We start from the raw sequence: 72,089 nt of genomic DNA, 5'->3' as shown, positions 1-72,089 counted from the left end.
AGATCGTAGCAAGCGTGGAAACAGCTAGGCTAAACAGAGGTCAAGTGGATAGAAAGAGAAATAATGCTTACTGACTAAAATCATAATTCATTTTCGGGTTACAACAACTTTATTGAGAGAAGGTTAAATAATAGTAATTAAATTTCAATTTCAGTCAGGCAAATAAAAGGGATAAAATTAAAAGATGGTAATTAAAGCTTAACCTCAAATTAAGAGAGGAAAATAAAGGGAAATTAAATTAATAAATCGTAATTAAAGATAAATTTCAAATTCCATGGAGTAAAATTGAAAGGAATTAAATTAATTATACGACCTTCTGGTTCTTTAAAATTAAAAACATGGAAACCAATTAAAATGAAAATAATCTGAGCTCACAAACCAGTACTTTCAAGAAATCTTCAGAGAGGGTAAACTGGGAATAGGAAACAACCCAAAGAAATGAACCCAAGAAAGGGGTACTTAATTGATCACTTTTTCCAAACCAGGTTTTCACACAACAAAATTTTTCAGAGTGAAAAATGTTCCTTAATAACCACTTCAACTGCAGAACCCGAGCAGTAACATGTGAAATCCACAATAAATAAATTCCACCAAAAACATTAGGAAGAAGAAAACAGATAAAATATTTAAGTGATCCACAGTTAAAACCAGTCGACAAGGACCAAAATTATCCGCATTGAAATTTTAGTAAATAACCACAACCAAGCATACGGAGAAATAATAGACGCATTACAGAATCACGTCTCATCCCAAGAGCCGAATTCAACAATCTCTCCGTAAAACGCCCGTCAGCTGTCTGCACGTAACAAAGAGCAGAGACGGCAAATGTCAAAATAACAGGGGCAACGCCCACACTCATGTGAACACTGCTGTCATGGCAACGGGGTCACGTGACGAAGGACCACAAAATGGCTACCCACCCAGAAAGGAAAAAAAAAAACACGCAGCCGAATGGTGACAAGAAACAACTTCCAACTCATAATGACTTCCCTGATGGGGATTTTCAGATTATAAGGAATTAACACGTTGAACAACATTACAACCAGTTACACAAAGCCCCAAATAATTGATAATTAATTTACAATTAAAAGGATCTAGATCACAGTCTTTCATTGGTAACGGCTGAATACTTTTCTTATCCACAAACATGATTTAGACAGTAAAATATTATCCTTTGAAGTACTTCATTAAGCCAAACGAAATTTAACTTGGGTTTATCTGGTTCCCTTCTCACATCGTTAGATTTCCTGGTAACAAAAGTGGATGCTTACTTACAGATTGCACTAAGGTCGTAGAGAAAAAAAAAAATTAATTAAAGGAAATAGAACGGCGACAAGGACATCGCCCCTTGGCAATGTGATCACCCAGGGTCAATTACAACCCACATCCTTTCTTCTTTCTTCACTTAAAACCGGTCAAAAACCAACAGTAAACACAGAAGCAGCTCCGTCGTGTCTTCACCTTTTAAAAACAAAAAAAAGTCGCCTATTATCGTGCGTGCAAGGAGTAAAAGTGAGTCTAGTTCCGTGGTTGCTCCTAGGTGGCAGCACAGACTCCACAGCATGCCTACCGAAAGCCGGCGCTACAGTGGCGGACAGCGTAACTATTATCTCAAGACATAAGACACTCCTAGATCAATTTCCATGAGTCGAAATAATTATTAAATTTAGCCTTGATCAGAAGGCAACTTGGCAAGTCTCCAGGCACACTACAATACGCGTCCGAATTCCGTGACAGTTCCTCCTCCCCCGAAAGACTAACATGGGGTAGGACGAAACGAAGATGATCGGAGGTAAGGAGCACTTCAAATATACATGCAATAAAATTTCTTACTTGACGTTTCTAGGAGAAGCGAGGTTACCGGTTAGAACCAGATCGTTGAGCTTACATGATAAGGTGATAACTCAACAGGCAGTTTGAAGCAGATCAACGTGCGTCGAAGTCCATAATTAGATTTGTAGAACAACTTCACATCACTCCATACGATAATGATCTGTTAACACAGAAACAGTCTATTTTGAAGACGTAATACACCAACCGTTATAGTCACTTCTGATATTTGCACGAGGTTTCATACTAAATTCCCGACGGCGAGAACCAGGTTTCAAAAATCTTTGAACAATACTAAGAAATTAATTTTTCTAAATGAAAATTTGGGGCTTTTACTATAGAGAAAGGCACGATTCACATTTTAAAAAAACATTTACATACACCCAGGAAGAAATAGTAAACAAGTAACCCAAGAAATTAGTGCATAAAAATCATTTAACCAAAGGGAAACAAGAAGCATCATGGCCATCGCTACATCATGAGGCATCCAACCACTCCACGCAAGTTACCAACAGAAGAAACAAAGAGATTCAAAATAAACCCCAAAGAAAGGAGTTACATAGGAAACCAAGAAAAAATTACCCCAGAAAATAATACATAGACCAAGGGCAGGTCTCAAACAAATACAATTAAATAGAAAACAAAGAAAGTTAATATACTTTGAGCATAATAGCACAAGCACTACCAATCAGTGAGTTAAATGGTCAATATTTCAAAATCTTCGTTGTACAACCAACACTACAGAATCATTTCAAAACTTGGATCAACATCTCACGGATTCAAGGCATCACAAACAGGAAGGGAAAGGAGAAAAGGATACAACTCAACCAATAAAAGAAAAACACAGAAAGCACAGAATTCAGATCAAAGCCCATTTCCATGACTATCAGATAAACCATTTTCAAGCAAGAGTAGCTCTGAGCCGACCGGTTGGAGATCTTTTTCAAATCAAGATGGTAGGGCTGCGCATAGTCGGTCCTCGACAACAGATCACCCAAGAAATACCAAGCAAGAATAGTTTACAGATCAACAGCAAACACTCCTCTGAGCATAATAAAGAACATGGAATCAACAGGACAGAAACGGAGCAAAAAAAACTCAGGAGGGAATACAATCCGGAATCTAATAACCAACCTTTTATATGGCATCACTAAATAACTCATCCCACAATGGCACATCCAATCAAATCAAAAGGCAAAGGTGAGACCTCAGATTAGATAACCAAGAAGGAAGATAAGGAGCGATGCCCTACACAACGCACACTACCGGGTGTCCCTTACAGAACCACTAGGGAAAAGAAAACGCCATAGAGTGGCACATAACATAAATACAACCAAGTAGTAAAAAAAAACTCAAAATTACGTCGGATTAGCAGGTAACGCAGAGAAACGTGAGATGAAGCAACCAGGTACACGATACCAAGAAGAAATAAATAGCAAGACAAGTTAATTCTCTATGAGTTGCAGATACACCTCTTAATTCCTCCCAAAATCTACTGAGACACAGAGGTACAATTAAAAGAAACACACTCCCATACCAAAGTGCCATATCTACTAAATACTTGACACGATACCCATAGGAACGACCACAGATAAGACACATGGGTTAACTCATTAGAGTTTAAAAGATAAACATCTTCCACACCATGATCTTCAGCCATAATTCCATCTCAATAAACATTAAATAGAATTACTCCACCAAAACATCATAAATCAATGCCCTTAGGCATACCGATTAGGTCCAAGAAGATACATGCTTCGGAAAAGATCCCATTAGCAAACCAAAATAACACTAACAACCAGTAGATAGGTAAATTACATAACACCAGCAGTGATCTGCAACTCAAGAATGAAAACAAACTCTAGATACCACTAAGGTTGAAAGTTAAGGAAATTCAACAACCATACTCAAGTAGTGCACAACCCAATTCCATTACACCAGAAGTAGATATTAGAATTCCAATATAGTTTCCACCCAAGTAAGCAATGTAAATACATTTACCAAACAAAAAGATCAGGGAATATTTCACGCTTAGAACAAACCCAGAAGTGGTTCACAAGGCTAACCAAGGAGAGAACACAAGGTCATTGAGCAATAGATAAGTACAAGGATCAGTATGTAGGAAATGAAGCTCGATTAAGACACAGAGTCCATGCACTAGGCAAACGAACCATTATCTCCACCACTAACCAACCATACAACATCAAAGCCAATAACCACTCCAAAATAAACAACATACGACGTCACTCGAATCACTACCAATCCCACACACTCACACAATGAAAAGATGACAGATGGAAATCTTTCACACTGTAAACACACACGATTCATATCACCACAACTACTCTTCAGGATAGCAATGATCAAGTCACATCGCGATAAATTAATCTGGTGTTCAACATTCAATGCGGAAACAACCAGGACACGATTCCTTAGGTTAAATTACCCACTTAATGGATAGAAACTATCTGAGAAGTACAATTAGCAAGGTAAACACCATAAATTACTAAAATGGTAATTCGGAAGTACACCACACAAGCATCAGTTTTCAAATAAATAATGACGATAATTTGGGAAATAACACAAGAACACTAAAACAGAAAAGATTACCAAAATTTCACAAGTAACAAGTTCCAATCAGAAAATCATCAATAAGTTACCAAATGAACCATCCGAAAATACTTAACACAAGAGAAATAATAAATTCACTCACCAATCAGTAGTATGCACAACAACTTCAACAGAGGGTGTTAATTTTCACCCACGTTACACTTAACAAAAGGTTTCAACAAGAAAAATTACCAGTTAACCAGGTTTAATTTGAGAAAGGTGAACACGCCTAATACGTTTAGCAATTGGATCACTGACTAAGACGGATACTGGAGTTAGAAACTGCAACAAGGTACAGGGCCCTTGATACCTGGGGCAAGTTTAGCAGAGAACTTATGGACAGCCTTGCTGATGGGGTAACACTTTACATAGACCTGATCACCTACTTTCAATTCTGATGACTTTCTGTCCTTATCATACTTATTTTTAACCTTTTCGTAGGACACAGCCAAATTTTTCTTCGCCTCATCCCAAATTTTTTGGACATCTTTAGGTTTAGAGAATTCAGGCAACAGATCTTCAATAGACAACAGATTAGACATAGGAGAATATGGAGTATAACAGAACATAAGATCCATAGGTGTCTTCCGGTGAGATTCATGAGTAGCACAGTTGAAGGCGTGGGCCAGCCAATGCAAACAAGAATCCCATTTGCATTGGTTGTCGTGATGATATGCAATCAGAGCAGATCTTAAATTTCTATTTAACCTTTCAGCATATGAAGGGTTCGGATAATAGGGGGTGGTAGTAACGTGGGAGATGGACAATTCAAATAGATATTTCCTGAAAGAATTACTCGTGAAGGAACTAGCATTGTCCGAAACCAGAAACTTGGGAGGACCGAAGGATGAGAAGATGGAATTTAGGCAGTTAATAGAAGTACGGGAGTTGGTGGACCGGGTAGGGAATATCCAGCAAAATCTAGAGAAAGCATCAATACATACAAAGATATGGGTGTTCCCTAGGGAAGAGCGGGGGAAAGGTCCTACGTAGTCTATAAACAACCGTTCCATGGGGCGAGAGGCTTGGGAAGATGACAGCAATCCAATTCTGTTGTTCAAGTTAGGCTTACTAATGCCACAAGATTGGCAAGATTTGATCATCGTTCTAATGTTATGATCCATTTTCTTCCAAATGAAAAACTGCCGGATCTTTTGCCTGGTTTTGTAAGTACCCAGATGACCACCAATGGGTGAAGAGTGATAGTACTTAAAAATGATGGGTACAAGAACCTTTGGAACAACGATTTTTAGGTTACGGTCCTTTCGACCCTTACAACAAAGGACACCTTTAGACAAAGAATAGGGTTTTACTTCCGTGCCATCATTAATTGCGTCTATGATCTTCTTCAGTTCAGGATCCGACTTCTGATGATCTTCGAACTCATGATACAATAGAGGAAAGCCTGAAAGGATTGCGCCGACACCAACAGCATTGACTTCAAGTTCTCCCACATTAGGATTCAGTTCAGACCCGTCATTCCCTTCGAACATTCTACTTAAGCAATCTGCAATGACATTCTCAGAACCCCTAATATGACGAACGTTGAACTTGAAAGAAGAAATACGGAGCGCCCACCTGGTTATCCTTCCGGTTCTTTTGGGCCTATTTAGCACCCAAGAAAGAGCCTGATTGTCTGTTTCCAACTCGAAGTTCACATGCTCAATGAATGGTCTAAACTTTTCAAGAGCGAACAAGACTGCAAGACATTCTAGTTCATAGACAGAGTACTTACTTTCCAAACTATTAAGAGTTCTAGATACATAGGCAATAGGTCTACGCTCACCATCATACTCCTGCAAGAGTACCCCGGCAATAGCCTTATTGGAAGCATCGATTTGCACAACAAATCCCTTGTTAAAGTCAGGAATTGCCAACACCGGAGCATTGGTCAAGGCAGCTTTCAGAGAATCGAAGGCTACTTGTTGGGCGGTACCCCAGGTGAACATCACACCTTTGCGTCTAAGACAATTCAAGGGAGCAGCAATTTCTGCAAAATTTGGAATGAATTTCCGAAAAAAATTGACCATACCAATGAAGCGGGCAACACCTTTAACGTCCCTAGGAGGTTTGAAATCCCTGATACCTTGAGTTCTAGACTGATCTATGGAGACACCATCTGAGGAAACTACATGCCCCAGGAAGGACATGCTAGGCTTTGCGAAGGCAACCTTAGATAGCTTGACAGTAAGTCCAGCCTTCTTCAGGCGTACCAAAACTTCCCTAATATGTTCTAGATGTTCTTCGAAGGTGTTTGAAAAAATTACGACATCGTCCAAATAATTATACACAAACTTGAACTTTATGTCCGACAGAATGGAATTTAACAGCCTCGACAACACAGCTGCTCCACAGCTCAGACCGAACGGTAGTCTCAGGAACTCATACAGGTTCCAGTCGGTTATAAAGGCAGTTAGGGGAATGGATCTCTTAGAAAGGGGGACCTGGTAGTACGCTTGGTTCAAGTCCAGAACGGTGAAAAACTTCGCCCCAGAAAACCATCCGAAACAAGTGTGATCAGGCAAAGGAATCGATTGGAGTACTATCTTACTATTTAGGACTCGATAGTCTATTACAGCACGGAAGCCGCCAGAGGACTTGGGCACTAAGAACACCGGAGAGGCATATGGAGAGGTAGAAGGTCTGATAACACCATCCTTTTCCATCTGTTCCACAATCTTCTTCAATTCTAGCATACGTGGTGGAGACAGACGATATGGAGGAGATCTGACCGGTTGATGATCTAACAACTCAATGTCATATTCTAGGACATCAGTCAATCCTAATTTACTTGTTAAGACTTCCGGAAATTCTTTACAGAGGTTTCGCACTTGTTCAGCTTCAATTTCCCCTAGATGCCCCAGATCAAGGCATTTCAGATCACTATCCTCGACAGGAGACGGATAACCTACACACGAAGAAATGGGTATCTTCAATTGAGCATCAACCAAAGCAAACTTAACGTCCGGAGAAAATTTAAAAAAGAAATTCCTACTCTGTAAGTCTAACACTAGACCTACGCTAGACAGAAAATTCGAACCAAGAATTACGTTACAAGTCAAATTAGGCGTTACTAAACATCTGACCTTCCAGGTGAATCTGCCAATCCTCAACTTAACCTTGACTGAACCTAAAATTTTCAAAAACTGAGAGTTAGCAGTGACGCATTTGACTTTCGTAGATTCCAATTCCGGCAATTTACATGGAGATTTCATTTTATAGTACCATGTCGAATTAATTAGGCACACCACACTTCCGGTATCAAGTAAAGCGTTTACCGGTTCATTATTGATTTCTACGGGAGTACAGGTACCTTGGGAGGGAACATGGACAGAAATCTTGTTACACTGATGCGGGCAAATAAATTTTTCAGACGTCCAAGGATTTTCAACGCTAGGCCTGTTACATTCGTTGTCTTCTAGTCATTGATTATTACTCTGAACTGACAAAGGGCAGTTTTTCTTCACATGTTGTTTGGATCCACATGAATAGCAACCACCAGAATGACGTTTGACAACTGGACAAGTGTTCCTCAAATGACCCCTAGAACCACAGTTAAAACATTTCCGAACATTTCCATCCTTAGCAACTGAAGAGACAGTAGGTTTCTCAGGTCTAACAGGAGGAGGGAGGTTGACAGGTCTGGTAGAGTCACCATTTTTGACGTCCTCAGCGAATGAGCATGCCTCTTCCAGTTCTCGGAAATTGGTGGGACATCGGGTTAAAGAGAGGTAGGACCGATACGAGGGTGATATGCCTTTTAAAATCCTAGCCACCATCTCACTTTCCTGAACAGAGATCATAAATACCTTGCAGTAAAATCTCAAGTCCAACACATAAGACAACAAGTTTTCATGTAAAAACTGAGTTCTGAAACAGTGTTTAGGAATTAAGCTCTGGAGAGCAAGAGATGGAATGAACTTCCCTAGTACCAGTTCATGGAAAGCATTGATGGATAGGTTCCGAGATATAGCCTCGGAAATCTCTCTTTTCAAAATCCCTTCACAGTGAGGGAATAGAGCACGAAAAATACCCAAATCGTCCACAGAATAAACATTAGCTGACTCTTCCAGCTCCACAAGAAATCTTAAAAACCTGATGCTTTCCTCAATAGAGTTAACAGAAAAATTATTCACTCCTTTAAAAATCTCCTTCAAACAATTAGGAGATGACGCAGAATTAACTCGAGTTAGCAAGTTTTCCAGAACAGAAGTTGTGATACCACAGTTACATGGGTTATAAGGAGAGGATACAATAGTATTTGGAGAAGGTTCAGACGAAGGCGTGATGGAGTTAACTTTCTCAGAAATTCCCATATTACTAAATTCTTTGTTGATCAACAAAAGGTCAAGTTCGGCTGAAATACCCGAAACAATAGTTATTAACTTGATACATTCTGTCATTATTTCGTCCTCAGGCTTAACAGCAAGAATGTCCTGGATGCGCCCAAGATAGTGATGAGCTCTGGCCTTTAACCTGTTCACTTGAGCTCTCGAAGGAGGTAATTCGGAAAATTCTTCCCTAATAACGTTAATTTCTTGCAACGAGTCACAAATCACACTTAAAAATTCCCCACACTTAGTTCGATCAATGATAGACAGGTCAATGGGAACATGAACATTTGCTGTCAGTAAGGCAGCACACTCTCCTAGGGTACCAGGTACCTCTAAATTCCGGATCGATAGTTCATATATCAACTCAGCCTTTCGAAGCTGATAGGGAAAAATCACAGTGCGAGACATAGTTTTTTGGGTAAGGAACACCGAAACAAAGATTACGCCCAATACACACTTCCTTCGCTAAGCTTATTTCCACTAAAGAACAGGCCGATCAACACCCCCAAAGAAAGGTTATGAGTGACGCATAAGAGCCTTCGGGCACAGAGAAAACAATAAGAGATCCAGTAACCTTTACTTCCCGGTTAATTTAGGGTATGCTAAACCCATAGAATCATCAAACACAAGACAGGAAGACACAGATGCACGCCAAGACAAATAATAGTGTGAGATGTTTTCACCTTTCTTCATGCAAATAAAATTCTCAGTTACAAGACTGAGAAATTACTAAGAAAAAAATCAAATAAAATAACTCACCGGTTGTCAGCCTTATGATTAGATCAAAGCTAATTTCCAGCAGTAAGCTAGCATACCAAGCTCCAAAGCCAAAGAATCAGGAATACATAACCCTCAGATACCTCACACAGCAGCGATGGGCTCCCCCAAGATGACAAAATGCACATGGAACAGAAATATATTTGCATTAACACAAGTCGAATCTTGCCTTCCTCTTTACAATTAAGCACTTTCAAAATGTACCTTGTTATTATTTTAGTCAGTACTCAATAATTCTCAAGATAGGTAAAAAAAAAACACTAACAGTTTACTAAAAGGGAAATAGAATCACAGAGAAAATTCAAATTCAAACAAAACAAAAGAACCACGCGAACTGGTACCAAAATACTGTCGCGAACTTACAAGTTAGGTATTTCACAACAGTAGTTGCACGATCCAGGGAAACAAATTAAATAAATCAGTACTAATTTTCCCAAAGGAAGATCGTAGCAAGCGTGGAAACAGCTAGGCTAAACAGAGGTCAAGTGGATAGAAAGAGAAATAATGCTTACTGACTAAAATCATAATTCATTTTCGGGTTACAACAACTTTATTGAGAGAAGGTTAAATAATAGTAATTAAATTTCAATTTCAGTCAGGCAAATAAAAGGGATAAAATTAAAAGATGGTAATTAAAGCTTAACCTCAAATTAAGAGAGGAAAATAAAGGGAAATTAAATTAATAAATCGTAATTAAAGATAAATTTCAAATTCCATGGAGTAAAATTGAAAGGAATTAAATTAATTATACGACCTTCTGGTTCTTTAAAATTAAAAACATGGAAACCAATTAAAATGAAAATAATCTGAGCTCACAAACCAGTACTTTCAAGAAATCTTCAGAGAGGGTAAACTGGGAATAGGAAACAACCCAAAGAAATGAACCCAAGAAAGGGGTACTTAATTGATCACTTTTTCCAAACCAGGTTTTCACACAACAAAATTTTTCAGAGTGAAAAATGTTCCTTAATAACCACTTCAACTGCAGAACCCGAGCAGTAACATGTGAAATCCACAATAAATAAATTCCACCAAAAACATTAGGAAGAAGAAAACAGATAAAATATTTAAGTGATCCACAGTTAAAACCAGTCGACAAGGACCAAAATTATCCGCATTGAAATTTTAGTAAATAACCACAACCAAGCATACGGAGAAATAATAGACGCATTACAGAATCACGTCTCATCCCAAGAGCCGAATTCAACAATCTCTCCGTAAAACGCCCGTCAGCTGTCTGCACGTAACAAAGAGCAGAGACGGCAAATGTCAAAATAACAGGGGCAACGCCCACACTCATGTGAACACTGCTGTCATGGCAACGGGGTCACGTGACGAAGGACCACAAAATGGCTACCCACCCAGAAAGGAAAAAAAAACACGCAGCCGAATGGTGACAAGAAACAATTTCCAACTCATAATGACTTCCCTGATGGGGATTTTCAGATTATAAGGAATTAACACGTTGAACAACATTACAACCAGTTACACAAAGCCCCAAATAATTGATAATTAATTTACAATTAAAAGGATCTAGATCACAGTCTTTCATTGGTAACGGCTGAATACTTTTCTTATCCACAAACATGATTTAGACAGTAAAATATTATCCTTTGAAGTACTTCATTAAGCCAAACGAAATTTAACTTGGGTTTATCTGGTTCCCTTCTCACATCGTTAGATTTCCTGGTAACAAAAGTGGATGCTTACTTACAGATTGCACTAAGGTCGTAGAGAAAAAAAAAATTAATTAAAGGAAATAGAACGGCGACAAGGACATCGCCCCTTGGCAATGTGATCACCCAGGGTCAATTACAACCCACATCCTTTCTTCTTTCTTCACTTAAAACCGGTCAAAAACCAACAGTAAACACAGAAGCAGCTCCGTCGTGTCTTCACCTTTTAAAAACAAAAAAAAGTCGCCTATTATCGTGCGTGCAAGGAGTAAAAGTGAGTCTAGTTCCGTGGTTGCTCCTAGGTGGCAGCACAGACTCCACAGCATGCCTACCGAAAGCCGGCGCTACAGTGGCGGACAGCGTAACTATTATCTCAAGACATAAGACACTCCTAGATCAATTTCCATGAGTCGAAATAATTATTAAATTTAGCCTTGATCAGAAGGCAACTTGGCAAGTCTCCAGGCACACTACAATACGCGTCCGAATTCCGTGACATGCTTTATAAGTAGTCCCTTGGTCACTAATACTATTATTTACAATCTTTTTTGAGTCTGATCCACTGTTTTTGTTGGGTTCATGTCCATCCATTCATTCTTAATGACATTTTTTATTTTATCTTGGTCAGTGGATGCTTTTCAATTTTTTGTTGTTATCTCATTTCGTACCATTAGGGGCTGATGACCTCGATGTTAGGCCCATTTAAACAACAAGCATCATCATCATCACCTATTTTATGCACCGTTGTTCAGTTCACCTACGGTACCGGGTTGACCTTCCGATGAGTCGTGTTCTTCCTCTTCTTCGTGTTCTTCCTCCTCCTCCTCCTCCTCCTCCTCCTCCGGCATATGATCGAAGCTTTCGTCATCCTCGTCACTAGACAGCCCTTCAATTTCAGATGTGTTCCCATCAAAGTCAATGGTATTCACCTCAAACTGTGCGAGTATTTCAGCCGATGTCACTAAAATGAAAATAAATATTGTTCCGGGGTTACCCGTTGAGCAGAAAGAGGTTAAAGAAGGTGCCGGGGGTGAATGGGTCTAACTACAATGTCAAGAATTGAATTTAAAACTTAAATTGAAAGGTTATATTTTCAAAAAAACTTCTAACTTAACAATTTTTACAGGTACAAGTAGCAAAAATTAAACAAGTCTAGGAAAGACAAGATTAGTGGTATTAACACATCGTGGGCATCAAGCCCTCACTTTACTTTTCTTGAGCTACAAGCTCAAATTTACAAAGAGCACACATTTACTCAAGGGCAGAAATCCCCCTAATTCAGGGAGCACTTGCTCCCAAAATACATCTAGCCTTCAAGAGGCATTCATTAATCTTACAAAAACTTAAAAAAAGAGCTAACAGGCTCTCAGTTTTCCAAGCCTACTCAAGATCACATCAACTTACAATTTCTGGCCTCTCAAGGCACAATTTGCAATTGGAAAATGATTATACAGGGGTATTTAATTCCCAACCTACTGGCCTTCATGAGGCAAATACTTGCACTCCTAGATATGAACTGTTACCGTGGTTTGGTGGATCAGCAGAGGTGAAAGAAGGTGCTGGGATGAACAGGTCTCAACTTACGAAATTAAAGTTAACTTAAAATTTTACAAAGGTTATATTTTCGTTTCAAGGTCAAGAAATAACAAGTATAACAGGAACTCATTTGTATATCATCAAGTTAAGAAAGTACAATTACAGTTTATTAATGGATTTTGGGCTTCGAGCCCCAGATTCACAATTCTTGAGCAATTAGCCCAACTTTACCCAAATACAAGGTTTGACAAAGGGGCAGAAACCCCCAATCATGCCCAGGAGCACTTGCTCCCTATTACTCAGTAAAGCCTACTTGAGGCACACAGAAAATACCATTTAAGAAAGAGCAACCCGCTCTCAAAGTTCAAGCCTATCAAAGGCCACACCAAACTCCACCTTCAAGCTGACCTCCAAGCACATGAAAACAGGGGTAAAAATACCCAACCTACTGAGGCCTATTCCATAAAGAAACAGGACAATTACATGGCCCCCAACATACCAACTTGAGAGGAGGCGAAACTGCACTCCTAATACATTTCTTTAAAACCTATTTGGCTCTAGGCCGCTTACGCAAGGGCTAATCCCATACTACGCAGGTGACACGATTGAAATTTTTATGACATTACGAGTAGAAGGGAAACTGTTATAAAAACGTAGTCACCTCAAAACAAAATGAATGGGAGCTCGAGAGGGTTAGGCACTATCTATCCCAATTTGTAGTTAAAGAGACAGAATTTATACCAAGTGTCTTTTACATTTTAAATATAGGTTACATGAGGAAAGTTTCGAACCCGCCCCGAGGGTTAAACTGCTGAGCTGGCAAGAAAATAAGTTAAAAAACGGCCATTACCTGATGGTTGAACTGCCGCCTGAAGAAAGGGGCGCTTCCCGCCCCCTGCTATATAATCACACTAGGAAAGATGTTACTGAAGTGGCGAGGAGACCAGAAAATCAGCAGTTTATATACCCTCACGGAAAATTCGAGACGTTTCATGAATGATTACAACCCTTCCACAAAATTTTATTGGATAACAGCAAAAACTAATACACCAGACGAAGAAGAAACACCTTTTTGGTGGAAAATTAATTACAGAAATTCTTGATTGGCTACATTCAAAACAGGCGGAAAGAAAGGATTAATTGCTAACTCTCAAACCACAGAACAAAATTTAGCAAAAATAAAACTTATGAATGTTAAATTTCTTCCGGACAGTTCATTCCTTTACACCAGAGAGCGTTATCAGTTTTGGTAGAGACATCTGTTAGAGAATGTTCAAAGTTCTTGCTATGGAGCAGACAAACACGAATCGAAATTGACATAGTTCAGAACACTTCAAAATTTACAGTAGAGACATCTTCTGAGAAATCTTAGCATTAATGTGGAAGTTAAAGTTCAGGCTTCCTCCAGTAGAGGAGTTTCAACTGGCGCAATGTTTGAATTAGCGGCGCGGAGGTGTACCGCCCGGTACATGAACAATTAAAAACTAAAGGGCACTAGGCCGATGAAACAGGGACTATTCCCGAACTAGGGAGGTGACTCGTATAAGGTTAAATTTATACATTACGGAAAGGGAGAAAAACAGTTACAACACGTAGTCACCTCAAACCAAGATGAAGGGGAGCACGAGAGGGTACTTCATTCTCTATCCCTGATTTACGGTTAAGAATTTTATGAAGTTTTTACATTAGCCGGCAGAAGTTACATTAAAAAAAAGGTTACACAGTTAACGATTCGGACATTTCCTACGGGTTAAACTGCGGAGCTAGCGAGAAAGGATGATGTTATGTAACCATTACCAGGTAGATGTACTGCTGCCTGATGAAAGAGGCCGCCCGTCTACTGCTTTGACACACACACTTAGTAAGATGACGATTAATTGGCCAAGAGACGTGAAAATCCGCAGTTTATAAACCCTCAGGGAAGGTTCGAGATCATTCATGAACAATCGAGAGACACCCGCAGAATGTTATTGCTAGATTTCAAAAGCAACACTCAGAATCGGAGAAGAAGCCTGTGATAGGTGGAAAGTTAATTACATAAATTAGAGATTGGTTGGACTCAAAACTGGCGGAAAGATCGGGTAAATATTGCCAACCCAAAAATAAATGAACATCAATCAGAAAAAACTTATGAATACAAAACATTTTTAAATCATAAGTAACCCCCTGCGGGTGGGGGACGCATATGTAGAATACCCCCGCGGTATCCCCAGCCTGTCGTAAGAGGCGACTAACAAGGGCCCAAGGGGCTCTCAATTTGGAAGTGTGGATTGACGGCCACGGGGCCCTTAGCTGAGTCCTGGCATTGCTTCCACTTACTTGTGCCGGGCTCCTCACTTTCGTCTATCCTGTCCGACCTCCCTTGGTCAACTCTTGTTCTTTTCCGACCCCGACGGTATTAGAGCATTCGAGGCCTAGGGATTTTTCATTTTCACGCCCTTCGTGGCCCTTGCCTTTCTTCGTCCGTTCATTTTTCGAAGTGACGGATCCCTTCTTTTTTCTCCTTCTCTACCCCCTGTGGGTGGGGGACCCAGATGAATAATACACCCACGGTATCCCCTGCCTGTCGTGAGAGGCGACTAAAAGGGGCGACCAAGGGATGGTTGAATTAGAACCATGTAACTACTTTTGATTCGTACCATCACGTGGGGAACACCATGGGTTGCCTATACTTGCGAGTAGTACCACTATGTTAGTACGAAATAGGTTTGTGATTAGTAGCAGCAAGGAGTTGGTTCTCCTGTGGGTTTCCAGTACCCGTGCGTCGTACCGATGTGAGCAACACCGCGGGTCTGGGCGTTGCCTGTGCATTGTACCACTATATGAGCGACACCGTGGGTCAGCGTTGCCTGTGATTGGTACCCACTATGTTGAGGAACGGCACGGGATAGTGCGAGTCCCAGTTCCGCTTTAGCCTTAGCACGAGCAACACGTATCACGAGCAAGTGTGTACAAGTTTGGAGCCGTACAGTGAAGTGGGGAAAGCCCGTTTGGTTTAAGTGTTTTGCGTATTATACGCTTAGGAAACTAACGACATTACGGAACGATGATAGTTGAAAGGAAAAATACAATCGTCATCACTTTCACAGAACGAGATATACCAAGACCAGCCCCCTACGAAATCCACGAGTGGATTTTTGAAAATTTGAAACTTGATGAAGCCGACATCGAAACATTACAGCTCAACGGATTTTCCCGACAAGTTTTCATTAAGTGCAGGGGGCAAGAGACAGTTGATCATCGTCTCAAGCACTATGCAGGTGAGCAATATTTTGTTCATAGCAATGGCTATCGTAGTAAAATAACTGTTGATTCGGCCGGCCCAGGGATTTAACTTGTGAGAGTTTTTAACCTCTCCACCGAAACATCTCATGGACACATTTCAGACGTTTTGCGCCAGTACGGGACTGTACTTTCAGTAAGTGATGAAACGTGGAGTTTCAATTTTCGATATAAGGTGCACAATGGCATACGTGCAGTACGCTTCATGCTTAAAAAACATATCCCTTCCTACGTAGACATAGCAGGAAATAAGGCTTTAGTAAGTTATGATAACGAACCACCAACCTGTGCCAGCTGCAGTAAGATAGGCCATTACCGTAGTGAGTGCCCAACGCGCCGTTTACCAGTTCAAACACCTGCTACACCTGACAAGCCAACCTGGGCGACCTTGACTTCAGCCTTGGGGAAGCTACCGACGCAACGTATACCTCTCACAACAACACAGTTCACCCCAGATTTTCCAGAGGTGGACACACGATCAGCTGATACACCAGACTCACATGTAAACACACCGTCCGCACAACAGGCAGAAATAACCACAGAAGAGGAAGAGACACAAGTAGTGCAGCCAGCACACAACCACCTTGAGGAGACAACAGAACCTGTTTGCGATGGAAATTCCCCAATGGAACAGTCGCTCAGCTCATCAACCTACCAAAATAATACCCAGTTAAATGATGTACCGGTACTATCAGAACCACCCTCACAGCACCAGCCACTACTTTGTGAACCTGTCAGCGAACCGTTCCCGACACCTACCAGTGACATGAATGGCTTAAAAAATGACACCACCACACAGTCTGTGCAGACGCATTCCGCACAGTGCACAAACAAAGTAGGCGCTGACGAAGGTAGTTTAATGGAAACGGAAACCGCCAATTCAAAATCCAACCAAGCAGTTAGTCACAGGGATCCAAGATTAAAAAGATCGGTTGAGGGGAATGATAGGAAGAAAGTAATAAAATTAAGTAAATGTCTCTCACAAACCTAATCTGAAGAATATTTACGTGCTGTTGGGTAACGCCAAACGAGTATGGAAGCTGCCAATGTTTCTTTTCTTGGTAATCTTAGCTGTGACGTCAGTAGTTAGCTGCTACGGTACTCTGAATGTGAACTGCCTCCGAAGTCAGAGCAAGCAGGTCTTGCTAAAAGAATTTATTAAAGATTATGATTTAGACGTAGTTTTCTTGCAAGAGGTTAACGTCACGAACTTAGCTTTCCTTGGATCTCAATGCAGTTATATAATCAATGCCGGAGAAAATTTAAGAGGAACTGCCATAGTCTATAGAGCAGGGATAAATATCAAACTCAGTGAATGTCACCCGAGTGGAAGAATTTCATGCATACTTACCGACGATAAGACACTGGTGATTAATATATATCTACACTCAGGAACACACAGACGCCAAGAACGGGAAGATTTCATTCAGAAGGAACTGCCTTATTTTCTGCGTCACAATTATGATAACATTATTCTCGGAGGTGATTTCAACTGTGTATTAAATGCAAAAGATCAGACAGGTGAATTCCATCCCTCCCTGGCATTAGGGAGAGTATATAGCGAACTTCGGCTTTGTGATGTGTGGGAAGTTCTTCATGGTAACAGAGTCGAATATACTTTCTTCCGAGGTACGGCTGCTTCACGTATCGACCGCTTTTATGTAAATAAAGAATCAGAGCATAATATCCGAGCAGTAACTGTTAATGTTGCACCATTCAGCGATCATCATGCAGTAGTGATGAAGACTGCGGGGCTTAGACCGGCGGCACAGATGGGAAGGGGTTACTGGAAAATAAACAGCTCCTTACTGTCTGATGACGATATACAAAATGAATTTTCACTCCTGTGGAATGATCTCGAAACTCGAGTGCGAAGAGGTGGACAACTTTCGATCAAATCTTGGCTATACAAGTTTAAGCCAGCTATTCAGAGCTTTTTCAAACGAAAGGGAGTAGAAAAGGCCATCAACAGACGCCGTACGCTGCATTCTTTTTACGTGATTCTTCACGATCTTGTCACCCGTCAGCAAGCCGGAAATGACGTATCCAATCATTTGACCGCTGTTAAACGCCGAATCAACTCAATACAGGAAACTATTCTCCGATTAGCAATCATTCGCTCCCGTGCAACATCAATCATACACGAAGAGAAAGCACAGTTGTACCACCTTGCCTCCGAAAAGAATAAAGCGAAAAATAAATACATTCACTCGTTACTTACAGATGACAATAGGAGTCTTACCACTACAAGAGACTGCATTACTGAAGTCGAAAAATTCTTCCAGAGAACATGTAGTGAAAGTGAGATATCGATACCCGACCAAAACAAAATACTATCCTACTTAGATCAACGTTTGCCTGAGGAAGGAAAACAGCAGCTGAGCCGTGAGATCACCGAGGAGGAAGTTCTAAAGGCCCTGCACACTGCAAGTGACAGATCAGCTCCTGGCCCAGATGGTCTCAGCTTCACCTTCTACAAAAAGTACTGGCCAGTCATTAAGCATACGCTCGTAGAATTGATGAACATTCTATTAAACAACTCCGGAGAATCAACTGGATTCAGCGAAGGCATAATCATTCTTATTCCAAAAGTGCCAATGCCCCGAACTTTATCAGACTATCGTCCTATAACCTTACTAAATGCAGACTACAAATTATTTATGAAAATTCTGGCCAACAGGTTACGGCTGTTTCTGGAAACAATCATTCAGCTAGGGCAGACGTGTGGCATTCCGAACAAGAAAATCATTTTTAATCTCCAAGCAATTAGAGATGCTATATTACTATGTGAACACTACCCCCACAATGACGCAGCAATACTTAATCTTGACTTTGAAAAGGCTTTTGATCGAGTTCACCATGGTTATTTGTTTACGATTCTCGATAAGTTTGGTATTCCACAGTCAACGTGTAGTATCATTAGATCTCTATACACTCATGCTCATTCCCGAATTCTCCTCAATGGTCATTTCTCCAAACCTATTCCAATACGAAATTCAGTGCGACAAGGATGTCCTCTATCTATGATCCTCTTCGCCTTAAGTATAGAACCCTTCATTCGAGCTGTCCATCACCTCCTAAAGGATGTACCAAATCCGCACAAGATGTTTACCGTCCGAGGGTATGCTGACGACGTAACACTTTTATTACGGAACCGAGCCCAAGCGGATCAGCTGATTGGAATCATATCTGTGTACGAAAGAGCCGCCAACGCGAAAGTGAATTATCAGAAATCTGTCTTGTTACCTCTCGGTACCTGGCCAAACCACATCACAATTGCTGGAATCCCTGTCAAAGAAGAAATAACGATTCTCGGTTTGAAATTTACAGGCAAATTTCAGAAGACAGTCGAAAAGAATTGGACTGCAGTCATCAACACTGTCCGGAACACAATGACGAAGGATCTCAGCGGAAATCTTAATCTAATACAGGAAGTATGGCACATTAACTCATTCGCTCTGTCCAAGATATGTTACGCGGCTCAGGTCCTCCCCATTTCAGAGAAACATGCACAAAGAGTAGAACTTGGAATTCCACGAACCTACTACGATGGCGTAGCAGGGAGAGAGATGATACTCCCACGTGGCGCGTCCCAGGTGGCGGATAGGGGGGTCCTAACCGGCTTGCCGGCGGACTTGAGGGAAATAAAATACCTCTCGCGGACCAAACACACTACCCCCTGCGGGTGGGTGACGCACATGTAGAATACACCCGCGGTACCCCTGCCTGTCGTAAGAGGCGACAAAAGGGGAGACCTTGGCGCGGACATGGATTGCGGTTTGGTATAATGTGATGGACCTCCTGTGGATGGGAGAGGCTGAATACATCCATAGGTAATCCCTGCCTGTCGTGGAAGGCGACTTATAGGGTCATGTGGCCATGGTCCCCTCTTTAATTTTTATTATTTTTCCGAGGGTCAGATGTAGACCATTCAAAATTTTGATGTACGTGCTGCTCGGCGATGGAGCTCCTGTGCCACGAACCTACTACGATGGCGTAGCAGGGGGAGAGGTGATACTCCCACGTGGCGCGTCCCAGGTGGCGGATAGGGGGGCCCTAACCGGCTTGCCGGCGGACTTGAGGGAAATAAAATACCTCTCGCGGACCAAACATACTACCCCCTGCGGGTGGGGGACACACATGCAGAATACACCCGCTGTATCCCCTGCCTGTCGTAAGAGGCGACAAAAAGGGGCGATCTTGGCGCGGACATGGATTGCGGTTGGTATAATGTGATGGACCTCCTGTGGACCACGAACCTGCTACGGTGGCGTAGCAGGGGGAGAGGTGATACTCCCACGTGGCGCGTCCCAGGTGGCGGATAGGGGGGTCCTAACCGGCTTGCCGGCGGACTTGAGGGAAATAAAATACCTCTCGCGGACCAAACACACTACCCCCTGCGGGTGGGGGACACACATGCAGAATACACCCGCGGTATCCCCTGCCTGTCGTAAGAGGCGACAAAAAGGGGCGACCTTGGCGTGGACATGGATTGCGGTTTGGTATAATGTGATGGACCTCCTGTGGATGGGAGAGGCTGAATACATCCATAGGTAATCCCTGCCTGTCGTAGAAGGCGACTTAAAGGGTCATGTGGCCATGGTCCCCTCTTTATTTTTTTATTATTTTTCCGAGGGTCAGATGGAGACCATTCAAAATTTGATGTGCGTGCTGCCCGGCGATGGAGCTCCTATGTGTGCGACTACGCTCGAAAGCCCGTGCCAGCAACCACCCAGGACGCGGCGGGTGGGAGTATCATGTACCCGGGCAGTGGTATCCGCCTGACAACGCAGGTCCCCGCACAGCCGAATGCCAGAAGGACATATTATTATTAATTATTTTTATTTATTTTTCCTATTGTTAGTGCTCTGTACACGCTATGGGGTACATGCTATTGCGGGTGACTGGAGGAAGGGAGTCCTAGTGCTTATTGCCTCAGTCATCCCGTATTAGGCATCGTTCAACATCGGACCCCGGGCAATACCTGCTACGACCAGGTGGGTATTGCCTTGGCTGCTTGGTTCGGCTACAGAGACCCCTGATCGGAGTGGGTGGCATTCGGGGAGGATGCTATCGGGCATGGCTTCCAAACGAAGTCGGCTCTCCCAAGGTGGTCGCCCACCTAAGTCTTTAACTTTTGCTTCCCTGAGAGGTTCAACTCCCTGGGAACATGCGCAGCGTGAAGGAATGGGATCCAGCTTCCCTAGGTTTCTGGTCGCTACCAGAACCGATGGGCACGATTTTAAGCTGGTGAAGTCGATCCTGTTTAGTAGACACATCGAAGGCGTCTATGGCGAACTGGAGGAACTAAAGAAAATGCGCAACGGTAGTTTGCTTCTAAAAACTCGTACAGCACTGCAAACTGATCAGTTGCTTAAGTGCGAGCACTTTGGCGACATCCCCGTCAAAGTGGAGGAGCATAAGTCCTTGAACCTGGTTCGCGGAGTAATCTTTCACCGCGACCTTATTTTGAACACTGACGACGAGTTGATGGAAGACATGAAGAACCGTGGCGTGACACACGTCCGGCGCATTACGCGCAAGGTCAACGGTGAAGACGTTGCCACTGGTGCCTTCATTGTCTCTTTCAAGTTGTCAGTGTTACCAGAGAAAGTCAAGGTAACAACTTATCGTTGCGATGTGAGGCCGTACATCCCGCCTCCTATGCGATGCTATCAATGCCAGCGATTCGGACATATGGTCTCTCGCTGTTCGAATCAGGCTGTATGTGGTACATGTGGACGAGTAGCTCACGGCGCGGAGGAGTGCACAACTCCATACAAGTGCACTAACTGCTCCGGTTTTCATTCTCCTCGGGATCGGAACTGTCCGACATACCTGAGTGAGAAGAAGATCCAGGAGATCAAGACCCTGGATGGTCTTTCCTACCAGGAAGCGCGCCGTAAGTTTAATTCTACCAATATACCTGCCCGTACACTCGACTATAGCTTGATAGCTCAGAGTCTTCCAGGTTCGTCATTTACGACCAAGACACCTGTCCAGACCGCTGCGCCCAAGGCGACTGTTGCTGCTCCCAGCAACGTCGCAAATAGTCAAAGCTCGAAGGGGGGGACCACCACACCTTCGACCAACCAGAAGTCTGTGCCGGCTGGGAACTGCCAGCCGGCACAGCAAGGGGGGAAGACTAAGTCTCCCCCCCCTAGGAGGTCGACGAAAGTCGTGCCCCAGCCGGCGGAGGCGGCTTCGTTGACCAGGGCTGGGAAACCATCTCCCAGCCCGTCTAAACTTGAAAAGAAAAAGGGGAAGAGGAGCGCCCGTCCTGAACGCTCTCGGACTTCCCCTGCGAAGGAGAAGTCATGCCCTCCACCTGGGGGATATGAATCTGCGCCGGGAGGCACTCCTGCTCCCAAACCTGCGCGCTCTCCTCGTAGGGGACCCCCTCGCGCCCGAAAAGCGTCAAAGTTCTGGGCGGCACCCCTGCCATCTTTTGATGACGGGATGGATGTCGCGCTGTCCTCTACATCTACGGATGTAGAACTAGATAGTGTTTAGGCTTACGAGCATTTTGTCGCTCATAACCTAACACTCCTTTTATAGTCCACACTATGGCACTGTTACAGTGGAATTGTAACGGTTATGACAGGCATCTTGCTGAGTTACGTCAGCTTATTAGTGAGTACGCAGCGAGTATAGTCTGTATTCAGGAGACCAATTTCCGACCTGGTCATCACACGGTCTTGAGGAATTTCAAACTATACTCGACAGAACGATACTATGCTCACCGGGCTTCCGGAGGCGTTGGCATTTTTGTACGTTCTGATAGCTACAGCGAAGAGGTTCCATTAAGAACCCCTCTTGAGGCTGTAGCTGTTCGCGTTCCGCTGCCTGTCATAACAACAGTGTGTAATGTTTATTTTCCACCAGGTCACGCTCTTAACGTAACTGATGTCACTGATCTTATAGATCAGCTTCCACCTCCCTTCCTCTTATTGGGCGATTTTAACGCCCATCACCCCATCTGGGGCTCTGAGACGCCTTGCCCCAGGGGGAGAGAGCTGGAAACATTAGTAACAGAGCTGGATTTATGTATTTTGAACACGGGGGAACCAACTCACTTTAGTGTACGTTACGGCACATATTCTCGCATAGACGTAAGTCTATGCAGCCGAACGTTGGTTCCACTGTTTCGGTGGCATACACACGATGATCTCTGTGACAGTGACCATTTTCCCATCATTCTTACTTTGATGAACCAAAAATCCGTCGAGGCTCCCCCTCGATGGATTTTGAAACATGCTGATTGGCCAAAGTACACATGGTTAGCTGCCTTTAACGATGATATCAGGCAGACCGTCGGCGAGGAAATAACTTATATAACCCGAGTTATTCTTGCTGCTGCTGCGGAGTCCATTCCGTTCTACTCGGGGACTCCTCGCCGAAAGCTCGTTCCTTGGTGGAACGAAGAAATAGCATCAGCTATCAAAGAACGCCGTCGCGCTCACAAACGTTACCGTCGACAGCCTACTGCGGCCAACTTGATAACATTCAAGAAACTCCGCGCTAAGGCGCGAGTTCTTATTCGCCAAAGTAAGAAGGCTTCATGGGAGAGATATGTGTCGTCTATGACGTCACATACTCCATCATCTCAAGTGTGGACTAAGCTTCGACGTATTTCGGGTATCCATGGATCATCTTCTGTACCGGGAATTTCCATTGCAGGTAATATCGTCACTGAATCCCTCCTGATTGCTGACCATCTAGCCAGTCATTTCGCGGATGTATCCGGCTCCGGGAATTACCATCCTGATTTCCTCGCTGTGAAGCGAGAGGCAGAACGTCATCACCTTAGTTTTGCCTCTCAAGCTTCAGAGGACTACAACGTGCCCTTTACGGAGTGGGAACTCCGCAGCGCCCTAGCGCTTTGCAAGGACACGTCTCCTGGACCGGACAACATCCACAACCAGATGTTGAAGCACCTTAGTGATGAAAGTCTACTCTATCTCGTTCGTGTGTTCAACCGTATCTGGATGGAGGGTGCTTTTCCGTCTCAGTGGCGAGAGGGCATAGTCATTCCTGTCCTCAAGCCTGACAAAGATCCTAAGTATGCAGGAAGTTACAGGCCGATTTGTCTTACCAACTGCCTGTGTAAGCTATTTGAGAGGATGGTAAATCGCAGACTCGTGTGGTGTCTGGAGAAACAAGGACTCTTGTCCGAGTACCAATGTGGATTTCGAGCCGCTCGATCCACCACAGACCACTTGGTACGCCTGGAGAGCTCTATTCGGGATGCGTTTCTCCGCAAACAGCACTTGGTAGCTGTCTTCTTTGACTTAGAGAAGGCCTACGACACCACCTGGCGATATGGCATCCTTTCAGTCCTGCATCAATGGAGATTCCGAGGTAACTTGCCGGTATTTATTGCGAATTTTTTGTCCCTCCGTCTATTCCGTGTCCGAGTAGGGAGGACATATTCGCAATACCACGTTCAAGAAAATGGAGTCCCACAGGGATCGGTTCTTAGTGTCACTCTGTTCGCGATTGCCATAAACGGTATTGTCGCTGCTGCTGGTCCAGCCGTAATACCGTCCCTATATGTGGATGATTTTGCTCTGCACTATAGCTCGTGCAGTATGGCAGTCGCAGAGCGACAGTTACAGCAAGCTATTAGGAGGGTGGAGAAGTGGACCTTAGAACATGGGTTTCGGTTTTCTGCCGTAAAGACCTCCGTTGTCCACTTTTGTCGTCAACGTACACTTCACCCTCATCCTGAGCTTTATCTAGGTAATGTCGTTCTTCCAGTTGTTGACACCTACCGATTTCTTGGGCTCCTTTTTGACAGTAAATTATCGTGGGAGCCACACGTGCGGGAGCTAAAAGTGCAATGCACCAAGAGGCTTAACCTCTTGAAGTTTCTTAGCAGCACTAACTGGGGAGCTGACCGCGTGGTGCTCCTGCGATTCTATCGGGCACACATTTTATCTCGGTTAGACTACGGCAGTGCAGCATATGGCTCCGCAAGACCAAGCGTTCTTGCGAAGCTGAACAGTATCCACCACAGCGGGGTTAGGTTGGCGACGGGAGCTTTTCGTACTAGCCCCATCGCTAGCCTGCTCGCTGAGTCTGGTGTGCCGCCTTTACACCTGAGGCGCCAGCAACTACTATTATGTATGCTGCAAATTTGCGACAGATGCCACTTCATCCGAGCTATCCCTGCGTATTCAGCAATGGCAACCGTTTGTTGTACGTTGCTCATCCTCGTGCGACGCGGCCGGTTGGGATACGCTTGGATAGTAGTTATGAATTGTTTGACGTACCTTCGATTCCTTGCCTTGTCAGACAACCAAGTGGGGTACCTCCGTGGGTTGTACGACGACCTGAAATCATCCTGGATTTGCACACTGGCCCGAAGGGAGACACGGACCCTTCGATTTATCGGAGGATCTATCTGTCCGTTCTTGGCCGCTATCCAGGTTCAGTCGTCGTTTACACGGATGGTTCAAGGACAGATACGAAGGTGGGCTGTGCGTTCGTTGTCGACAATGATCGCTTTCTTTTTGCTCTCCCGGACACCTGTAGTGTGTACACGGCAGAGCTCTATGCTATCTGTGAGGCTCTGCGGTACGCACTAGACAATGAGCGCCGACACTTTCTCGTGTGTACTGACTCCTTGAGTTCGCTTCAGGCTATTGATACCTGTTTCCCTCGACACCCTCTGGTGCAGCGGATCCAGGACCTGCTGGCCGGGTGTTCGGATGCCGGCACCAGAATTACGTTTGTGTGGCTCCCCAGCCACATGGGCATAGAGGGAAACGAGTTAGCAGATCAGGCTGCCAAGGAGGCAGTTACACTGCCCCCGTTGCCTTTCAAGGTTCCAGCAAGTGATATTCGCTCTCAGCTGAGACATCTGGTTATGTCTCATTGGGAGATGGAGTGGCAGGCCATCCCACTTCCCAATAAGCTGAGAGCGATAAAAGGAACAACGAAGGTATGGAGGACTTCCCTTCGGGCTTCGCGGAGGGAAGCCGTGGTATTATGTCGCCTTCGGATAGGCCACGGTATCTTGACGCACTCCCATCTACTGAAAGGAGAACCCCCTCCGGTGTGTACCTGCGGCGACCATCTTACCGTGGTACACATTCTTACGGAGTGCGTGGACCTGGTCGATCTGCGCCGTAGTCTTAACCTTCCGAGTACTATCTCCCTTATCTTGCGCGATGACGAGCAGTCAGCAGACCTCGTCATCCGCTTTATGAGGGATAGCGGTCTGTTTTATCGTGTGTAATGATGTCCTTTGTGCTTGTATCTTTGTGTCAATTACGCTCTTATCCTATTGACTTCATTTTAGTTTGTGTTGCGTATTTTAATGTGTTCTTTTAACGTCCAATGTAAAGTCTGTATATATATCTGTACTAGCAGGCAATGCCTTATTCCATTATCTCCTGTAATTTTTCTTCTTTTGTTCCAAAATAAGGCATTGCGAATTAGATCCACTGATTGTTTTAATTTCATACTCATTTTTCATCGCATTTTTTAAAAACTCTAATGAGTGGCTACGTTTTAAATTTTAACTATCATATGTCATTTCGTCCATCTCGTTCCATTAGGGGCCGATGACCTTCGATGTTAGGCCCCTTAAAACAACAAGCATCATCATCATCATCAACCTCCTGTGGATGGGAGAGGCTGAATACATCCATAGGTAATCCCTGCCTGTCGTAGAAGGCGACTTAAAGGGTCATGTGGCCATGGTCCCCTCTTTATTTTTTCTTATTTTTCTGAGGGTCAGATGTAGACCATTCAAAATTTGATGTGCGTGCTGCCCGGCGATGGAGCTCCTATGTGTGCGACTACGCTCGAAAGCCCGTGCCAGCAACCACCCAGGACGCGGCGGGTGGGAGTGTCATGTACCCGGACAGTGGTATCCGCCTGACAACGCAGGTCCCCGCACAGCCGAATGCCAGAAGGACATATTATTATTAATTATTTTTATTTATGTTTTCTATTGTTAGTGCTCTGTACACGCTATGGGGTACATGCTATTGCGGGTGACCGGAGGAAGGGAGTCCTAGTGCTCATTGCCTCAGTCATCCCGTATTAGGCATCGTTCAACATCGGACCCCGGGCAATACCTGCTACGACCAGGTGGGTATTGCCTTGGCTGCTTGGTTCGGCTACAGAGACCCCTGATCGGAGTGGGTGGCATTCGGGGAGGATGCTATCGGGCATGGCTTCCATACGAAGTCGGCTCTCACAAGGTGGTCGCCCACCTAAGTCTTTAACTTTTGCTTCCCTGAGAGGTTCAACTCCCTGGGAACATGCGCAGCGTGAAGGAATGGGATCCAGCTTCTCTAGGTTTCTGGTCGCTACCAGAACCGATGGGCAGGATTTTAAGCTGGTGAAGTCGATCCTGTTTAGTAGACACATTGAAGGCGTCTATGGCGAACTGGAGGAACTTAAGAAAATGCGCAACGGTAGTTTGCTTCTAAAGACTCGTACAGCACTGCAAGCTGATCAGTTGCTTAAGTGCGAGCACTTTGGCGAAATCCCCGTCAAAGTGGAGGAGCATAAGTCCTTGAACCTGGTTCGCGGAGTCATCTTTCATCGCGACCTTATTTTGAACACTGACGACGAGTTGATGGAAGACATGAAGAACCGTGGCGTGACACACGTCCGGCGCATTACGCGCAAGGTCAACGGTGAAGACGTTGCCACTGGTGCCTTCATTGTTTCTTTCAAGTTGTCAGTGTTACCAGAGAAAGTCAAGGTAACAACTTATCGTTGCGATGTGAGGCCGTACATCCCGCCTCCTATGCGATTCGGACATATGGTATCTCGTTGTTCGAATCAGGCTGTATGTGGTACATGTGGACGAGTAGCTCACGGCGCGGAGGAGTGCACAACTCCATACAAGTGCACTAACTGCTCCGGTTTTCATTCTCCTCGGGATCGGAATTGTCCGACATACCTGAGTGAGAATAAGATCCAGGAGATCAAGACCCTGGATGGTCTTTCCTACCAGGAAGCGCGCCGTAAGTTTCATTCTATGAATACACCTGCCCGTACACGCGACTATAGCTTGATAGCTCAGAGTCTTCCAGGTTCGTCATTTACGACCAAGACACCTGTCCAGACCGCTGCGCCCAAGGCGACTGTTGCTGCTCCCAGCAACGTCGCAAATAGTCAAAGCTCGAAGTGGGGGACCACCCCACCTTCGACCAACCAGAAGTCTGTGCCGGCTGGGAACTGCCAGCCGGCACAGCAAGGGGGGGAGACTTAGTCTCCCCCCCTAGGAGGTCGACGAAAGTCGTGCCCCAGCCTGCGGAGGCGGCTTCGTTGACCAGGGCTGGGATACCATCTCCCAGTCCGTCTAAACTTGAAAAGAAAAAGGGGAAGAAAGCGCCCGTCCTGAGCGCTCTCGGACTTCCCCTGCGAAGGAGAAGTCATGCCCTCCATCTGGGGGATATGAGTCTGCGCCGGGAGGCACTCCTGCTCCCAAACCTGCGCGCTCCCCTCGTAGGGGACCCCCTCGCGCCCGAAAAGCGTCGAAGTTCTGGGCGGCACCCCTGCCATCTTTTGATGACGGGATGGATGTCGCGCTGTCCTCTACATCTACGGATGTAGAACTAGATAGTGTTTAGGCTTACGAGCATTTTGTTGCTCATAACCGAACACTCCTTTTATAGTCCACACTATGGCACTGTTACAGTGGAATTGTAACGGTTATGACAGGCATCTTGCTGAGTTACGTCAGCTTATTAGTGAGTACGCAGCGAGTATAGTCCGTATTCAGGAGACCAATTTCCGACCTGGTCATCACACGGTCTTGAGGAATTTCAAACTATACTCGACAGAACGATACTATGCTCACCGGGCTTCCGGAGGCGTTGGCATTTTTGTACGTTCTGATAGCTACAGCGAAGAGGTTCCTTTAAGAACCCCTCTTGAGGCTGTAGCTGTTCGCGTCTCGCTGCCTATCATAGCCACAGTGTGTAATGTTTATCTTCCACCAGGCCAGCATCTGAACATCACTGATGTCGCTGATCTTATAGATCAGCTTCCACCACCCTTCCTCTTATTGGGCGATTTTAACGCCCATCACCCCATATGGGGCTCTGAGACGCCTTGCCCCCGAGGAAGAGAGCTGGAAACACTCCTATCAGATCTGGATTTATGTATTTTGAACACAGGGGAACCAACTCATTTTAGTGTACGTTACGGCACATATTCTCGCATAGACGTTAGTCTATGCAGCCGAACGTTGGTTCCACTGTTTCGGTGGAATGCACACGATGATCTCTGTGACAGTGACCATTTTCCCATCGTTCTTACTTTGTTGAATCATAAACCCGTCGAGGCTCCCCCTCGATGGATTCTTAAACATGCTGATTGGCCAAAGTACACATCACTAGCTGTCTTTAGCGAAGATGTCAGGCGGACCGTCGGCGAGGAAATAACTTACATCACCCAAGTTATTCTTGCTGCTGCTGAGGAGTCCATTCCGTTTTTCTCGGGGACTCCTCGCCGAAAACTCGTTCCTTGGTGGAACGGTGAAATAGCAGCAGCCATCAAAGAACGCCGTCGCGCTCATAAGCGTTACCGTAGACAGCCTACTGTGGCCAACTTGGTAACATTTAAGAAATTCCGCGCTAAGGCGCGAGTTCTTATTCGACAAAGTAAGAAGGCTTCATGGGAGAGATATGTGTCGTCCATGACGTCACATACTCCATCATCTCAAGTGTGGACTAAGCTTCGACGTATTTCGGGTATCCAAGGATCATCTTCTGTACCGGGAATATCCATTGCAGGCAATATTGTCACTGAACCCCTCCTGATTGCTGACCATCTCGCTAGTCATTTCGCGGATGTATCTGGCTCCGGGAATTACATCCTGATTTCCTCGCTGTGAAGCGGGAGGCAGAACGTCATCACCTTAGTTTTGCCTCTCAAGCTTCAGAGGACTACAACGTGCCCTTTACGGAGTGGGAACTCCGCAGCGCCCTAGCGCTTTGTAAGAACACGTCTCCTGGACCGGACAACATCCATAACCAGATGTTGAAACACCTTAGTGATGATAGTCTACTCTATCTCCTTCGTGTGTTCAACCGTATCTGGATGGAGGGTGATTTTCCATCTCAGTGGCGAGAGGGCATAGTCATTCCTGTCCTCAAGCCTGACAAAGATCCAAAGTATGCACGAAGTAACAAGGCCTCTTGTCCGAATACCAGTGTGGTTTCCGAGCCGCTCGATCCACCACTGACCACTTGGTCCGCCTGGAGAGCTCTATCCAGGATGCGTTTCTCCGTAAACAGCACTTGGTAGCTGTTTTCTTTGACTTGGAGAAGGCCTACGACACCACATGGCGATATGGTATCCTTTCAATCCTGCATCAATGGAGATTCCGAGGTAACTTGCCGGTCCACGAACCTCCTACGCAGGCGTAGCAGGGGGAGAGGTGATACTCCCACGTGGCGCGTCCCAGGTGGCGGATAGGGGGGTCCTAACCGGCTTGCCGGCGGACTTGAGGGAAATAAAATACCTCTCGCGGACCAAACACACTACCCCCTGCGGGTGGGGGACGCACATGTAGAATACACCCACGGTATCCCCTGCCTGTCATAAGAGGCGACTAAAAGGGGCGACCAAGGGCTGACTGAATTAGAACCATGAAAGTAATTTTGAATCGTACCATCACGCGGGGAACACCATAGGTTGCATGTACTTGCGAGTAGTACCACTAAATTCGGTACGAAACGGGTTTGTGATTAGTAGCAGTAAAAGCCTGGCCTGGTGGATTCCAGTACCCGTGCGTCGTACCCATGTGTGCAACACCGCGGGTCTGGGCGTAGCCTGTGAGTTGTACCACTATATGAGCAGCATCGTGGGTCTGCGTTGCCTGTGATGAGTACCCACTATGTGAGGAACACCACGGGAATACCGGCGCCCGTGTTTAGTACAGCTAGGTGGGGAACCTTCTCGGTTTGCGTTGACTCTGAGTTGGGCCATTGTGTGAGACACACCATAGGTCTGCGTTACTTGTACGTATTGCAATACTTGTGAGTAGTACCATCTTTTGTGGAACACCGTGAGTCTTCGCTACTTCTGATTAATACCCCAACATGACACATACCATGGTTCTATTTTACTCGCGACATGTACCATTCTGTGGGGCCTTAGAAGTGGATTTTGCACCCCCTTTAGACACCAAGCATCATTGTGCTTTATAAGTGGTGCCTTGGTCGGTAATAATGTTATTTTCTATCTGTATTGAGTCCGATCCACTGGTTTTTGTTTGTTTATTTTGTGTTTTGTTGAGTTCCTGTCCATTTATTCATTCTTCATGCCATATTTTATTTTTATTTTGGTCAGTGGATGCCTTTGCAATTTTTGTTCTTTCATTTCGTACCATTAGGGGCCGATGACCTTTGATGTTAGGCCCCTTAAAACAACAAGCTACATCATCATCATCAGGACCCCCTTTTGACTGCACGCATAATAGATTCAGTGTTATGCTATAGCAGTAGTCCCTTGGTCAGTAATACGATATTGTCACGTCTGTTTATGTGAATGTGAGACATTGCGGGTCGCAACCACTGATTGTTTTAAATTCATGTCCATCCATTCATTCTTCGTTGTCACGTTTTTGAATTCTGGTCAGTGGAGAATTTTATACTTTTAATATGTCATTCTATTTCGTCTCATTTCATACCATTAGGGGCCGATGACCTAGATGTTAGGCCCCTTTAAACAACAATCATCATCATCAATCTAACTTGCCGGTATTTATTGCGAACTTTGTGTCCCTCCGTCTATTCCGTGTCCGAGTAGGGAGGACCTATTCGCAATATCACGTTCAAGAAAATGGTGTCCCACAGGGATCGGTCCTTAGTGTCACTCTTGTCGCGATTGCCATAAACGGTACTGTCGCTGCTGCTGGTCCAGCAGTAATACTGTCGCTATATGTGGACGATTTTGCTCTGCACTATAGGTCGTGCAGTATGGCAGTCGCAGAGCGACAATTACAGCAAGCAATTAGGAGGGTGGAGAAGTGGACCTTACAACATGGCTTTCGGTTTTCTGCCGCAAAGAACTCCGTTGTCCACTTTTGTCGTCACTGTACTCTTCACCCACATCCTGAGCTTTATTTAGGAAATGTCGTTCTTCCAGTTGTTGACACCTACCGATTTCTTGGGCTCCTTTTTGACAGTAAATTATCGTGGGAGCCACACGTGCGGGAGCTAAAAGAGCAATGCACCAAGAGGCTTAACCTCTTGAAGTTTCTTAGCAGCACTAATTGGGGAGCTGACCGCGTGGTGCTCCTGCGATTCTATCGGGCACACATTTTATCTCGGTTAGACTACGGCAGTGCAGCATATGGCTCAGCAAGACCAAGCGTTCTTGCGAAGCTGAACAGCATCCACCACAGCGGGGTTAGGTTGGCGACGGGAGCTTTTCGTACAAGCCCCATCGCTAACCTGCTCGCTGAGTCTGGTGTGCCGCCTTTACACCTGAGGCGCCAGCAACTGCTACTTACGTATGCAGCAAATTTGCGACAGATGCCATTTCATCCGAGCTATCTCTGCGTGTTCAACAATGGCAACCGTTTGTTGTACGCTGCTTATTCTCGTGCGACGCGGCCGGTTGGGATACGCTTGGATAGCAATTATGAATTGTTTGACGTACCTTCGATTCCTTGCCTTGTCAGACAACCAAGTGGGGTACCTCCGTGGGTTGTACGACGACCTGAAATAATCCTGGATTTGCATACTGGCCCGAAAGGAGACACGGACCCTTCGATTTATCGGAGGCTCTACCTGTCCGTTGTTGGCCGCTATCCAGGTTCAGTCGTCGTTTTCACGGATGCGTTCGTTGTCGGAAATGATCGGTTTCTTTTTGCTCTCCCGGAAACCTGTAGTGTGTACACAGCAGAGCTTTATGCTATCTGAGGGGCTCTGCGGTACGCACTGTACAATGAACGTCGACACTTTCTCGTGTGTACTGACTCCTTGAGCTCGCTCCAGTCTATTGATACCGGTCTCCCTCGGCACCCTCTGGTGCAGGGGATCCAGGACCTGCTGGCCGGGTGTTCGGATGCCGGCACCAGAATCACGTTCGTGTGGCTCCCCAGCCACATGGGCATACAGGGAAACGAGTTAGCAGATCAGGCTGCCAAGGAGGCAGTTACACTGCCCCCGTTGCCTTTCAAGGTTCCAGCCAGTGATATTCGCTCTCAGCTGAGACATCTGGTTATGTGTCATTGGGAGATGGAGTGGCAGGTCATTCCACTTCCCAATAAGCTGAGAGCGATAAAAGGAACAACGAAGTTATGGAGGACTTCCCTCTGGGCTTCGCGGCGGGAAGCCGTAGTATTATGTCGCCTTCGGATCGGCCACGGTATCTTGACGCACTCCCATCTACTGAAAGGAGAACCCCCTCCGGTGTGTACCTGCGGCGACCATCTTACCGTGGTACACATCCTTACGGAGTGTGTGGACCTGGTCGATCTGCGCCGTAGTGTTAACCTTTCGAGTACAATCTCCCTTATCTTGCGAGATGACGAGCAGTCAGCGGACCGCGTCATCCGCGTTATGAGGGATAGCGGTCTGTCTTATCGTGTGTGATGATGTCCTTTGTCCTAGTGTTGTTTATGTCAGTTGCGCTTTTATCTCATTGACTTCATTTTAGTTTGGGTTGCGCATTTTAATGTGTTATTTTAACGTCTATCGTAAATTATGTGTTAATATCTGTACTACTGTGCAATGCCTTATTCCTTCGTTTTCCTGTATTTTCTCTTATTTTAATAGAACATAAGGCATTGTGTATTAGATCCACTGAATGTTTTACTCTCACCCTCATTTTTCTTCATCACCATTTTTTAAAACTCTAGTCAGTGGATACTTTTTAATATTTTAACTTCATGTCTCATGTCATTCATTTCGTTGCATTAGGGGCCGATGACCTTCGATGTAGGCCTCCTTAAAACAACAAGCATCTTCATCATCATCATCATCATCATCAGAACTTGGAATTAGTTACTATCCATGGAGAGGATACATATATCGCATATGAAGAAATCAGCTCACAAGGCCAGTTGATCAAGGGGGCCTAGGCCTCATCGCCTACTCCGCTAAATGCCAGGCTCTGCTTCTGAGGTCAATTCTACTGGCAAAGAACGGACTCGGAGATATTCATGATATGCGTTTTTGGACATCACCTCGAACTGGAAGCTTTAAACGAGTACTGCATACTATTGAATCTTTCTCTCCTCATGTGAATCAACAGTGCATTCCACCCTCGCAAATTATCTACCGTCGTCTTTTAAACCGTCGACTTGTTACCCCACAGATCATGGAAAAATTCCCCAACAGAAATTGGAAAGATATCTGGAAGCAGTTCACAACACAAGAGATCCCAACAGACTGGAAAAGTTCGGCATACATAGCCATCCAAGATGCCATACCAACCGAGGAGAAAAAATTTCGCCACAACTTGGTCCCGTCACCCTTGTGCCAAAAATGTGAGATTCCAACTCTTGACACACAACTCCACAGACTAACTCGATGTGATGGTATGATGGACGTTTGGGGATGGACATTGACTCTGGTGCAGCAGTTAACATCTTCCAATAACCCTAACGATATATATCGTATGTTGTTAGCTTTGGACATACCCGAAAGGAACAACAAGTTTGCCCTTGTATGGCTAGCAATGGGCTTTGTTCATTATGCGCAGACCAACGAGAAATGCTCTGTACAAGGTTTTAGGCAGTTTCTCAAGACAGCGAGACAAAAACTGAAAGTGTATAGTGCTTCTGGAGGGCAGGAGAAATTCAATGAACTTTATGTTCTTAACTTGTGATGATACAGATTGTGTAAATAATACTTTGTTTCTGTTTGCATTTATTTGTTTCTCTATTTAATAATCTAAATTAACGATGTAATTATATAGTGTATCGGTCACCGACGAAAGTGGATCGCCTTTCCGTTCCTCATTAAAGTGATGGATCACGTGTGTTAATTATTGTTACCGAGTTTTTGTGGTAGTTATGCGTGAAAGAAGGTGCAGGGTGGTGAACGGGTCTCAAGCTACTAAAGTAAAATTAATTTAAAATTTAACAAGGTTATATTTTCTTTTTTAAAACAAAGAAATAACAAGCATGGCAGGTACAAAGTAGCAAGTCCAAAGGGTAGTTACAATATTTACAGGATTTGGGCTTCGCGCCCTGACTTCACAATGCTAGGGCAATCAGCCCAGTTTTACCCCAAACACAAGTTTCAACAGAGGGGCAGAAAACCCCATTCATGCCTAGGAGCCCTTGCTCCAAATTACACTGAAAAGCCTCCACGAGGCGTACAACACTCAATTTTCAAAAGAGCCACTCGCTCTCAAATTTAAGCCTCTCCCAGGCCACACCAAACTCCACCTTCAAGCTGTCCTCAACGGACATAAACACGGGTAAAATACCCAATCTACTGAGGTCTATTAAATGAAAAGAAGGTTAATTAAATGACCTCTAAAATAACAATTTGAGAGGAGGCGAACTTGCACTCCTAATACACTTTGATTAAGACCTACTTGGCACTAGGCCGTTAATACAAGGGCTAATCCCATACTAAAGAGGTGACTTAAGAAGAGAACAATTTGTTTTACGTTAACGAAGAATAGGTTGAGAAAAATAAGTTCACCTCAAAACAATATGAGTGGGAGCTCGAGAGGGTTAGCACTCTCTATCCCAGTATGTAGCTTTAAAAGAGAATATATGAAAAGAGTAGTTATATTTAGGAAAAGGTTACATGGTGGAACACTTAGAACCCGCCCCGAGAGTTAAACTGCTGAGCTAGCCAAGAAAGAAGTTATTAATTGGCCATTACCATGTTGTTGACCGCTGCCGAGGAAAGAGGCGCTTCCCGCCTCCTGCTATGTACTTTATACACTGAAAGATGGAACAGAAGTGGCCCGGAGACCCTAAAATCAGCAGTTTATATACTCTCGCGGAAGGTTCTAGGCGTTAGGGGAATGAGAACACCCTCCCACGAGGATTTTATTGGTTCATCAATAAACCCCCTACACAATACTAAGAAGAAACACATAATTGGTGGAAAATTAATTTAAGAAATTCGGGATAGGCTAGATTTAAAACAAGGGGAAAGAAGGGGTTAATATTGCCAACTTAACCAATGACTGAAAAAAAAATTAGCAAAGAACTAACATTTGAAATAAAAATTTCTCCAACAAAATAGTTCTTTGACTTCGCACTAGGGTGCACTATTGTTGATCTTCAGTAGTGTCCTCTAGAAGAGAAAGTTCACACTTCTTACTTCAAGCGAAATAAAAACACATCAAAAATGACACAGTTCAAAAACTCAAAATTTTCCACGTGGTGACATCTTCTGAGAAAGTAGAGAATTAATAGCGTAGATAAAGTTCAGACTTCCTCCAGCAGAGGAGTTTCAACTGGCGCAAATTTTAAATTAGCGGCGTGGAGGTGTACCGCCCGGTACAATTATATTTAAAAAAAAACCAACGAGATATCTTAATGGTCGTGATATCTCTCAAGATTAGTTTGGTGTTTCTTCGTTGATTTTGTATTTGATGTTTATCTGTAACAGTATGTCTAATTTACGCAGCACTGTAATTAATTATGTATCCTTTACTTTGCTCTAGAAAATAAAATAATTATTTGAAAAAAAAGTTGGCCGTGCGCGTAGAGGCGCGCGGCTGTGAGCTTGCATAAAAAAAAGTCCCTGTGGTTAGTACAGTCGGTGAGGAGCCTTCTCGGTTTGCGTTCACTATGAGCGGCGCCGTGGGTCAGCGTTGCCTGACCACGAACCTGCTACGCAGGCGTAGTAGGGGGAGAGGTGATACTCCCACGTGGCGCGTCCCAGGTGGCGGATAGGGGGGTCCTAACCGGCTTGCCGGCGGACTTGAGGGAAATAAAATACCTCTCGCGGACGAAACACACACCCCCTGTGGGTGGGGGAGGCAGACGGATAATACACCCACGGTATCCCTTGCCTGTCGTGAGAGGCGACTAAAAGTGGCGACCAAGGGATGTTTAAATTGGAACCATGAAACTGCTTATTATTCGTGCCATCACGCGGGGAACACCCTGGGTTGACTGTACTTGCGAGCTGTACCACTATATTCGGAACGAAATGGGTTTGCGATTAGTGGCAGCAGAGAGTTGGTTCCCCTGTGCGTTTCAAGAACCCGTGCGTCGTACCCATGTGAGCAACACCGCGGGTCTGGGCGTAGCCTGTGAGTTGTACCACTATATGAGCGACACCGTGGGTCTGCGTTGCCTTTGGTTAGTATCCACTTTGTGAGGAACATGACGGAGCCCGTGGGACCGGCATCCGTGCCTAGTACACCTAGGTGAGGAAGCTCATTGGTTTGCGTTATCTATGAGTGGCGCCATTGTGTGAGAAACACCATAGGTCTGCGTTACCTGTACGAAGTACAATACTTGTGAGTAGTACCATCTTGCGTGGAACACCGTGAGTTTCGCTACTTTTGATTAGTACCCCGAAATGAAAAATACCGTGGTTCTACTTTACTCGCGACATGTACCATTCTGTGGGGCCTTAGCCATGGATTATGGACCCCTTTAGACATCAAGCATCCTCGATTCAGTATTATGCTTTATATGTGGTCCCTTGGTCAGTAAAACGATTTTTTCTGATTCTTTTTCGTTGGACCCACCGTTTTTTGTTTGTGTATTTATTGTTTTTTGGTTTCCTTTTGAGTCATGTCCATCCATTCATTCTTCATGTCATTTTCTTATTTTGGTCAGAGGATGATTTTGATTTTTTTGTTGCCATTTCATTTCGTGCCATTAGGGGCCGATTACCTCGACGTTAGGCATCTTTAAATTACGAGCATCATCATCATCAAATCAAAAGTTCTTTCACTTCGCACCAGGGTGCATGATCATAGTTTTTAGTGGTGTCCTCTGTGGAAGAATGTCCAAACTTCTTGCTGAATGTCAAACAAAACTAGTACAAATTCACTCAGGTTAGGAAAGAGTATAATAACAAAATTACATCATGTTTTCGTGGTGACATCTTCTGATCAAATTTCTAAGTAGGTATAGTTTCAGTTTCACCAACAGGGGAGTTCTTTAGGCGCTGAATTTGAATGCGCGGCGTTGAGGTGACCTTCCGGTACAGACCTCTCCACCCCCCGAAATGTCCTCCTTTGGGGTGACGCAGAAGAATTTTGAAAAAGTTATTTCCTGTTGAAGAACATTTCTAAATTTATTTAAAGTAGATTGTTGAAAACTTTTTTAACTTCAGTTTTAGAGTGTCCTTATTGTTGTAAAACATTAACAGCATGTTGATAGTTTTGACAGCAAGACCTGCCGCCGCTGCCGATACCCAGTTGAGGTCACCCGGACCCCTCAAGTACCCTCAGATGCACCTCTTCCGTTACTATGAGAGAGGTAGTCGTGGTGGTGGTCGCCGCAGATTAGAAGTATATGGGCAGTCCCGAGATGAGTTGGCGGTAGGGTCACCGCACTTCAGCCATTGCCGGGTGATGGACTCCGGCGCGCCGTTCAATAGGAGCCTTCACAGGAGTGGAGTGGGCCCGTACCGCACTTCAGTTGCAGTACGGCGGCGAACGGCTGAGCGGACACTGAAACAGTAAGATCTGGACGACAGAAAGTGTTGTTGGAGACTTGAGATTAGAGAGTACGATCTTTATTGGTGATTCGGAGGGGCGGGCGGCGTGGAAGGTTCTTAATTGCCAATAGTGTGGATATGCAGGACACGGGGGCTAGGTAATGGCCACAAGGAATTGACAGCAGGAAAACCAGAGGGGAAGAGCGTACATACAGATCATATACAAAAGTATAATAGCATAATCGGGGCAGAAGGCCTCGAATGATGATTTAAACAAAAATATAACCTTCAAACTCCTGTTAAACTTTAGTGGCAAGTGTTCGTTAATTATACAGGTTTTACCTGAGAGAGGTGGAATCTAAAGATCCTGTCTTTGGCTGGATTCCTCTCTAATAATGTAACGGGAGTCAGACAATCCAATATAATGCACGGCCCATGAAATCTGGGGGCAACCCACGCTCCATACTTCAGAGCCCTTGGGGCCCCTTCTAGTCGCCTCTTCCGACAGGCAGGGGATACCGTGGGTGTTATTCTACCGCCCCGACCCACAGGGGGTCTGAATGACGGGTGAGTCATAGTTTTGTCTCTGGTAGCAAGTTGCGTGGTTTCCTTGTATAATATGAGTTCACAATCGCTGCATCAAGTAAATAGTAAAGAAGTTTTACCCACCAACGCCATGTTTTCCACGCAGTATTGTATGAAGAATGGTACTTACCTACACCTCCAATATATTGGTTATAATCAGCTACTGGTAATGGACAAGATGCTTTTTCCTTTTTTTCCCTCTTTGTTTCTCACAGAAACAACAGTCTTTTCAATTCAGGGTCGTGCATATTGCAAGCAATTATAACAGACTTTTTCCCCCGATCCCTCCATTTACTGATTGAAATATCTTGTGACATCGTATAGTCGGACTCCCCACATTTCACTTTTGTTAGCAATAAATGGTTCTTTAGGAAATCCTTTCCTTGTCTGCATCATTGTTCTACAACCATATAAACGCTTGGCAAGTAATTTAGACAAGAGAGGAAGACTGGTAAAGAATCTGTCGAAGAAAATACAATACAACAAATTCTCAAAACATCTAGCTAGGTCCAGAACTGTTCTCTCACCCAAAGGTCCCTCTTCTTCGGAGGTTGATTTACCTTCATCATCATCATCATCGTTGACCATCTCCAGTTGCCTGGGTGTGGTGTACGAGTCCCCTCCATCTTCGTCTGTCCATGAACCACTGTTCTCTCATAATCTTCTGCCAATCTTGTCCTCTCTCCTCGATATCTTTCTTCACCAGATCTGTCCATTTTTTTCTGGGTCTTCCCACTGGTCGTTTCCTTTTACTTCTCATTCATATTCTCTTCTTACAGTCCTGCTTGCACTCGCCCTTCTTACATGGCCAAACCACTTTAGTCTTGCTTTCAGAATCCCCTGTAGTAGGGAGTCTCCTATTTCCACCTCCTCTCGGACTTTTTCATTCCTGAATTTGTCCTTCCTGGTCTTCTATATTATGGTGCGTATTAACTTCATTTCTGCAGCTTGGAGTTTTGAGTTGTCTTGTCTCGTTAACGAGGTAGTTTCCAAGCTGTACGTGAGGATGGGTGTATGATTTATATAATGTCATCTTTGCTTTTAATGGTACTTTTTTATCCCACAGCAGTTGTCTTACTTGGTGGTAAAATTGAGTTGTCTTGCTAATTTGACTGCCCACCTCATACTTCGCAAGGTTGTATTTTAATACTATACTACCCAAGTACTTAAACGTTGGAACACTGTCCAGTATGATCTCATTTATATGGTTTGTGGGGTGTCATCTCCCCTCCGTAACTTCATCACCACCGTATGTCTTGTTGATATTTAAATCATACCTATTAAACTCTTGACTCCTTCTGCAGCTTTTTCTCCACATTTTCCGTTTCACCCCTGATCACCATGTCGTTTGCAAAGATGAAAACTTGCAAATCCTGCTGCTGCTTCCTTTTTAGAGCCTTTAATATATGGCATCCATCACAGTAAATAAGAAGGGTGAAAAAGTACTGCCTTGCTGTAGGGAGAGGAGGGGAGAGTTAAAACAAAATTTACATTCTAATTTTTTAACACATGTTCTGAATTTCTTTTAATGATCAACTGTTGCAGTCAGTTCCCTATACTTTCCTCTTGAAAGTGTTATTTTTTAAACAGTTAGATATTCAACAAAAGCTAAAAATAATTCATAAATAGGCACGCTACATTTTGTCTCAAACCACCCTTAGAAAGGGAGGTTTGAGACACATATATGGGACCACGAACCTGCTACGCAGGCGTAGCAGGGGGAGAGGTGATACTCCCACGTGGCGCGTCCCAGGTGGCGGATAGGGGGGTCCTAACCGGCTTGCCGGCGGACTTGAGGGAAATAAAATACCTCTCGCGGACCAAACACACACCCCCTGTGGGTGGGGGAGGCTGACGAATAATACACCCACGGTATCCCCTGCCTGTCGTGCGAGGCGACTAAAAGGGGCGACCAAGGGATGAATGAATTAGAACCATGAAACGACTCTTGATTCGTACCATCATGTGGGGAACACCATGGGTTGCATGTACTTGCGAGTAGTATCACCAACATGGTACGAAGTGTGTTTGTGATTCGTTGCAGTAAAAAGCCTGGCCTGGTGGATTCCAGTACCCGTGCGTTGTACCCATGTGGGCAACACCGCGGGTCTGGGCGTAGCCTGTGAGTTGTACCACTATATGAGCGACATCGTGGGTCTGCGTTGCCTGTGATTAGTACTCACTATGTGCGGAACACCTCGGGGCCCTTGGGACCGGCACCCGTGACTAGTACCCTAGGTGAGGAAACTCATCGGTTTGCGTTGGCTGTGGGTGGCGCCATTGTGTGCGAAACACCATAGGTCTGCGTTACCTGTACGAAGTACAATACTTGTGAGTAGTACCATCTTTTGTGGAACACCGTGAGTCCTCGCTACTTCTGATTAATACCCCAACGTGACACATACCATGGTTCTATTTTACTCGCGACATGTACCATTCTGTGGGGCCTTAGACGTGGATTTTGCACCCCCTTTAGACACCAAGCATCATTGTGCTTTATGAGTGGTTCCTTGGTCGGTAATAATGTTATTTTCGTTCTCTGTTGAATCCGATCCACTGGTTTTTGTTTTTGTTTGTTTGTTTTGTGTTTTGTTGGGTTCCTGTCCATTCATTCATTCTTCATGACATTTTTTATTTTTATTTTGATCAGTGGATGCCTTTGTAATTTTTGTTCTTTCATTTCGTACCCCACGAACCTGCTACGCAGGCGTAGCAGGGGGAGAGGTGATACTCCCACGTGGCGCGTCCCAGGTGGCGCGTCCCAGGTGGCGGATAGGGGGGTCCTAACCGGCTTGCCGGCGGACTTGAGGGAAATAAAATACCTCTCGCGGACCAAACACACACCCCCTCTGGGTGGGGGAGGCAGACGAATAATACACCCACGGTATCCCCTGCCTGTCGTGAGAGCCGACTAAAAGGGGCGACCAAGGGATGATTGTATTCGAACCATGCAACTACATGTGATTAGTACCACCACGCGGAGAACACCAAGGGTCGCTTTTACTTGTGCGTAGTACCACTATATTAGGTACGAAATAGGTTTGTGATTAGTAGCAAACAGGAGCACCGCGCGGTCGGCTTTTGCAGTACCTGTGATTAGTATCACCATATGAGCGGGACCATGGGTTGATAGCTACCATGGTTCTGCCTTGCCTATGATTAGTACCCACTATATGAGGAACACCACGGGATAGGGAGAGGTCCCTGTGGTTAGTACTCTTCTGTGATGAACATCATAGGTTTGCGTTGCCTGTGAATGGCGCTGCAGAGTGAGAAAAACATAGGTCTGTATTAATGTCGAATGTCATAAACTTTGAGTAGTACAATAATGTGTGGAATACCGCAAGTCTCTGCTACCATTGATTAGTACCGCAACAGGACAGATACCATGGTTCTACATTACTAGCGATAAGTATCATTCTGAGGGGCCTTTGACTTGTATTTTGGACCCATTTCGACATCAAGCATCCTCGATTTGCTTTGGAAGTGGTCCCTTGGTCAGTAATACTGTTAACTATGATAGTTTTTTGAGTCGGATCCACTGATTGTTTTAAATTCATGTTCATTCATTCATTCTTCATGACATTTTTTATTTTGGTCAGTGGATAATTTTGAACTTTTACTTTGTCGTTTCATTTCGTACCATTAGGGGCCAATGACCTCGATGTTAGGCCCCTTTAAACAACAAGCATCATCATCATCATCATCATTTCGTACCATTAGGGGCCGATGACCTTCGATGTTAGGCCCCTTAAAACAACAAGCATCATCATCATCATCATCATATATGGGAGGCTTGAGACGCATGTAAAAATTTACAGAACTGCCGTAAATAGTAGTACAAAATTATATAAATCATTGGAACTGAAACTGTGAACATAAAAGATATTTCTTGTACACAAAATGCTTATACATATTTTTCCAATAGAGACCTGAAATAGAAATCTACCGCACACAGTATGATGAAAATCAACATTGAATATGAGTTGCTTATGAGCACGCTTTGTTCCTCCAACAGTTACTGGCTTTTCCAGTTTCATAACTATATCCGCAGCTATAACGTAACCCACATCTTCAGTTTCTGGATAGATGAATATCTTACCAAGCTGACCCGGCCAACAGCTGGAAACTGCAGATGATGATGAATATCTTACCACCTGCGGAACGTTTCAGAAATATACAGTTCCTGGCCAAATTATTAGGCCACTCTGAGATTATTTAGAAAAAACAAATATATCTTGTTTTATATTTTACTTTTCTTGTCTTAAGTGTACAAATAACATTTGTAAACATTTATGAACATTACACATTACAGTTTTAAAGTGATTACACCATGTTGAGACTAACAGCTCAATATTTTGTCAAGCCGCCTCTTGCTTTAATTCTTGAATTCGTCGAGGCATGCTGTCTATATTGTTTACAGCCATTTGTACCAAATGTTCATTTGAATTCCTATTCCAAGTGATTCTCTCAACCAATGTCACTTTGTGATTCTTTCTTTGCCAATTTGACGCTTTAGCAGCTCCCAGACGTTCTTAATGGGGTTCTCAATGGGGTTCATATCAGGTGAGTTGCCAGGCCAGTCTAGTAACGGTATTTTATTGTCAGCCAGAAACTTTTTCACAGATTTTGCAGTATGACATTGGGCGGAATCTTGCATAAATATTATTTCTTCATCATTTGGATATCAATCGTGCAGCTGAGGGAGGAATTGTGTTTCAAGCACCTTTTTATATTGCACTTGATTCATCATCCCTTCCACCACGTAAAGGCGTCCAATTCCCTTAGCACTTATCACAGACCAAATCATTACAGATTGAGGATGTTTCACAGTTTGCACAATACAGTCTTCATTATATTTTTCATTAGGCCTGCGTTTCACATACTGTTTCCTGTCAGACAATACCTCGAAAGTCGATTCATCGCTGAAGCACACCTGCAAAACAAATTACAGTGCATGCTAGACTTTGCTATAATCAATATATTAATGTGAAAATAGTTTCCAGAACTGATACTCACTTTCCTCCAGTCGTCAGCAGTGAAGTTCCTGTACTTTTTGGCCCACTGGAACCTTTGATTCTTCATCCTTTCTGTGAGCTTTGGTTTCTTTGCTGGCCTGCAGTTCTTGATGCCAAGGTTCTTCAATGTTCGCCGAACTGTTCTTTCAGATGCTGGAATTCCTACCTCATTTAAACTATCCACCACATCTTTATTCGTTGCAGTTCTATTTTCTTTAATTATTTTTATTAATTTACGTTCACCTCTTGGCGAAATATTCTTTTTCCGACCACAGGAACCTTTCCTCCTAGCGCTCAAACTTCTAACTTCTCTAACTTCTCCTTTATTCATCGGATTGACTGTCGCGAAACATTGCATTTTCGGGATATTTCACTTATATTATAGTTCTCTTTTGTTAAAAGATGAGTTATTACAGCTTTTTGTTCATCTGTTAGGTGTTTGAGCTTGCCCATGTCAATATTCAGAAATTCCTCTGAAAATTTTGTCCTAGTGAGGGAACTGCCAAAACTTATTTGAAAGAAATTGAAAGAAACTGCGCCAATGAACGAAATCACAATTTCACCAAAGCCAACTTCACAGACCGCACCGATACGCTGACACTCAGCTAACCACGAAGAGAGGTGATACTCCCACGTGGCGCGTCCCAGGTGGCGGATAGGGGGGTCCTAACCGGCTTGCCGGCGGACTTGAGGGAAATAAAATACCTCTCGTGGACCAAACACACTACCCCCTGCGGGTGGGGGACGCACATGTAGAATACACCCGCGGTATCCCCTGCCTGTCGTAAGAGGCGACTAAAAGGGGCGACCAGGGGCTGACTGAATTAGAACCATGCAACTAATTTTGAAACGTACCATCACGCGGGGAACACCATAGGTTGCCTGTACTTCCGAGTAGTACCACTAAATTCGGTACGAAATAGGTTTGTGATTAGTAGCAGTTAAAGCCTGGCCTGGTGGATTCCAGTACCCGTGCGTCGTACTCATGTGTGCAACACCGCGGGTCTGGGCGTAGCCTGTGAGTTGTACCACTATATGAGCAGCACCGTGGGTCTGCGTTGCCTGTGATTAGTACCCACTATGTGAGGAACACCACGGGAAAACCGGCGCCCGTGTTTAGTACACCTAGGTGGGGAACCTTCTCGGTTTGCGTTGACTCTGAGTTGGGCCATTGTGTGACACACCATAGGTCTGCGTTACTTGTACGTATTGCAATACTTGTGAGTAGCACCATCTTTTGTGGAACACCGTGAGTCTTCGCTACTTCTGATTAATACCCCAACATGACACATACCATGGTTCTATTTTACTCGCGACATGTACCATTCTGTGGGGCCTTAGACGTGGATTTTGCACCCCATTTAGACACCAAGCATCATTGTGCTTTATAAGTGGTTCCTTGGTCGGTAGTAATGTTATTTTCGATCTGTATTGAGTCCGATCCACTGGTTTTTGTTTGTTTGTTTTGTGTTTTGTTGAGTTCCTGTCCATCCATTCATTCTTCATGCCATATTTTATTTTTATTTTGGTCAGTGGATGCCTTTGCAATTTTTGTTCTTTCATTTCGTACCATTAGGGGCCGATGACCTTCGATGTTAGGCCCCGTAAAACAACAAGCATCATCATCATCATCATCGTGTGTTCAACCGTATCTGGATGGAGGGTGATTTTCCGTCTCAGTGGCGAGAGGGCATAGTCATTCCTGTCCTCAAGCCTCACAAAGATCCTAAGTATGCAGGAAGTTACAGGCCGATTTGTCTTACCAACTGCCTGTGTAAACTATTTGAGAGGATGGTAAATCGCCGACTCGTGTGGTGTCTGGAGAAACAAGGGCTCTTGTCCGAATACCAGTGTGGTTTTCGAGCCGCCCGATCGACCACTGACTACTTGGTCCGCCTGGAGAGCTCTATCCAGGTTGCCTTTCTCCGTAAACAGCACTTGGTAGCTGTTTTCTTTGACTTAGAGAAGGCCTACGACACCACATGGCGATATGGTATCCTTTCAGTCCTGCATCAATGGAGATTCCGAGGTAACTTGCCGGTATTTATTGCGAATTTTTTGTCCCTCCGTCTATTCCTTGTCCGAGTAGGGAGGACATGCTCGCAATATCACGTTCAAGAAGATGGAGTCCCACAGGGATCGGTCCTTAGTGTCACTCTGTTCGCTATTGCCATAAACGGTATTGTCGCTGTTGCTGGTCCAGCAGTAATACCGTCGCTCTATGTGGACGATTTTGCTCTGCACTATAGGTCGTGCAGTATGGCAGTCGCAGTGCGACAATTACTGCAAGCAATTAGGAGGGTGGAGAAGTGGACCTTACAACATGGCTTTCGATTTTCTGCCGCAAAGACCTCCGTTGTCCATTTTTGTCATCACCGTACTCTTCACCCACATCCTGAGCTTTTTTTAGGAAATGTCGTTCTTCCAGTTTTTGACACTACCGATTCATTGGGCTCCTTTTTGACAGTAAATAATCGTGGGAGCCACACATGCGGGAGTTCAAAGTGCAATGCACCAAGAGGCTTAACCTCTTGAAGTTTCTTAGCAGCACTAATTGGGGAGCTGACCGCGTAGTGCTCCTCCGATTTTACCGGTCACTCATTTTATCCAGGTTAGACTACGGCTGTGCAGCATATGGCTAAGCAAGGCCAAGCGTGCTTGGATGCTGAACAGCATCCACCCCAGCGGGGTTAGGTTGGCGACGGGAGCTTTCCGTACAAGCCCCATTGCCAGCCTGCTCGCTGAGTCAGGTGTGCCGCCTTTACATCTGAGGCGCCAGCATATGCTTCTTTAGTATGCTGCAAATTTGCGACAGATGCCACGTCATCCAAGCTATCCTTGCGTGTTCAACAATGGCAACCGTTTGCTGTACGCTGCTTGTCTTCGAGCAACGCGGCCGGTTGGAATACGCTTGGATGGCAGTTACCGATTGTTCGACGTACCTTACCGTGGTACACATCCTTACGGAGTGTGTGGACCTGGTCGATCTGCGCCGTAGTCTTAACCTTCCGTGTACAGTCTCCCTTATCTTGTGAGATGCCGAGCAGTTAGCAGACCTCGTCATCCGCTTTATGAGGGATAGTGGTCTGTTTCATCGTGTGTGATGATGTCCTTTGTCCTTGTGTTGTTTATGTCAATTACGCTCTTATCCTATTGACTTCATTTAGGTTGTGTTGCGTATTTTAATGTGTTCTTTTAACGTCTAATATAAAGTATGTATATATATCTGTACTAGCAAGCAATGCCTTATTCCATTTTCTCCTGTAATTTCTCTTATTTTATTACAAAATAATGCATAGCGATTCAGATCCACTGATTGTTTTAATCTCATACTCATTTTCTATCACCATTTTTTTTAAACTCTGGTCAGTGGATACGTTTTAAAATTTTAACTGTCATGTATCCTGTCATCCATCTCGTTCCATTAGGGGCCGATGACCTTCGCTGTTAGGCCCCTTAAAACAACAATCATCATCATCAGACCTGGATTTTGAACCCCTTTTAGACATCAAGCATACTAGATTCAAGATTGTTCTTTATAAGTGGTCCCTTGGTCAGTAATACTACTATATATGATCTTTTTGAGTTGGATGCACTGTTTTTTTTGTTTGTTTTCTCTTTCTGGGTTGATGTTTCAAGTCCATTCATTCATGACATTTTAAAAAAAAATTTCAGTGGATGATTTTGAACTTTTTGTTGTAATTTCATTTCGTACCATTAGGGGCCGATGACCTCGATGTTAGGCCCCTTTAAACAACAAGCATCATCATCATCATCATCATCATCATCATAAAAATAACAGTAATTGTGCAGTTCCAATCTTGATGTGGCAATGAACAGGAAATTGCTCCAAGATATAATAATGAGTGTTGAAATTTAGGGCTACATGTCTGGCGGTAACGTGTGGTATGGGAGGAAAGAATTCCAAAGTGTGGAACGAACTATGCGTCAACACATCCAAATTATTTTCATAATTCCAGGGGACAAGGGAAGAAAGAACTGGGTTTCTTATGACGAGCCTCAGTTACTGCAGCTCCTTCGAAACCACTTTTTAGATGAGGGTGTAGTTTTGCCAGATGGAACTGAGATAACAAGGAACATAATCAATTGAGGACGTATTAGATAGCCAGAAAGGCGGTTTATCTGTTACGTATCACATATCAGAAGCTCACATCATTATCACAGGTCGAGCGTGACAGAATTTTAGAATGGCTGCGCGCTTGTTTTCACACCGTACAGCTAAAGCATTAAAGTATGTTCTAGGTGAGGAATGCGAGAGCATTTTTTTTGAACTAGTGAATAATGTTTTCGATGTTCTGAATTCTCGAGTTCGCTTTGACCATGGTACACCTCTCCGTAGCCGATTCGGTCTCAATCTTCCGAGCCAGGAGAATACATTAAAAAGGTTCATGGACGATTGCCGTGCCATGCGCTTTGGAAGTAGAAAAGGTTTGTTGTCGTTTCAAAAGGGATTTCTCATCTCCATCACATCACTTCTGGGACTGTTTCAATAAATCAGATCCACGAACCTGCTACGCCTGCGTAGCAGGGGGAGAGGTGATACTCCCACGTGGCGCGTCCCAGGTGGCGGATAGGGGGGTCCTAACCGGCTTGCCGGCGGACTTCAGGGAAATAAAATACCTCTCGCGGACCAAACACACTACCCCCTGCGGGTGGGGGACGCACATGTAGAATACACCCGCGGTATCCCCTGCCTGTCGTAAGAGGCGACTAAAAGGGGCGACAAAGGGTTGACTGAATTAGAACCATGAAACTAATTTTTAATCGTACCATTACGCGGGGAACACCATAGGTTGCCTGTACTTGCGAGTAGTACCACTAAATTCGGTACGAAATAGGTTTGTGATTAGTAGCAGTAAAAGCCTGGCCTGGTGGATTCCAGTTCCCGTGCGTCGTACCCATGTGAGCAACACCGCGGGTCTGGGCGTAGCCTGTGAGTTGTACCACTATATGAGCAGCACCGTGGGTCTGCGTTGCCTGTGATTAGTACCCACTATGTGAGGAACACCACGGGAATACCGGCGCCCGTGTATAGTACACCTAGGTGGGGAACCTTCTCGGATTGCGTTGGCTCTGAGTTGGGCCATTGTGTGAGACACACCATAGGTCTGCGTTACTTGTACGTATTGCAATACTTGTGAGTAGTACCATCTTTCCACGAACCTGCAACGCAGGCGCAGCAGGGGGAGAGGTGATACTCCCACGTGGCGCGTCCCAGGTGGCGGATAGGGGGGTCCTCACCGGCTTGCCGGCGGACTTGAGGGAAATAAAATACCTCTCGCGGACCAAACACACACCCCCTGTGGGTGGGGGAGGCTGACGAATAATACACCCACGGTATCCCCTGCCTGTCGTGCGAGGCGACTAAAAGGGGCGACCAAGGGATGAATGAATTAGAACCATGAAACGACTCTTGATTCGTACCATCATGCGGGGAACACCATGGGTTGCATGTACTTGCGAGTAGTATCACCAACATGGTACGAAGTATGTTTGTGATTCGTTGCAGTAAAAAGCCTGGCCTGGTGGATTCCAGTACCCGTGCGTTGTACCCATGTGGGCAACACCGCGGGTCTGGGCGTAGCCTGTGAGTTGTACCACTATATGAGCGACATCGTGGGTGTGCGTTGCCTGTGATTAGTACTCACTATGTGCGGAACACCACGGGGCCCTTGGGACCGGCACCCGTGACTAGTACCCTAGGTGAGGAAACTCATCGGTTTGCGTTGGCTGTGGGTGGCGCCATTGTGTGCGAAACACCATAGGTCTGCGTTACCTGTACGAAGTACAATACTTGTGAGTAGTACCATCTTTTGTGGAACACCGTGAGTCCTCGCTACTTCTGATTAATACCCCAACGTGACACATACCATGGTTCTATTTTACTCGCGACATGTACCATTCTGTGGGGCCTTAGACGTGGATTTTGCACCCCCTTTAGACACCAAGCATCATTGAGCTTTATGAGTGGTTCCTTGGTCGGTAATAATGTTATTTTCGTTCTCTGTTGAATCCGATCCACTGGTTTTTGTTTTTGTTTGTTTGTTTTGTGTTTTGTTGGGTTCCTGTCCATCCATTCATTCTTCATGACATTTTTCATTTTTATTTTGGTCAGTGGATGCCTTTGTAATTTTTGTTCTTTCATTTCGTACCATTAGGGGCCGATGACCTTCGATGTTAGGCCCCTTAAAACAACAAGCATCATCATCATCATCAGTACCATCTTTTGTGGTACACCGTGAGTCTTCGCTACTTCTGATTAATACCCCAACATGACACATACCATGGTTCTATTTTACTCGCGACATGTACCATTCTGTGGGGCCTTAGACGTGGATTTTGCACCCCTTTAGACACCAAGCATCATTGTGCTTTATAAGTGGTTCCTTGGTCGGTAATAATGTTATTTTCGATCTGTTTTGAGTATCATCCACTGTCTTGTGGTTTTTTTTTTTTTTTGTTGGGTTCCTGTCCATCCATTCATTCTTCATGACATTTTTCATTTTTATTTTGGTCAGTGGATGCCTTTGTAATTTTTGTTCTTTCATTTCGTACCATTAGGGGCCGATGACCTCGATGTTAGGCCCCTTAAAACAACAAGCATCATCATCATCAATAAATCAGATAAGTGAATGGAAGATACATCCTAACATCTCGACTAAATCAAGACTGTCTGGAAAATTATTTTTCGAGAATTCGAGGTCTTGGTGCCTTTTATAACAACCCTACAGCACTTGAGGTGAAACACAGTATTCGGCTCTTTATCTTAACAGGAAACTCAAATGACATACCCTTATCAGAAAGTACATCATTTGCTGAAGAAGGAAACAGTACAGCTGTGGCAGACGTTGAAACACGGGACGAGGAAACAGATGAGGAATTCTTCAAATTCATAAGTAGTGAACTGTGCATTGAAGTAACAGAAGAAAGCCCAGTGAATATTATACGTAGTTCTGACATTGAAGACATTAAAGAAGACGAAAAAGAGTTACTGAGTAAAGTCCACGAGTTAGGGCAGAACTATTCTAATAATGAGGACGTTTCTCCCGATACTGTCCAGTACATGGCGGGCTACCACGCATTTAAATGCCCCACGAACCTGCTACGCAGGCGTAGCGGGGGGAGAGGTGATACTCCCACGTGGCGCGTCCCAGGTGGCGGATAGGGGGGTCCTAACCGGCTTGCCGGCGGACTTGAGGGAAATAAAATACCTCTCGCGGACCAAACACGCTACCCCCTGCGGGTGGGGGACGCACATGTAGAATACACCCGCGGTATCCCCTGCCTGTCGTAAGAGGCGACAAAAAGGGGCGACCTTTGCGCGGACATGGATTGTGGTTTGGTATAATGTGTTGAACCTCCTGTGGATGGGAGAGGTTGAATACATCCATGGGTAATCCCTGCCTGTCGTAGAAGGCGACTTAAAGGGTTATGTGGCCATGGTCCCCTCTTTATTTTTTATTCTTTTTCCGAGGGTCAGATGTAGACTAATCAAAATTTTGATGTGCGTGCTGCTCGGCGATGGAGCTCCTATGTGTGCGACTACGCTCAAAAGCCCGTGCCAGCAACCACCCAGGACGCGGCGGGTGGGAGTATCATGTACCCGGGCAGTGGTATCCGCCTGACAACGCAGGTCCCCGCACAGCCGAATGCCAGAAGGACATATTATTATTAATTATTTTTATTTATTTTTTCTATATTTAGTGCTCTGTATACGCTATGGGGTACATGCTATTGCGGGTGACTGGAGGAAGGGAGTCCTAGTGCTCATTGCCTCAGTCATCCCGTATTAGGCATCGTTCAACATCGGACCCCGGGCAATACCTGCTATGACCAGGTGGGTATTGCCTTGGCTGCTTGGTTCGGCTACAGAGACCCCTGATCGGAGTGGGTGGCATTCGGGGATCATACTTTCGGGTATGGCGTCGAAACAACTTCCGCCAGCAACCTCGGGTAGTTCGCTACCCAAGTCTTTAACTTTGGATTCTCTAAGGGGGGCAACCCCTTGGGAACAGGCGCAGCGATTGAATTTGGGATCCAGCTTCCCTAGGTTCCTGGTTGCTACCAGAACCGATGGGCAGGACTTCAAGCTGGTTAAATCCATTCTATTCAGTAGGTACATCGAAGGTGTATATGGCGAACTTGCGGACCTGAAGAAAATGCGCAATGGTGGTTTGCTACTGAAGACGAGCACTGCGCTCCAGGCCGATCAATTGCTTAAGTGCGACCATTTTGGCGACATCCCCGTCAAAGTGGAAGAGCACAAAACATTGAATCTGGTTCGTGGAGTTATTTTCCACCGTGATCTCGTCCTGAACACTGACGATGAATTGATGGAAGACATGAAGCACCGTGGCGTGACCCACGTCCGGCGTATCACACGCAAAGTCAACGGTGAAGACGTTGCCACGGGTGCGTTCATAGTCTCCTTCAAATTGTCAGTGTTGCCCGAGAAAGTCAAGGTAACAACCTATCGTTGCGATGTGAGGCCGTACATCCCGCCTCCTATGCGATGCTATCAATGCCAGAGATTCGGACACATGGTATCTCGTTGTTCGAATCCGTCAGTGTGTGGTACATGTGGGAAAGTAGCTCACGGCGCGGAGGAGTGTACACCTCCGTTCAAGTGCACTAACTGCTCTGGTCTTCATTCTCCTCGGGATCGGAATTGTCCGACCTATCTGAGCGAGAAGAAGATCCAGGAGATCAAGACCCTGGATGGTCTTTCCTACCAGGAAGCGCGCCGTAAGCTTAATTCTCTGAATGCACCGGCCAAGACACTTGACTTCAGCTTGATAGCACAGTCCCTGCCAGGTTCCTCATTTTCAACTGGAACACCTGCCCAGAAGATCGCTGCGCCCAAGCCAAAGAGAACCAGCTCGAAGGTGGGTCCGTCCCGGCCTTCGACCACCAACATACCTGTGCCGGCTAGGAAACCTACGCCGGCACAAAAGGGGAAGGAGACAACGTCTCCTTCCCTCCCGAGGTCGGCGAGAGCCGAGCCCAAGCCGGCGGAGGCGGCATCGTCGACCAGGGCTGGGAAACCACCTCCCAGCCCGTCTCAACAAGAATCGACTGTGGGGAAGAAGAGCGACCTTAGCAGGCGTTCTTCCACTTCTCCTACGAATGGGGCTTCACGACCTCCACCCGGAGGGCCTGATTCCACGCCAGCGGGTCTTCCTCCTAGAAGACCTGCGCGCTCCACTCGTAAGAGGAGACCCCACCCCAGAACAACGTCGAAGAAATTGAAGGCATGCTTCACCTCGTCTAGTGACGGGGAGATGCACGTGGAGCATGAATCTCCATCCTCGGATGGGGAGGTGAGTGTAGGTTAGGTTAGGTGGCATTACGCTGCTCCTAACCTAAACCACAATAGTCCACACTTACATTATGGCACTGTTACAATGGAATTGTATCGGTTATGATAGGCATCTTGCCGAGTTGCGCCAGCTCATTAGCGAGTATTCGGCGAGTGTAGTCTGTGTTCAGGAAACAAATTTCCGACCTGGTCATCATACGGTACTGAGAAATTTTCGACTATACTCGACAGAACGACATTATGCTCACCGGGCTTCCGGTGGCGTTGGCATTTTTGTCCGTTCTGATACCTACAGCGAGGAGGTTCCAATACGAACCCCGCTGGAGGCAGTAGCTGTTCGCGTACCGCTGCCTGTCATAACTACAGTGTGTAATGTTTATTTTCCACAGGTGAGGCTCTTAACATCAATGATGTCACTGATCTTCTAGATCAGCTTCCACCTCCCTTCCTCTTGTTGGGCGATTTTAACGCCCATCACCCCATCTGGGGCTCTGAGTCGCCTTGCCCCCGGGGAAGAGAGCTGGAAACATTAGTAACAGAGCTGGATTTATGTATTTTGAACACAGGGGAACCAACACACTTCAGTGTACGTTACGGCACTTATTCTCGCATAGACGTAAGTCTGTGCAGCCGAACGTTGGTTCCGCTGTTTCGGTGGAACACACATGACGACCTTTGTGACAGTGACCATTTTCCCATAATTCTTACTTTGGTGAACCACAAATCCGTCGAGGCTCCCCCTCGATGGATTTTTAAACATGCTGATTGGCCAAAGTACACATCACTAGCTGTCTTTAACGACAAAATCAGGCGGACCGTAGGCGAGGAAATAACTTACATCACCCAGGTTATTCTTGCTGCTGCTGAGGAGTCCATTCCGTTCTACTCGGGGACTCCTCGCCGAAAGCTCGTTCCTTGGTGGAACGAAGACATAGCAGCAGCTATCAAAGAACGCCGTCGCGCTCACAAACATTACCGTAGACAGCCCACTGCGGCCAACTTGGTAACATTTAAGAAACTCCGCGCTAAGGCGCGAGTTCTTATTCGCCAAAGTAAGAAGGCTTCATGGGAGAGATATGTGTCGTCTATGACGTCACATACTCCATCATCTCAGGTGTGGACTAAGCTTCGACGTATTTCGGGTATCCAAGGATCATCTTCTGTACCGGGAATTTCCATTGAAGGCAATATCGTCACTGAACCCCTCCTGATTGCTGACCACCTCGCTAGTCATTTCGCGGATGTATCTGGCTCCGGGAATTACCATCCTGATTTGCTCGCTCTGAAGCGGGAGGCGGAACGTTCTCACCTTAGTTTTGCCTCTCAAGCTTCAGAGGACTACAACGTGCCCTTTACGGAGTGGGAACTCCGCAGCGCCCTAGCGCTTTGCAAGGACACGTCTCCTGGACCGGACAACATCCATAACCAGATGTTGAAACACCTTAGTGATGATAGTTTACTCTATCTCCTTCGTGTGTTCAACCGAATCTGGATGGAGGGTGATTTTCCGTCTCAGTGGCGAGAGGGCATAGTTATTCCTGTCCTCAAGCCTGACAAAGATCCTAAGTATGCAGGAAGTTACCGACCGATTTGCCTTACAATCTGCCTGTGTAAGCTGTTTGAGAGGATGGTTAATCGCCGGCTTGTGTGGTGTCTGGAGAAACAAGGACTCTTGTCCGAGTACCAATGTGGATTTCGAGCCGCTCGATCCACCACTGACCACTTGGTACGGCTGGAAAGCTCTATCCAGGATGCGTTTCTCCGCAAACAGCACTTGGTGGCTGTTTTCTTTGACTTAGAGAAGGCTTATGACACCACATGGCGATATGGTATCCTTTCAGCCCTGCATCAATGGAGATTCCGAGGTAACTTGCCGGCGTTTATTGCGAATTTCTTGTCCCTCCGTCTATTCCGTGTCCGAGTAGGGAGGACATATTCGCAATACCACGTACAAGAAAATGGAGTCCCACAGGGATCGGTCCTTAGTGTCACTCTGTTCGCGATTGCCATCAACGGTATTGTTGCTGCTGCTGGTCCAGCAGTTATACCGTCGCTATATGTGGACGATTTTGCTCTGCACTATAGCTCGCGTAATATGGCAGTCGCAGAGCGACAATTACAACACGCTATTAGGAGGGTGGAGCCGTGGACCTTAGAACATGGCTTTCGGTTTTCTGCCGCAAAGACCTCCGTTGTCCACTTTTGTCGTCAACGTACTCTTCACCCCCATCCTGAGCTTTATTTAGACAACGTCGTTCTTCCAGTTGTTGACACTTACCGATTTCTTGGGCTCCTTTTTGACAGTAAATTCTCGTGGGAGCCACACGTGCGGCAGTTAAAAGTGCGATGCACTAGGAAGCTTAATATCCTTAAGTTTCTTAGCAGCACTTCTTGGGGGGCTGACCGCACGGTGCTCCTGCGATTCTATCGGGCACACATTTTATCCCGGTTAGACTACGGCAGTGCAGCATATGGCTCCGCAAGGCCAAGCGTTCTTGCGAAGCTGAACAGTATCCACCACAGCGGGGTTAGGTTGGCGACGGGAGCTTTTCGTACAAGCCCCATCGCTAGCCTGCTCGCTGAGTCTGGTGTGCCGCCTCTACACCTGAGGCGCCAGCAACTTCTACTTACATATGCTGCAAATTTGCGACAGATGCCACTTCATCCAAGCTACCCTTGCGTGTTCAACAATGGCAACCGCTTGCTGTACGCTGCTCGTCCTCGAGCGACGCGGCCGGTTGGGATACGCTTGGATAGCATTTCCGAATTGTTTGACGTACCTTCGGTTCCTTGCCTTGTCCGACAACCAAGTGGGGTACCTCCGTGGGTCGTACGACGACCTGAAGTAATCCTGGATCTGCACACTGGTCCAAAGGAAAACACGGACCCTTCGATTTATCGGAGGCTCTTCCTGTCCGTTGTTGGCCGCTATCCAGGTTCAGTCGTCGTCTACACGGATGGTTCAAGGACAGATAGGAAGGTGGGCTGTGCGTTCGTTGTTAACAATGATAGGTTCCTTTTTGCTCTTCCGGCAACCTGTAGTGTGTACACAGCAGAGCTCTATGCTATCTATGAAGCTCTGCGGTACGCACTGTACAATGAGCGCCGACACTTTCTTCTGTGTACCGACTCCTTGAGTTCGCTCCAGTCTATAGATACCTGTTTCCCTCGGCACCCTCTGGTGCAGCTAATCCAGGACCTGCTGGCCGGGTGTTGGGATGCCGGCACCAGAATCACGTTTCTGTGGCTCCCAAGCCACATGGGCATAGAGGGAAACGAGTTAGTAGATCAGGCTGCCAAGGAGGCAGTTACACTGCCCCCGTTGCCTTTCCAGGTTCCAGTAAGTGATATTCGCTCCCAGCTGCGACATCTTGTTATGTCCCATTGGGAGATGGAGTGGCAGGCCATTCCACTTCCCAATAAGCTGAGAGCGATAAAAGGAACAACGAAGGTATGGAGGACTTCCCTTCGGGCTTCGCGGAGGGAAGCCGTGGTATTATGTCGTCTTCGGATCGGCCACGGTATCTTGACTCACTCGCATCTTTTGAAAGGAGAACCCCCTCCGGTGTGTACCTGCGGCGACCATCTTACCGTGGTGCACATCCTTACGGAGTGTGTGGACCTGGTCGATCGGCGCCGTAGTCTTAACCTTCCGAGTACTATCTCCCTTATCTTGCGTGGTGACGAGCAGTCAGCAGACCTCGTCGTCCGCTTTATGAGGGATAGTGGACTGTTTTCTCGTGTGTGATGCTGTCCTTTGTCCTAGTGTGTTTTGTGTCACTTTCGCTTTTATCCTATTGACTTAATTTTAGTTTGTGTTGCGTATTTTAATGTGTTATTTTAACGTCTCTCGTAATTTATGTACTACCAGGCAATGCCTTATTCTTTTGTTTTCCTGTAGATTCTCTTATTTTATTCGAAAATAAGGCATTGCGTATTAGATCCACTGATTGTTTTAATCTCACCCTCATTTTTCTCCATCATTTTTTTTAACTCTAGTCAGTGGATATGTTTTTTTAAAATTTTAACATCATCTCTCATGTCGTTTATCTCATTCCATTAGGGGCCGATGACCTTCGATGTTAGGCCCCTTTAAACAACAAGCATCATCATCATCATCATTTAAATGCCGAGCGATTGATAAATCCTTGCGATCACGAACTGAAATGTGCCCGATTCCTGGGGCAAGTTCTCATTCCTGAATATCTAGTGTTTCTCTTTGGGGCCTTTTTACTCCGACAAAAGACTGGGTGAACACAGTCAAACAATTCTGGTTTTCATGGACATGACAGTTCGAAGTGTGACAAAGTCATTAAAACTTTGTCTACAGTTATTAAATCGAAGTTTCCTCGAGTGCATGAAAATGCATTTCATTTGTATACAAGGATGAGAACATTTATTTGCATCAGGCATTTGAATAAGGAAAGGCAGTTGCAAGCAGCAAAGAAATATGCCACAAAGAAAAATCTGATGTGGACCGCATCTCAGCCATTAAAATAATGAGGACACCCTTCACTCTCTTGCATACGATAAATTAAATTAAATTAATGCATGGTGGCCGTGGACCTCGTTCAATTGTATATAGTACCGTATTAATTTTGCATGCTATGTATGTCTGTTTATTTTACACATTTTTAAAACGTGTAAATTACGAAAGTATTACGTTCTCGCAACCTACACAGCATGCGCTGTCTCAAGGCTATCCGCATGTTGACGTCACGCGAGTCCCCCTGAGATGGAAGTACAAGATTTAGATTAATATGTTTAATATTGCCAAGTGAAGAAATCAGATCAGCTTGCCGGTGTAAAGTTTGTGGATGCGGGCATGAACGGGTCTATGTACTGCAATCAAAAGATTAATTAAAAGCTTTAAAACTAAAGTGATATTCCTTTTCTCCATTTTTATTCAATGCAACATCTTGACAAAGCGAGTCGCTCAGTAACGGAACAAGATTTCAGCTTCAGGAGTTTACATACAAGGCGAGAGAAATCGGAAAATTGGTCAATTAATCATCTGAGCTTCAAGCTCCAATTCACAAAAGTTATTTGAGCACCATTGCTCCGTACACACAAAAGACAAGGAGACAGGTCTCCCACATACGTTTAGAGAGTTTGAATACATCTTCTACAAAAGAAAGCACGTCAATGCTCTATGAATATCTAGGAGACTGCGCTCCTAACTTTATACCATTACAACCCGAGCATCTTTGCTCACTGAAAATTTACAATTTCCAGGCGACTCTCGAGGCACAACCTACATTTAATAGTTCAAACAGATTTCACTGCCTTAAGCTCTCACTTAACAGAAATAACTAAGGTTTACAAGAGTATCGAATACTCACTCTACCAGGCCTTGGTGGGGAGAAAAGAAAAACACATCGTCAAAGTTACTGGCCCAAAAACCAAAATGATGCGGAGGCAGAAACTTGCACTCCGTGAAATGGACACTTAAAAAAAAAAAAAAAAAAAAATTTACACCACGAACCTGCTACGCAGGCGTAGCAGGGGGAGAGGTGATACTCCCACGTGGCGCGTCCCAGGTGGCGGATAGGGGGGTCCTAACCGGCTTGCCGGCGGACTTGAGGGAAATAAAATACCTCTCGCGGACCAAACACACTACCCCCTGCGGGTGGGGGACGCACATGTAGAATACACCCGCGGTATCCCCTGCCTGTCGTAAGAGGCGACAAAAAGGGGCGACCTTGGCGCGGACATGGATTGTGGTTTGGTATAATGTGTTGGACCTCCTGTGGATGGGAGAGGCTGAATACATCCATAGGTAATCCCTGCCTGTCGTAGAAGGCGACTAAAAGGGTTATGTGGCCATGGTCCCCTCTTTATTTTTTATTATTTTTCCGAGGGTCAGATGTAGACCACTCAAAATTTTGATGTGCGTGCTGCCCGGCGATGGAGCTCCTATGTGTGCGACTACGCTCAAAAGCCCGTGCCAGCAACCACCCAGGACGCGGCGGGTGGGAGTGTCATGTACCCGGGCAGTGGTATCCGCCTGACAACGCAGGTCCCCGCACAGCCGAATGCCAGAAGGACATATTGTTATTAATTATTTTTATTTATTTTTTCTATATTTAGTGCTCTGTATACGCTATGGGGTACATGCTATTGCGGGTGACTGGAGGAAGGGAGTCCTAGTGCTCATTGCCTCAGTCATCACGTATTAGGCATCGTTCAACATCGGACCCCGGGCAATACCTGCTATGACCAGGTGGGTATTGCCTTGGCTGCTTGGTTCGGCTACAGAGACCCCTGATCGGAGTGGGTGGCATTCGGGGAGGATACTTTCGGGATGGCGTCGAAACAACTTCCGCCAGCAACCTCGGGTAGTTCGCTACCCAAGTCTTTAACTTTTGATTCCCTAAGGGGGGCAACCCCTTGGGAACAAGCGCAGCGACTTAGTCTGGGTTCCAGCTTCCCTAGGTTCCTGGTTGCTACCAGGACCGATGGGCAAGACTTCAAGCTGGTGAAATCGATTCTCTTTAGTCGCCACATTGAAGGTGTCTACGGTGAACTGGAGGACCTGAAGAAAATGCGCAATGGTGGTTTGCTTTTAAAGACGAGCACTGCGCTCCAAGCAGATCGGTTGCTTAAGTGCGACCACTTTGGCGACATCCCCGTCAAAGTGGAAGAGCACAAAACCTTGAATCTGGTTCGTGGAGTGATTTTCCACCGCGATCTCGTCCTGAACACTGACGATGAATTGATGGAAGACATGAAGCACCGCGGCGTGACCCACGTCCGGCGTATCACACGCAAAGTCAACGGTGAAGACGTTGCCACGGGTGCGTTTATAGTCTCCTTCAAATTGTCAGTGTTGCCAGAGAAAGTCAAGGTGACAACCTATCGTTGCGATGTGAGGCCGTACATCCCGCCTCCTATGCGGTGCTATCAATGCCAGAGATTCGGACACATGGTATCTCGTTGTTCGAATCAGTCAGTGTGTGGTACATGTGGGAAAGTAGCTCACGGCGCGGAGGAATGCACGCCTCCGTACAAGTGCACTAACTGCTCTGGTCTTCATTCTCCTCGGGATCGGAACTGTCCGACCTATCTGAGTGAGAAGAAGATCCAGGAGATCAAGACCCTGGATGGTCTTTCCTACCAGGAAGCGCGCCGTAAGTTTAATTCCCTGAATGCACCGGCCAAGACACTTGACTTCAGCTTGATAGCTCAGTCCCTGCCAGGTTCCTCATTTTCACCTGCAACACCTGTCCAGAAGATCGCTGCGCCCAAGGCGGCGGTTGCTCCTGCCAGCAACGCCGCAAAGAGAACAAGCTAGAAGGCTGGTCCATCCCGGCCTTCGACCACCAATCTGCCTGTGCCGGCTAAGAAACCTACGCCGGCACAGAAGGGGAAGAAGACAACGTCTCCTTCCCCTACACGGTCGGCGAAAGCCGCGCCTAAGCCGGCGGAGGCGGCATCGTCGACCAGGGCTGGGAACTCCCCTCCCAGCCCGTCTAAACAAGAATCGACGGCGGGGAAGAAGAACGCCCTTAATAGGCGCTCTTCCAAATCTCCCACAAATGGGGTGTCACGCCCTCCACCTGGAGGGCCTGATTCTGCGTCAGCAGCTCTTCCTTCGGGGAAACCTGCGCGCTCCCCTCGTGGGCAGAAACCCCGCACCCGGACTACGTCAAAGAAGTTGAAGGCCTGCATCACCTCGTCTGATGACGAGGAGCTGCACATGGAGCACGAATCTCCATCTTCGGATGGGGATGTTAGTGTAGGTTAGGTTAGGTAGCATTCCGTTGCTCCTATCCTAATCCTCAGAAGTCCACACTTACAATATGGCACTGTTACAATGGAATTGTAACGGTTATGATAGGCATCTTGCTGAGTTGCGCCAGCTCATTAGCGAGTATTCGGCGAGTATAGTCTGTATTCAGGAAACAAACTTCCGACCAGATCATCATACGGTATTGCGAAATTTTCGACTATACTCGACAGAACGACATTATGCTCACCGGGCGTCCGGTGGCGTTGGCATTTTTGTCCGTTCTGATACCTACAGCGAGGAGGTTCCACTAAGAACCCCGCTGGAGGCTGTAGCTGTTCGCGTTCCGCTGCCTGTCATAACAACAGTGTGTAATGTCTATTTTCCGCCAGGGCTACCTCTTAACATTAATGATGTCACTGATCTTCTAGATCAGCTTCCACCTCCCTTCCTCTTGTTGGGCGATTTTAACGCCCATCACCCCATATGGGGCTCTGAGACGCCTTGCCCCCGGGGAAGAGAGCTGGAAACATTGGTAACAGACCTGGATTTATGTATTTTGAACACAGGGGAACCAACACACTTCAGTGTACGTTACGGCACATATTCTCGCATAGACGTAAGTCTATGCAGCCGAACGTTGGTTCCGCTGTTTCGGTGGAACACACACGACGATCTTTGTGACAGTGACCATTTTCCCATCATTCTTACTTTGATGAACCAAAAATCCGTCGAGGCTCCCCCTCGATGGATTCTTAAACACGCTGATTGGCCAAAGTACACATCACTAGCTGTCTTTAACGATGATATCAGGCGGACCGTCGGCGAGGAAATAACTTATGTCACCAAAGTTATTCTTGCTGCTGCTGAGGAGTCCATTCCGTTCTTCTCGGGGACTCCTCGCCGAAAACTCGTTCCTTGGTGGAACGAGGAAATAGCAGCAGCTATCAAAGAACGCCGTCGTGCTCATAAACGTTACCGTAGACAGCCTACTGCGGCCAACTTGGTAACATTTAAGAAATTCCGCGCTAAGGCGCGGGTTCTTATTCGCCAAAGTAAGAAGGCTTCATGGGAGAGATATGTGTCGTCTATGACGTCACACACTCCATCATCTCAAGTGTGGACTAAACTTCGGCGTATTTCGGGTATTCATGGATCATCTTCGGTACCGGGAATTTCCATTGCAGGCAATATCGTCACTGAACCACTCTCGATTGCTAACCATCTTGCTCGCCATTTCGCGGACGTGTCTGGCTCCGGGAATTACCATCGTGACTTCCTACCTCTGAAGCGGGAGGCAGAACGTCGTCATCTCAGTTTTGCCACTCAGGCTTCAGAGGACTATAACGTGCCCTTTACGGAGTGGGAACTCCGTAGCGCATTAGCGCTTTGCAAGGACACGTCTCCTGGACCAGACAATATCCATAACCAGATGTTGAAACACCTTAGTGAGGACAGTCTTCTCTATCTCCTTCGTGTGTTCAACCGAATCTGGATGGAGGGTGACTATCCGTCTCAGTGGCGAGAGGGCATCGTCATTCCTGTCCTCAAGCCTGACAAAGATCCTAAATATGCAGGGAGTTATAGACCTATTTGTCTTACCAGCTGCCTGTGTAAGCTGTTTGAGAGGATGGTAAATCGCCGCCTTGTGTGGTGTCTGGAGAAACAAGGACTCTTGTCCGAGTACCAGTGTGGTTTCCGAGCCGCTCGATCCACCACTGACCACTTGGTACGCCTGGAGAGTTCTATCCAGGATGCGTTTCTCCGCAAACAGCATTTGGTAGCTGTTTTCTTTGACTTAGAAAAGGCCTACGACACCACATGGCGATATGATATCCTTTCAGTCCTGCATCAATGGAAATTCCGAGGTAACTTGCCGGTTTTCATTGCGAATTTTTTGTCCCTCCGTCTATTCCGTGTCCGAGTAGGGAGGACATATTCGCAATACCACGTTCAGGAAAATGGAGTCCCACAGGGATCGGTTCTTAGTGTCACTCTGTTCGCGATTGCCATAAACGGTATTGTTGCTGCTGCTGGTCCCGCAGTAATACCGTCGCTATATGTGGACGATTTTGCTCTTCACTATAGCTCGCACAGTATGGCAGTCGCAGAGCGACAATTACAGCAAGCTATCCGGAAGGTGGAGCAGTGGACCTTTGAACATGGTTTTCGGTTTTCTACTGCAAAGACCTCCGTTGTCCACTTTTGCCGTCAACGTACTCTACATCCAGATCCTGAACTTTATCTAGGAAATGTCGCTCTTCCCGTGGTTGACACTTACCGATTTCTTGGGCTCCTTTTCGACAGTAAATTATCGTGGGAGCCACACGTGCGGGAGCTAAGAGTGCAATGCACCAAGAGGCTAAATCTCTTGAAATTTCTTAGCAGCACTAATTGGGGAGCTGACCGTGCGGTGCTCCTACGATTCTACAGGGCACACGTTTTATCTAGGTTAGACTACGGCAGTGCAGCATATGGCTCCGCAAGACCAAGCGTTCTTGCGAAGCTGAACAGCATCCACCACGCCGGGGTTAGGTTGGCGACGGGAGCTTTTCGTACAAGCCCCATCGCTAGCCTGCTCGCTGAGTCTGGTGTGCCGCCTTTACACCTGAGGCGCCAGCAATTGCTTCTTTCGTATGCTGCTCATTTGCGACAAATGCCACTTCATCCTAGCTATCCTTGCGTATTCAACAATGGCAACCATTTTCTGTACGCTGCCCGTCCTCGAGCTACGCGGCCGGTTGGAATACGCTTGGAGAGCAGTTACAGGTTGTTTAACGTACCTTCGGTTCCATGCCTTGTCAGACAACCGAGTGGGGCACCTCCGTGGGTAGTTCGACGTCCTGAAATAATCCTGGACCTACACACTGGCCCGAAGGAAAACACGGACCCTTCGATTTATCGGAGGCTCTTCATGTCCGTTGTTGGCCGCTATCCAGGTTCAGTCGTCGTCTACACGGATGGTTCAAGGACAGATACGAAGGTGGGCTGTGCGTTCATTGTCGACAATGATCGGTTTCTTTTTGCTCTCCCGGAAACCTGTAGTGTGTACACGGCAGAGCTCTATGCTATCTGCAGAGCTCTGCGGTACGCACTATACAATGAGCGCCGACGCTTTCTTGTGTGTACTGACTCCTTGAGTTCGCTTCAGTCTATTGATACCTGTTTCCCTCAACACCCTCTGGTGCAGCGGATCCAGGACCTGCTGGTCGGGTGTTGGGATGCCGGCACCAGAATCACGTTTCTGTGGCTCCCAAGCCACATGGGCATAGAGGGAAACGAGTTAGCAGATCAGGCTGCCAAGGAGGCAGTTACACTGCCCCCGTTGCCTTTCAAGGTTCCAGCAAGTGATATTCGCTCCCAGCTGCGACATCATGTTATGTCCCATTGGGAGATGGAGTGGCAGGCCATTCCACCTCCCAATAAGTTGAGAGCGATAAAAGGAACGACGAAGGTATGGAAGACTTCCCTTCGGGCTTCGCGGCGGGAAGCCGTGGTATTATGTCGTCTTCGGGTCGGCCATGGTATCGTGACTCACTCGCATCTTTTGAAAGGAGAACCTCCTCCGGTGTGTACCTGCGGTGACCATCTTACCGTGGTACACATGCTTACGGAGTGTACGGACCTGGTTGATCTTCGCCGTAGTCTTAACCTCCCGGATACCATCTCCCTTATCCTGCGTGATGACGTGCAGTCAGCAGACCTCGTCATCCGCTTTATGAGGGATAGTGGTCTGTTTTATCGTATGTAATGATGTCCTTTGTGCTTGTATCTTTGTGTCAATTACGCTCTCATCCTATTGACTTCATTTTAGTTTGTGTTGCGTATTTTAATGTGTTCTTTTCACGTCTAATGTAAAGTATGTATATATATCTGTACTAGCAGGCAATGCCTTATTCCATTATCTCCTGTAATTTTTCTTATTTTATTCCCAAATAAGGCATTGCGAATTAGATCCACTGATTGTTTTAATTTCATACTCATTTTTCATCGCATTTTTTAAAACTCTAATCAGTGGCTCCGTTTTAAATTTTAACTATCATATGCCATTTCGTCCATCTCGTTCCATTAGGGGCCGATGACCTTCGATGTTAGGCCCCTTTAAACAACAAGCATCATCATCATCATCATCAAAATTTTACAACCCTAGTTGGGCTTACCGCCCGACGTTACAGAGGCTAATCCCATACTACTAAGGTGACTAGAAGGAGAAAATTTAAGTTACTGGGCTACAAATAGAAAACGGTTACAAAAACATAGTCGCCTCAAAACAAGTTGATGGGGAACTCGAGAGGGTGCACACTCTCTATTCCCGAATTTCGGCCAAGTTTATAGGCTAGTTTTGAGATTTACACATGAGGATGAAGTTTATATTATTAGAAATAATGGTTACATAATTGAAAACAGGAAACCTTCCCCTCGGGTTAGCTTTCAGAGGCTATCACCTAGTTAGTACATGGCTGCCATTATCTTATTGCGCTGAACTGGTCGATGAAGGGCGAAATGCCGCTCCCTCCACTATTAGCACACACTCAGTGCACTCCACGATCAAGAATACAAGGTAGCCAGAAAAATTGCCAGCTTTTATACCCGATAGGAAGGTTCGAGAGAGATCTGGACTAATGCCCGACACTTCCCTCTCCAGAATTTTATTGGATAATTAAGCATGTACAAGAAAGCGCTGGCTGATAGGTTGAAAATTAAATACAGGAAATTTCCAATTGGTTAATTTTGAAGTTGGCGGGAAGAGAACAAAGTGTTGACAACTGTGCTACACAAAAAACGAAAACAAATCAACTCAGTTTAGGAAACCTTAATATAACAAATTACTAATTACTTTATCACTTCAGTAGTGACATCTGCCACGAACCTACTACGCTGGCGTAGCAGGGGGAGAGGTGATACTCCCACGTGGCGCGTCCCAGGTGGCGGATAAGGGGGTCCTAACCGGCTTCCCGGCGGACTTGAGGGAAATAAAATACCTCTTGCGGACCAAACACACTACCCCTTGCGGGTGGGGGACGCACATGTAGAATACACCCGCGGTATCCCCTGCCTGTCGTGAGAGGCGACTAACAGGGGCCCAAGGGGCTCTCAACTTGGAAGTGTGGATTCTCGACCACGGGGCCCTTAGCTGAGTCCTGGCATTGCTTCCAGTTACTTGTGCCGGGCTCCTCACTTTCGTCTATCCTGTCCGACCTCCCTTGGTCAACTCTTGTACTTTTCCGACCCCGACGGTATTACAGCATTCGAGGCCGAGGGAGTCTTATTTCCACGCCCTTCGTGGCCCTTGCCTTTCTTCGTCCGTTACTTCATTTTTCGAAGTGACGGATCCCTTCTTTCTTCTTTGTTCTCTTTACCCCTGTTGGTGGGGGACCCAGACGAATGATACACCCACGGTATCCCCTGCCTGCCATGAGTGGCGACCAAGGAATGATTGAATTAGAACCATGAAACCTCTTTTGATTCGTACCATCACGCGGGGAACACCATGGGTTGCCTGTACTTGCGAGTTGTACCACTATATTTGGTACGAAATAGGTTTGTGATTAGTAGCAGCCTGGCCGGGGGGTTTCCAGTACCCGTGCGTCGTACCCATGTGAGCAACACCGCGGGTCTGGCCGTAGCCTGTTTGTTGTACCACTATATGAGCGACACCGTGGGTCTGCGTTGCCTGTGATCAGTATCCAATATGTGAGGAAAACCACGGGGCCCGTGGGACCGGCACCCGTGAATAGTACACCTAGGTGAGGAAACTCATTGGTTTGCGTTGGCTATGAGTGGCGCCATTGTGTGAGATACACCATAGATCTGCGTTCCCTGTACGAAGTACAATACTCGTGAGTAGTACCATCTTGTGTGGCCACGAACCTGCTACGCAGGCTTAGCAGGTGGAGAGGTGATACTCCCACGTGGCGCGTCCCAGGTGGCGGATAGGGGGTCCTAACCGACTTGCCGGCGGACTTGGGGGAAATAAAATACCTCTCGCGGACCAAACACACACCCCCTGTGGGTGGGGGAGACAGACGAAAAATTCACCCACAGTATCCCCTGCCTGTCGTGAGAGGCGACTAAAAGGGGCGACCAAGGGATGATTGAATTAGAACCATGAAACTACTTTTGATTCGTACCATCACGCGGGGAACACCATGGGTTGCCTGTACTTGCGAGTTGTACCACTATGTTCGGTACGAAATGGGTTTGTGTTTAGTAGTAGTCATGAGCGTGGCCTGGGGGTTTCCAGTACCCGTGCGTCGTACCCATGTGAGCACCACCGCGGGTCTGGGCGTAGCCTGTGAGTTGTACCACTATATGAGCGACACCGTGGGTCTGCGTTGCCTTTGATTAGTATCCACTCCGAGAGGAACACCAAGGGGCCCGTGGGACCGGCATCCGTGCATAGTACACCTAGGTGAGAAAACTCATTGGTTTGCGTTGGCTATGAGTGGCGCCATTGTGTGAGAAACACCATATGTCTAGTATTGGAAGGGGTGGTACATTTGATTTTTGGTTTTTACAATGGTGGTTGTTCTTGCTCTTGTCTTCTGTCTGGTTGTATGCTAATTACAAGATGGATTTGTATTCTGAGGGATATCCTTAACCCCCGTTTTTTTTTATTGTGGGGCATAAGGATATTTACAATGTGTGTTCCTAACTTCTGCCTGACATGATCTGAATACATTCTGAATACATTCTATACAAGGATTTTTATAGTTTTTACAGTATATGGCTATTTACAATGATTTACATGATCTGGATACATTTTATACAAAGAATTATTGTAGTTTTTTACAGTATGTGATTATTTACATTATGTTTGGTTTGAGGAATAGGTTGGTGGATGGCTGGCGGAATTGTTGGGGTGGGGGTTGTTGGAAGGTGTGCGCGAGGTTGGGGGTGGGGAGCGAGAGTGTTCTAATCGGTGGTGCTGACTGTGGATTCGGACGCCGGTGGTTATGAGGTGATGTGTTTCTTCATCCGAGGGGAGTTGGATGCGTACTATGAATGTCGGTCCGTTCCTGTTGTAGATTCGGTATGCTCGGAGGGCTGGGATGCCTGCTGTTTTGAGTTCTTCCAGAATGTCACTTGTGGTTATGGCTGGGTCAATACCCCGAATGACACTACTCGATGCTGGTTGCGTCTGCTTGGTTGTCAGGGGGTTGCTGGGAACTAAGTTGTGGGGAGCTTAGTGGGGTAATGGGAATTGACATTATTGGTGAAGGATGGGTAGTCGTAGTGGTGATGATAGAAGTATAGGTAGGAGTAACGGCCGAGGTAGTGATGGTGGTGGTAGTAGTAGTAGTTTTGATATGGACGTTATGGCGGAGGGAGGTGGTGGGGGCTTCTGGATTGTGGGTTGGTTTTCAATAACAGTGGGGAGAATGTTGGGGTTATCATATATTTGCTGTAGTATATATTCTGGGGTTGGCACCACTGTATATTGCCTATTGTTGATTTTCGCTCCGTCGACTTCCAGGACTGCTGCATCAGTGTCGTTTCGTAGGTAGGCCAAGACTTGCGTTGAAGGCTGCGAAGTTGTACGGTCCATAAGTCTGCGTACATCGTGGACTCGGATGCCGCCCTTTCGAAGCTGTGTCCGGATGACATGTTCTGAGAGATCGGTGTCTACACCTGTGAGGAGGCAGGAATACATGTTGTTATGGAGAGGCGGCAGCCAACTAGGCGTCTGCCTATTTATGCTTGCTTGGGCCGACTGAGTTGCGATTTAGAGGTGAGGGCACCCCAGCCGAAAAAATACAGGTGTATTTAGTTGATCCCGAGTGTGTGGATGTTTGGGACCAAAGACGAAGGGGGAAGTTTTCATTCCCCTTCCCCAAGGGAAGGGGCGGGCCACCTAGAAGGTAACGCCTTCTCTCTGGCCAGTAGATTCGGCGGGTTTGGGGGATTGCTGGAGTTGGAAAAGAGGGACGGAGCTTTGTATTGGTGAAGGAGTTGGGAGGGGGTCTCGACCTCTCGGCTAAGTATTTATTGATCTTTCAGTATATACAGTACTTTACAGTATTTTACAATATTTTACAATTTTGGGATATTTACATTTGATTTTCGGTTTTTTACAATGGTGGTTGTTCTTGCTCTTGTCTTCCTCCTCTTTCCTGTCTGGTTGTATGCTAATTACAAGATGGATTTGTATTCTGACGGATATCCTTAACCACCGTTCTTTTATTGTGGGGTTATAAGGATATTTACAATGTGTGTTCCTAACTTGTGCCTGACATGATCTGAATAAATTGTATACAAGGATTTTTATAGTTTTAACAGTATGTGGCTAATTACAATGATTTACATGATCTGGATACATTTTATACAATGTGTACAATTTGAGGTTATTTGGTGACATTTTACAGTTTTGTGGTTCTGGTGTTGTGTACTGTTGTTATAAATATATGTAATGTTATAATTCTATTGTTGTACAATATTCACATATTCGTTGGGTTACAGTTCTCGTCCTTACGATCAATGGGGTCTTGTGTTGCTGATATACCCTGCTTCTGTAACAAAATTAACACAAGTTAGTAACATTGCTTGGGTGTTTGCTGATTGGGGGGGCTCGGTGGGGGCTCGTGGGTTTTGTTTAATGTCTCTAGGTGGGTGTGGTTTGGGTTTTCTTGGGGGGTTATGGTGACTTGGCTGCTGGATTGGACATCATAGCCTGTTCCTCTATGCATCGCCCCCATCAGGTGCGGGGAGGGATCGGTGAAGGTGGTATGGAGTTTGGATGAAGTGGGGATTGGGGGGAGGGTCTCCGCGGAGTTGTAGATTGAGGGATGGGTTATCCCGATCGAGGGCTCGGCGGTAGGATCGGTGGAATTGGGTGAGGACGTAGGTGTCAAGTGGTGGGAAGGGGAATATTTCAAGTAGGTCGGCCGTGGGGTATCGGAAGGGGAGTCGGAGTGCATGGCGGACAGTGCGGCGTTCTATGGAGAGTAGGGGCTGGTACATGTTCGGGTGGGATTTGGCAACGGCTGCCCAGGTGATGAGGCCATAAGTGATTTGGGGTCGGACAAAGGATTTATAGGTGTGCTGGAGTAGTTAGGTCCCACCGGGTCCCGGCCAGGCGGCGCTCTAAACAGGCTCGGGTGGCAGTCTTGGATTTTAGGTATTTGAAGTGGGGGCTGAAGGTTGATCAAAGAGGATGCCGAGGTATTTTAGGGTGGGTTGGGATTGGATGGGGGATCTCCGGATCTGGAGTTGGAGGTTGTCAGGGTTACGGGATATACTGGTTTTTCCCCGTCTTCGTCGGAAAAGGATGGATTGGGTCTTTTCAGGGTTGAGTTTTAAGTGCCACCGGTCGCACCATGTGAGGAAGGTGTTGACGTAGGGTTGGACTGCGCGGTTTATGGCTTGGACTGAGTGTAAGGGAGCTAGGATGGCGGTGTCATCTGCAAATTGTAGGAGTTGGATGGGAGGGGGGAGGTTGAGGGATGTCAGCCACGAATAGGATAAATAGTAGTGGGGAGAGGGGTGAGCCTTGCGGGACGCCTAATGTGAGGGGAAAGGTGGGTGAGAGTTGGTTCCTGATGGAGATTTGGGTTGAGCGGTTTGTGAGGTAGGAGGAGATGAATCGGACATAGGAGGTGGGGATGGCGAAGTATCTGAGTTTGAATAGGAGGGCGGGGTACCAGACGGAGTCGAATGCGAGCTGGAAGTCGAAAGTGATTAGTAGGGTGGGGCGTGCTCGATTGAAATTGTTGGCAGTTGTTTTGACAAGTCTGAGGAGTTGGTCTTCGATAGATAGTTTTGGGCGGAATCCGAATTGGGATGTGGGTAGGAGGTGGTGGGATTGTAGGTGAGGGTGAAGGCGGCGGACTAGGAATTTGTCTAGGACTGTGATAAGGATGATGGGGCGGTAGGAGCCTAGTTCGGAGGGTGGTTTGCCTGGTTTGGGAAAGAGGAGCATTGTGGTGTGTTTCCAGGGTGTGGGGTAGAATCCTGTGCGGAGGATATAGGTGTAGAGGTCAGCCAGTAAGGATAGTAGGTTATGGGGTGCGTGACGGATATGAAGGTACCGGGTTTTGTCTAGTCCTGGAGCGGTGTTCCGGGATTTGGATAGGACCGACTGTATTTCTGCCAGGGAGATAGGTGCATCTAGGGAGTGGTTGGAGAGGTTGTGGTTGTTGGAAGGCGTGAGTGGTGGGGAGGAGGCGTGGTTTAGGTATAGGTCAGTGTGAGTTCTATCGAAGTGGGGATCTCCGTGAGTGTTGAAGCGTTGGCGGAAGTATTGTGCAAAGGCTTCCAGCTTTTCCTCTGTGTTTGCTGGAGCTATGCCTCTGTGGATGGTGGGGTATCTGGGTGTGGGTTTGGTACCGAGGAGGTTGTTAAATTTGGCCCAGTATTTAGCGGGGTGGGTTTTTAGGGAGTCTAGTTTGGAGCAGGTTTGGGACCAGGAGCGGCGGGTATGGGCTGTTAGGTAATTGCGGATAGTTCGAAGGATTTGGCGGTGGAGGCGTAGGAAGTAGGGGTCTCGGGACCGCATATATTCTCGGTGGTAGGAGTGGGATAGTCTTTGGAGGTGTACGAAACGGGGGGGGGAGTCGGGGATGGGAGGGGGAGTGGAGTGTTATGGGGATGCTGGATTCTGATGCTGTGGTTATGGCGGAGAGGATAAATGTATTCATGTTATCTACGGATGGTTGGTCGGTCGGAAATGGGGTGGGTTCTCGAGTGCTTGGTTGAGTGAGGCTTGGTAGGAGGGCCAGTCGGCTTTGGAGAAGTTATGGATTGGTCTAGGGGGTGGGGGAGGGGGACGTGGATTAGTGGATGGGATTTGGAG

Source organism: Anabrus simplex, chromosome 4 (genome assembly GCF_040414725.1).
Source record: "Anabrus simplex isolate iqAnaSimp1 chromosome 4, ASM4041472v1, whole genome shotgun sequence".
Classification (NCBI taxonomy): Eukaryota; Metazoa; Arthropoda; class Insecta; order Orthoptera; family Tettigoniidae; genus Anabrus; species Anabrus simplex.
This window is presented reverse-complemented; position numbering follows the sequence as displayed.